We start from the raw sequence: 71,731 nt of genomic DNA, 5'->3' as shown, positions 1-71,731 counted from the left end.
GTAGAAACAGGCCTCAGCTCTCCAACAGAGTCACAACAATTTCCTGTCTCAGCCCAGCCCATTCAGTGTAGGGTGAGCACCTTCTCAAAAGCCAAAATCAGGACACAGGCAGGAGCCCTGTCCCCTACCATGGCCTTGCCCCGGACCTCTTCTTCCCCTTGAACTCCCACCTCCCCGTCCTCCTCTTTCCCCAAGCCTCACCCACTGACTAGGCTGGACATCACAGACAGGCCATGGTAAGAGGAGCCCAGGGAGCAAGTGCTGCTCTGGGGAACCCCAGACCCTCCACCTGCCCCCTAATTTGGGGCATGGCCTCATAGCGGGTGTGGGGGAGCTAAGGACCTCCTCCTCCCCCTAGCTGTGAAAAGGGTGGTGCTGCCCATGAGCCTTGGGAGGCGTGGATCAGCATGACAGGTAATTGAGGACAATTGCTGTCCTAAAGTCATTCAGCCCACAGCGGGACTTGAACTCTGTATTTTGGGACTCTCCTGCCCAACTGGGGATGGGCAGTCCATCCTAATTCACCAATCCTTTTGCCCCACCACCACAGCCAGAGCCAGAGTGCTGAGTCCCCCTCTCCCAGAGCAGCCCAGAGCTTCCACAGACCGCATGGCTGAACCAATGATCCCACCAACCCACCCCCAATGTTGGAGGAGCCCTGGGCTGGCTGCAGCACTGCCAGCCATGCCAAGCTCACTCTCTTGAGACCCAAAGCCAGCCCATGGGAAAAGCATGTCTCTTCCCAAAGAACCTGAGCTTTTCATATGCCCCCGATATTGATCTTAGTGCTATGATTGTGGTATGACTATGATCTAGTTATGTGTATCTTGTAGAAAAAAGATTCTTGGATGTTTACTATGGAAAGCTATGATTTGCAGAATATGATGATCCTATTTGTGTGCTTGTATCATTTTTGCATCTGAAATTATGAATATTGACTATGTATCTGTATTTCAAATGTAGTTCACTCCATTTTGGTACGTGTATTTTTCTGCTATATATCACGGGGAGTGACATCAACTCTTGGCCTTACTCCCCACACAAGAGAAATCCTGGAAACACCAGAGGATCAAAGTCTGAACAGGGGGAAGTGCTGATCCCAAGCTAAAAGGATTTCTAGCTTGCGTTTGAAAATTTGATGGATTGCTTGTATCATCACCCAGGGTGAGAAATTGTTCATTCGTATCCAATTTATTTAGCGTGTTACGCTTAGTTTTCATTTTTTGTTTATATGCTGGATAATGACAGGTTTCAGAGTAACAGCCGTGTTAGTCTGTATTCGTAAAAAGAAAAAAGAAAAGGAGTACTTGTGGCACCTTAGAGACTAACCAGTTTATTTGAGCATGAGCTTTCGTGAGCTACAGCTCACTTCATCGGATGCATAGCATATAGTTTCCACGATATGCTATGCATCCGATGAAGTGAGCTGTAGCTCACGAAAGCTCATGCTCAAATAAACTGGTTAGTCTCTAAGGTGCCACAAGTACTCCTTTTCTTTATGCTGGATAATGTGCTTTAATCGGGTTTCTATCCATTTAAAATCCATCTTTTTGTAGGTAATAAAACTATTTTATGCTTTATCTTTACCAGCGTGTTTTGAGTAAAATGTCTGTGGAAAATCCCAGCTCTGTGTACAAAGGCTGTTGTATATCCTTCCCACATCAAGGGGAAAACCACCTATATTAATGAGCTTGTGTTGTACTCCTATGCAGTTCAAAATGGTATAATTTGGGGTTTATACTCCAGTAAGGGAGCAAAGGCTGGGGAGTTGGGAAATTGTCTGTTGTCTCCAGCCTGTCCTTGAGTGGCTCACTAAAGCACTCAGGCCGCTCAACTGGGTGTGTGGCGCCTCCTACCTTTGTGTTGGGTGATAACAAGGCTTGAAGAGGCTGTCTTTGTCACCAACAAAGCAGTGTAAGATTGGCCAGTCATGCTGGAGGGTTAAGCGGCACAGGGGTTCCCACAGCACCGAGACTGCACCCTGGGGGTGACAACCTGTCACAGCGGTTTGTGTTTCTCAGCTTCCTGGTTTCATCAATAATCTCCATGGAGTACAGTGAGATTCCTGAAGGAGCTGAGTAGCACATATTGCCTCCTCAGCTACCCTGGAAGCTGCATGGCACATAAGAATAAAAAGTTCCCTGTGCGAACCCTGCAACTGGCAGCGAGTGTCCACAGCAGCACCAGGGAGGCTTAGCCTGTCCAGGCCTATGTCCACCACCGCTGGTTCCCAACATTCTGTTGGCTTTTTTGACTGACACTGCACACTGAGCGGATGCTCTCAGAGAACTCTCCACAATGATTCCAAGATCTCTTCCTTGAGTGGTAACAGCTAATTTGGCACCATCATTTTCTCTGTAAATTGGGATTATGCTTTATCCAATGTGTGTTACTTTGCATTTATGAACACTGGATTTCATCTGTCATTTTGTTGTCCAATCTCCAAGTTTTGTGAGATCCCTTTGTAACTCTTCACGGTCTGCTTTGGACTTAAATATATTGAATAATTTTATCTCATCTACAGATTTTGCCAGCTCACTACTTGCCCCTTTTCCCAGATCATTTACAAATATGTGGAACAGCACTGGCCCCCGTACAGATCCCCGTGGGACACCACTAGTTACCTCTTTCCATTCTGAAAACTGGCCATTTATTCCTACCCTTTGTGTCCTGTCTTTTAACTGGTTTGGTGCCACAAACTGAACTGAGCTACCTGAGTGCTTTACCTAAGCCACACAAGGTTAAATAGGAGACAACAGCCAATTTCCCAACTCCTTAGCTTTACACACTTCCTGGAGTACAAACTCAGAATTATACCATCTTGCACTGGAGCTGTACAATGCAAACTCATTAATATAGGACAGTTTCCCATTGATTGTGGAAATGATATTCAACAGCCTTTGTACACAGAGCTCAGATTTTCCCAGACACTTCCCTCAAAACACACTGGTTTGATCAAACATAATACAAGTTTATTAACTGCAGAATGATAGATTTTAAAAGGTTATATGTGTTATCAAACAGATCAAAGCAGATTACCTAGCAATTAAACAAATTTATAAATGAAGACTAAGATATTAGATAGATAGGACTTAAATTAGTAATTTTTCACACTGACTGATGATACAAGCAGTCCACCAAGTTTTCATAAACAGCCTACACACCCCTTTAGCCTAGAACTAGCACTTTCCCCCGTTCAGTATTTGTTCCTCAGGTGTTTCCAGGAGTTCCCTTGTGTAGGGAGTGAGGCCAAGAGATGGTGCTATTCCCCAGCTTAGATAGTGGAAAAATACAGCTAACCACAATGGAGTTCAGTGTCATGTGGTCTGGTCACATGCTGTCAAGGCTGGATCCCCACTCTGTCACTCCGAGTGCAGAATGTGGGGGCCCACAAGGATTCTAAAACGTAATATTGGCCACTCCAGGCTTGTAATAAACTCCGAAGGTTAAAGCTTTTCTCTGACCGTGGCTTGGTAATTGCTGCCACAATCCAAATGCCAAAAAACAAACAAACAAACAAACAAAAAAAACCTTGGACCTTGGAAGGAGCACTTGGGAATTCCTCTCTATGGGGAACCCGCAAGTCCTCCCCCCTCCGCTCCCCTGGGGAAGACCTGAAAAAGAAAATAGAGGAAATTAGCTGTTGCCACCAGCTAATCAAACAGCATGTGCACAACCCTCTTAGGACACCAAAATCCAGTCCTCTTCTTAAAAAAGGGAAATTTTATTAAAAACAGAGAAGAAGAAAAATACATCCAGAACTTAGGCTTTTGCTAGATTTGAAAAGAACAATTCCAAAAATTAAGCACCCAAAATAGCTTTCTTGGGGGTTCAGCTTAGAGGTTACAAGCAAACAAAATCATCTGGGGTTAGCACAGATGAGCCCAAAAAGCCAAAACAAAGAAATAAACCTATTTCATGTCCTGTCCCATGATTTCTTCTAGGTATAGAAGATAAAATTTTATACCTGGTTCAAGCCTTACACAGCATTGCTGCTTATAGCATTGCTGGTCCCTGTCTCCTTCTCCAGAGAATAACAGACAAAGGGAAAGTTTCTTTCCCAATTTGAAAAGTTCTAGCCTTCCCTTTGGCTCTTTTGGTTAGGTGCCCACTCCTTTTGTTTTACCTGTGGGCTTGTTCACCCTTTACAGGTAAAGGAAACAGAGAACAGACACCAAGAGGGATTTTACAGCTAACTGCCTGTCTGGGTGTTCATAAAAGGGAGTTACCCCCCCCACACACACACCTTCATTTATCACATGCCCCCAAATCACAGACAGTGCTGGCCAGCCTGGTTCAGGTCAGGTCCACACCGGCTGGGATTTCTTCCTGGAGGTTTAGGAAAGAGAGTTAAAAAGTTACATGCACCGCTAATTTTACTAATAATCACATGAAGAACTAAACAGTAGTTTTTCCATTTTAAGGACTACAATGACTTAGAATGCAGGGACATTTTTACCTGGCTGATTCTGGGAAACCTTCCTGGGAGAGTGCATCAGCCACTTTGTTAGCGGCTCCTGAAATGTGTTGTATCTCAACATCAAAGTGTTGAATAGCTAAACTGCACCGAAGATGATTTTTGTTCATCTCTCTGACTGTGAAGCCACTTCAGCGCAGCATGGTCAGTCTGCAGTTGGAAGCGCAGTCCCCAAAGGTATGGGCGTAGCTTCTCCAGAGCATACACAATGGCGTAATCTTCTTTTTCGAAGAGTGACCAGTGGCTTTGCCTCTCAGAAAGTTATTTTGCTGAAAAACACGACAGGATGGAATTGTTGATGTGGATCCTTATTGCATTTAAACTCCTCCTACACCCATGCTCGGAGGCATCTGTGGTTGCCCATGAATCTGAGAATATAGCCACATCGTCAAGGTAGGTGACTGCAAATTCCCCAAATCCAGCCAGAAGGTTATATACCAATTTCTGGAAGGTGGAGGGTGCATTTCACAGTGCGAAAGGGAGCTACCCCCCACACAGAAACTTTATTTATCTCACATGCCTTGCATGCCCGACTGAGTCATAGGAACCATTACCAATAGGCTGTCTGGGACATTCTCAGGAAGGCTCACCTGGTGAGGGATAAACTTCTCTTAAGGCCTATTGTTTCCCCTAATGGCCCACTACCCTGAACCGGCCCTTCACAATTAGCCGTCTTCAATGGAAACGTTCTACCTGGTGGTTGTCAAGCCAGTGTAACCACATTTGGAACATAGATACATAGTCTATATTCATAAGTTCAGATATAAAAATGATACATGCACACAAATAGGATCATCATATTCTGGAAACCATAAATTTTTCATAGACACCTCACAGGCTATATTTTGTAGAAGATATGTTAGAACTATGTCATAAACATATCGCAAGGATACTACTGTGATGAATATGCGGGCAGTGTCACAACCATCTCCTCGGCTGCCCTGGAACCTGCAAGGTGAAAATAACAAGCTTAGGACTTTTGGGACAAGACAAGCTTTTTGCCAGGTTGGCTTCAGGTCTCAAGAGAGGTGGAGTGGCACGGCTGGGGCGGGTGGGGGGGCGGCTCCATCCCCGTGGGCTGTGGAGGCTCTGGGCATCTCCAGGATGGGGGGGCTTGGCATTCCGGGTGCAGGGTAGGGTGTGCCTTGTGCAGAAGGAGTGGGGCTGGCGGGCTCACCTCCCCGAAGAGTGACAGAAATATACGAATCTCTAAATCTGTGGTATGCCCACACCTTGAATACTTTGTGTAGTTCTGGTCGCCCCATCTCAGAAAAAATATATTAGACTTGGAAAATGTACAGACAAAGGTGACAAAAATCTTTAGGGGCAGGGAACAGCTTCCATATGAGGAGAGGAAAAGCCTGGGAATTTTCAGCTTGGAAAAGAGACGACTCAGAGGGCATATGAGAGAGGTCTGTAAAGTCATGACTGATGTGGAGGAAGTGATTGAGGAAGAGCTATTTGACCCTTCACAGGGGTCCCCCGTGAAGTTAATGAGCATCAGGTTTAAAAGAAACAAAAGGAAGTATTTCTTCACACAAGGCACAGTCATCCTGTGGAACTCATTGCTAGGTGACATTGTGAAGGCGAAATGCGTAACTGGGTCCAGGTAAGATCAAGGGAGAGAGGTTCATCAGTGGCTATTAGCGAGGATAGTGAGGGACGAAACCCCATGCTCTGGGTGTCTGTAAACCACTGCCTGTCAGAGGATGGGAGCAGACGACGGAGGATGAAACACTTAATAATTCCGCTGTTCTGTTAATTGCCTCTGAAGCATCTTCACTGGCCATTGTCAGAAGACAGGACACTGGGCTAGATGGACCATTGGTCTGAATCCATATGGTAATTCTTATGTTCTGAATCTGTTCCTCTGATGGATGGTTTCATTCAGACAAGCCTTTTCCAGGAGCTCTCTCCATTATAGAGCTTGTGTAGCCACCATCCATGGTAGGGTGACAATACATATAGTTTCAGTACGTATCTTTTTTGGCTAGGACAGTCCCTTTTTTAAGTCCTGTGTCAGACTTTTTTTTTTTCAAAGGGGGCATTTGTCCTGTTTCCTCTTTCTGACTTGATCAGCTGGGAAAAGCAAAGAGGACATATGCCCACTTCTGTCAAAAAAGTGGGGAAGTGGAGAGTGGAGGAATGTTTGGGGGAAGTGAGTGGAGATGCCAGCCACCCGCAAGGGATGAAGCAGAGCTGTGGGGGAGGAAACAGCCTCCTGAAACCCTGAAGGAGCCCCTACAGAGTTACAGCAACAGCATCTCATGGGGTTGGGAGCCTTAATGCGATCATCTGGGCATCTCCTGTTTTCTCTTTGGGAAATATAGTCACCGTAAGAGGCTGTCAGTGTGGCAGGCTGATGGAGGGCTACTGCCAGCTAGTGGCGTGGGCCTGTAGCACAAGTGACAGAGGCTGATGGTTTTAGCTGGAGCTGTGCTGGAAAACACAACATTTTGACCCAAACTAAAATGTTTCCTTTGCATCCTTTTTTGGGGTGTGTCATAAAGATAAAGGAAAAGGTAACCACCTTTCTGTATGGAGTGCTATAAAATCCCTCCTGGCCAGAAGCAACATCCTCTTATCTGTAAAGGGTTGAGAAGCTCAGCTAACCTGGCTAGCACCTACCCAAAGGAACAATAAGGAGACATGATACTTTCAAATCTTGGGGTGGGGGAAGGGTTTTGTTTGTGCTCCTTCTTTACGTGATTGTCCTCTCTTGGGACTGAGAGAGGTAAGACAGAAATCCATCTTCTCCTGCCTATCCTAATCCAAGTCTCCAATATTGCAACCAGTGTAGGTAAGCCAGGCAAGAAGGATGAGTTTGTCTTTTGTTTTATGTGAATTTTCCCTGTCTTAAGAGGTACGTTTATTCCTGTTTGTTTTTTTTTTAACTTTACGGTTTTGCCCAGAGGGGGATCCCCCCTGTTTTGTATCTGAATACCCTGTAAAGTATTTTCCATCCTGAGTTTACAGAGATGATTTTTACCGTTCTTTTTTTAATAAAACCCTTCTTTTCAGAATCTGACTGATTTTTCCACTCTTCCAAGATCCAGGGGTTTGGGTCTTTGATGGTTTTGTAACCAATTGGTTAGGATATTATTCTTAAGCCTCCCCAGGAAAGGGGGCGTAGGGCTTAGGTGGATATTTTGGGGGAAGACGTCTCCAAGTGGTCTCTTCCCCTGTTTTTTGTTTAAAATGATTGGTGATGGTAGCATAGGGTTCAAGGAAAAGGCAAAGTTTGTACCTTGAGGAAGGTTTTAACCTAAGCTGGTAAGAATAAGCTTAGGGAGTCTTTCATGTGGGTCCCCACATCTGTACCCTAGAGTTCAGAGTGGGGAAGAAACCCTGACAGGGTGACTTTTCATAGAAAATGGAACATTGTTCTCTGAAAGCTCAGCTGCCATGATGCTGCCCAGCTGCAGCTGCCTGGATCCCCAAGAGAAATGGGAGGCTTTTCATCTGCCTCGTCCTCAGAACATAAATGATGGTTGAACTGTTGAGGACCCCAGGCCATGGCCACTAGTTAAGTCGAGGGGATGGAAGGCCATAAGGGTTGAGGAAGTCTCCCTGCTCTAGGCCTAAGGGCTTCTTGTCAACCCCCCTTAATGGAACTCAGGCCTGGCTGGTTTGAGTAAGCTCGTTTGCTCTTAAAACAATGTTGCTGCTGCAGATAATGCCTTATAGTGTAAGGTTTGCTGATGCCGAGTTAAAGATTACAGGAGGAGACTGTTACAAGGCCAGACAGGATGTGCTGGTTGTTTAAGTTGCTAGGAATGCTTGTTAGAGGTTGCAGGAAATAAACATTGTTGTAACCCATATAAGGAAGGCAGAGTATTTGTGCAAAGCTTTGATTGGCTGATGTGTAGTGCAGTAGCATTAAGGAACATAAAAGTGTGTGTAATGACCTGCTCTGGTGTGCAGGATTTGAGATTTCTCTCCCTGTACCTTTCTTTGGAATTCCAAATAAACTTTTCTACTTCTCCACCCCGTTGTGATTATTGAGTGACTCATACCGGGCAATGAACCCCTGCTGTTGCTTGCCTCAGGCACGCTGTGCCGGCAACAACTTTTGGCATCCCTGGGTGAGCTGCGCGGCTGCAATTTAGCCTTGCCCGGATCCCTTCCGGCGGTCGAGGATTGCAGCAACAACCGACGCCCAGTGCGCACCGGTGAGTTCATCGGGGGCCTCGGAGGAGACGCAGTTTGATCGACCCCGGAGGGCATGACAGTGCAATGCACTCACATAGTGGAGAAGTACCGAGGGTGATGGTGGGAGGAACCGGTCCTTCGGATAAGGTAGGAACTTTGTGAAATCCGGATTGTGCTCTCTGTTTGAACTTTGGGAAGCCCAGAGTTACCCTGTAGGTATGGGACAGGGACAGAGCACGGGAGGTAGGGCACAGTGCAAGCCCCTAGAGTGTATTTTAGTAAATTGGAAGGTATTTGGATCAGATCCAATGACTAAGGGTAAATTGAAGCGATTTTGTACGGTTGACTGGCCTCAGTACCAATTAGAGGACCAGGAACAGTGGCCCCCCAGAGGATCACTTAATCATAATACAATCCTCCAGTTACTCCTGTTCTGGGAGCGAACGGGGAAGTGGAATGAGCTTTTTTATGCTTTCTTGTTTATGACCTTGTGATCTCATATTGATATTTTACAACACTGTAATTTAACCCCAATTGGCCCAGTAGCAATTAATGTCAGTCCCCGGACCCCCGCCCCCACCCCAATGGTAATGGCAGATCTGGTGTCTCCTTCAGCTCCTACACCCACACGGAGTAAGGCCCCTCTGGCCTCTATACCCACACAGAGTGAGGCTTCTTCGGCCCCTTCGGAGTGTTAAAACTCCAGTGCCCTGTGTCAGGATTTCTCAAGGGCTCTCATTTCGAGAGGTGCTGTGTGCTCTGGGCCCGATCCTATGAGGAGATGAGTGAGAAGAGACCCCCCCCCGGAATATCAGTGACTAGTTCCCAAATCACCTCCTGTTTATTTCCTCTGGGAAATTTAATCAGCAAATGCATTTTCAAAGCTTTCATTCTCTGGCTCGATTGTTAAGGCAGAAATTCAGTTATGTTGCTCTGTGGTAACAGGTCTGATAGGGCATATTTTTGTTTCCTGACTGGCTGAGGGCTCCAGCACTTCTAGCCTATAGATACCCCTCAGAGTTATGGGGCTCCTGGTATCTCTACCCCCGTTCTGGTCTCTGAGTGCCAGATGTCAGACCTCATACCCTGCCCTCTCCTAGGGGTGGAATCCCGCGATCCTCCCACCCTCAGACTAGGCCCTGGGCTACAGCACACTGTGGGTGGACTGTGCTTGCTGAGTGGGTTCAGCACCTGTGGTTCTTCCCTTTGGGAGTCTGTGAGTAGTGGTGACACAAGTGACCAGCCAGCCTTCTAGAGCCAAAACACTGTTTAGTCTGAACACAAGGAATAAAGTGTAACATGGGAGAATTAAAGGGTTTTCAAACAACAGTCTGTCCTTGTCTCTTACCCCAAGCCCTCCCATTCTGACGGCGGACACAGGCAGACTTCCCTACTGCTGTTGGTCCCTGTCAGTCTGAAGAGCTTCTCAGGATAATACAAGCTGTGTAATGTGGCTGGAGCCCCAAAATAGGCTATTCCCAGCTCGTAGCTCTGGTGTTGTCTCTCAACTGCCTTGTTTCTGAACGATGGCTTTTCTGGATCTGTTGCTTCCCTTCCTGCTTGTTTTCTAACAGCCTGCTATTAAACTAAGAGAAGCTGAACTGGTTTAACGTAATATAGCCATAAGATAAACATCCCAAAAATTAACCCACCATAGCTCTACAGGAAACATCCCAAGAATTGGGTTTAACTCACTGTCATAAATATAAAGGTAAGAGTAAACCCCTTTAAAATCCCTCCTGGCCAGAGGAAAAATCCTCTCACCTGTAAAGGGTTAAGAAGTTAAAGGTAACCTCACTGGCACCAGACCAAAATGACCAATGAGGAGACAAGATACTTTCAAAAGCTGGGAGGAGGGAGAAAAACAAAGGGTCTGTGTCTGTCTGGTGATGCTTTTGCCCGAGACAGAACAGGAATGGAGTCTTCGAACTTAGTAAGTAATCTAGCTAGGTATGTGTTAGATTATGATTTCTTGAAATGGCTGAGAAAATAGCTGTGCTGAATAGAATGAATATTCCCGTCTGTGTGTCTTTTTTGTAACTTAAGGTTTTGCCTAGAGGGATTCTCTATGTTTTGAATCTAATTACCCTGTAAGGTATTCACCATCCTGATTTTACAGAGGTGATTCTTTTCTTTTTACTTCTATTAAAAGTCTTCTTGTAAGGAAACTGAATGCTTTTTCATTGTTCTAAGATCCAAGGGTTTGGGTCTGTGGTCACCTATGCAAATTGGTGAGGATTTTTACCACACCTTCCCCAGGAAGTGGGATGCAAGTGTTGGGAGGATTTTGGGGGGAAAGACGTGTCCAAACTCCGTTTTTTCAGGAACCCAGATAAAGTTTGGTGGTGGCAGTGGAAATCCAAGGGCAAAGGGTAAAATAATTTGTACCTTGGGGAAGTTTTAACCTAGGCTGGTAAAAGTAAGCTTAGGAGGTTTTCATGCAGGTCCCCACATCTGTACCCTAGAGTTCAGGGTGGGGAAGGAACCTTGAAACTCACACATTCATTTTGTCAGCTCAGCTCTGTCTGTCACAATACCAGAACCTGAGGAGAACCAGTCAGCTATTACCCCAGGGAGAGAGGATACTAGACTTTTGTTTGCTGACAAGTGATTGAATGAAGGCTGAAACACTGTGATCTTTTCAGGTTCTGAAGAAATCCAGATGACAGATGCTACAGTTTAAGTCCAGCTCTAAAATGAGAAATTATCTCTGAAAGTAGATGAGAGGGGAAAGAATGGGTTGACATGTGTGTACTAAAGTGCAAATGTGTAAAGGTTAGGCCAACATGTTTCATTGTAACCCAAACATTAGAAACCAAACTTTGATGACATGGCACGTATATTGAAAGCCAGCAGCAGAGTTGTTGGAATCTCTGTACAGGAAGGAACAGTGGTAACTTTACTACTTAATCATAGAATGATAGAAACGTAGAACTGGAAGTCACCTCGAGAGGCCATCAAGTCCAGTCCCCTGCACTCATGGCAGGGCCAAGGACCATCTAGACCATCCCTGACAGGTGTTTGTCTAACCTGCTCTTAAAAATCTCCAATGATGGAGATTCTACAACATCTCTAGGCAATTTATTCCAGTGCTTAACCACGCTGACAGTTAGGAATTTTCTTCTAATGTCCAAACTAAACCTCCCTTGCTTCAATTTAAGCCCATTGCTTCTTCTCCTATCCTCAGAGATTAGGGAGAATATTTTTTCTCTCCCCTCCTTGTAACAACTTTTATGTACTTGAAAACTGTTATCGTGTCCCCTCTCAGTCTTCTCTTTTCCAGACTAAAACCCATTTCTTTCAATCTTCCCTCATGGGTCATGTTTGCTAGACCTTTAATCATTTTTGTTGCTCTTCTTTGGACTTTCTCCAGTTTGTCCACATCTTTTCTGAAATGTAGCGGCCAGAACTGGGCACAATATTCCAGTTGCGACTGAATCAGAGTAGAGTAGAGCGGAAGAATTACTTCTTGTGTCTTGCTTTCAACACTCCTGCTAATGAATCTGAGAATGATTTTTGCTGTTTTTGCAACAGCTTTACACTGTTGACTCATATTTAGCATGTGGCCCACTATGACACTTAGATCCCTTTCCGCAGTACTCCGTCCTAGGAAGTCATTTCCCATTTTGTATGTGTGCAACTGATTGTTGCTTCCTAAATGGAGTACTTTGTATTTGTCTTTAATGAATTTCATCTATTTACTTAAAATCATTTCTCCAGTTTGTCCAGATCATTTTGAATTATAATCCTATCCTCCAAAGCACTTGCAACCCTTCCCAGGTTTGTATCATCTGCAAACTTTATAAGTTTACTCTGTATGCCATTATCTAAATCATTGGTGAAGATATTAAACAGAACTGGACCCGGAAATGATCCCTGTGGAATGGCTTTTGTGTAAATGTTATGCCAAAACTTTTCATTGTTATATAAATATTAGAAACCAAACTTTCATGACAGGATGTATATTGAAAGCCAATGGTAGAGTTATTGGAATCTCTACAGGAAGGAGCAGTGGTAACTTTACTGCTTAATTGGTATTGTTCTAGAAAGCATTTTAGAATGCTTTAGTACTCCACATACTTTTTGGAACGGATTTGTGCTGTTAACTCTTTGTTCAGTGAACAGTTGTATGATACTGTCTCCTGGTAACTGATCAGAAGTTCTTTCTAACACTTACATTCAGGGACATGAACAAAATCCCTGTGCAATACCTGTGTGAGACTTTCCAAAAAGTCATGAGAGATCAGAACTGCTGGTCTGTGTTTCAGCAAAGAGTCGAGCTGAGATCCAGGAAAGGGGAATGCAATAGTGGTTGTATGTAATTTTCGCCCATCACCTGTTACACGCACATGGCTGAAGTAACTTGCACACTCAAATGGATACTAGTGAAAACCTAGTGTTTGCAGTATTCACCCATGTGGAAGGCCAACCCTGCCCCTGCACAGCTGAAGTAACTGTCTGTGTTAGCTTGTAACTTTGCAGATATCTACAGAACCTCGGATGGGGAGAGGATGCAAGTCCTGTGACAATGAAGAGAAACTCGTTGGGTGATTGAACTCTGTGAATTCAGTCAACATTTGCCAGGCAAAGCACTTCAGGTTCTCTTGTAGGGACTCTTGGGGTCAGAGCGTATCACTGGGAGCATTTTTAAGGGAAAGTTAATATAGCCCAGTTCTGATTGAATTTACACATTTAAATCTGGAGTGACACAGTTGAAGTCAATGTTATTGAATCCAGAACATACGCCTAAGAATTTATCCCATGTAGTGCAAAAAGGCACTGGCATAACTGGGACTCTCAGAAGTGGAGAACAGTTTTAAAAAATACATATAATGAGGCAATGAAACACATTTGTAAATATCTTCAAAGCAGGACATATACATACAAGGACCTTTCATAACCATGCAATTGCCATGCGTTTATACACGTCGTGATAAAATGGGCCACATTCCAAAGTGAAGGGCCAGAAAAGGATGTCTTTGGGAAGGTCAGAACTCTAAAATCACACAATGCACATTAGGCTGTGGAACTCCCAGGCACAAGATATCAATGGGGCCAAAACTTAGCAAGATTCAAAGAGGGACGGGATTTTTATATGGTTAACCAGAAAATCCAATTACAATAATGAGGATTTTAAAAAGAGTTTTGTAAGGGTTCTAAGCTTTCCTCATTTATACCACAAAATATGTCTAACTACTGGGTGTCAGGGGGAAACATTCCCTGGGAGCAGGTTATCTCATAGCTGCCTATTTCAGGGCTTCTTGAACCTTCCTCTGCAGCATCTGGAACTGGCCACTGGGCTAAATGGACGGCAGGTCTGATCCAGTCTGGCAGTGCCTATCTTCCTATTGCTGTAAATCCATTACTATGTTTTTGCTGATCTACCTTGAACTCCTGAGAGTCTCTAGACTTCAACTCCGAGCAGAATGATGTCTAGTTAAATATCATCTAGTCTCCTGTTCTTTTTCCTTTTAGGAAAGAAAGTTCAACACTTCTCAGACCTGCCCAGTACATTATGTCAGCTCTCAATGACACCAACTTCAACTCTGCAGTGTTCCTTCTCACCGGTATACCTGGGCAGGAAGACGTCTATCTGTGGATCTCTGTCCCCTTCTGCTTAATGTACGTTATTTCAATAGTAGGAAATTCAGTCATTCTGTTCATTATAAAAACAGATTCAAGCCTCCATGAGCCCATGTACATTTTCCTTTCCATGTTGGCCGTCACAGACCTTGGCTTATTGATAGCCACCATACCGACGATATTGGGCACATTCTTGTTCAACTCAATGGAGATCAGCCTCCATGCCTGTTTTGCTCAGTTGTTCTTCATCCACTTGCTTCAATGCATTGAATACTCCATGCTCTTGTTGATGGCCTTTGACCGCTTTGTTGCAATCTGTAACCCACTGAGATATGCCTCCATCTTAACCCTGCCGAGAATAGCCAAGATGGGGTTGGTGTTTGTGCTAAGAGGAGTAGCCATAGTAGTCCCACTCCCCCTTCTCCTGAAATGGTACCAATACTGTCGAGTCAATGTCCTCTCCCATTCCTACTGCCTGCACCAGGAGGTCATGAAGCTGGCTTGTTCAGACATCACAGTCAACAGCATCTGTGGCTTGTCTGGTTCACTCTTAACGATGGGGTTGGATTTGCTGCTCATCTTCTTCTCTTATGTGATGATCTTCAAAACAGTGTTGAGCATTGCATCGAAGGTGGAGTGTCTCAGAGCCCTGAAAACCTGTGTTTCCCACCTCTGTGTTGTCTTGCTCTTCTATATACCAGAGATAAGTTTTTCTGCACATAAGAGTGAGCTGTAGCTCACGAAAGCTTATGCTCAAATAAACTGGTTAGTCTCTAAGGTGCCACAAGTACTCCTTTTCTTTTTACAGATTAGGGAATAGTTCTTCTGACTTGCTTCAGATTGTCCTGTCTGTACTTCAGATATGTCTACCTGCTGGTCCCACCCCTGATGAACCCAATCGTGTACAGCATGAAAAGCAAACATCTTCGTGGGAGGATAATCAGGTTGTTCATCAAGTGAAGGGTCAGTTCATCACCTGGCTCCAGCACCTGTGACATGGGAGATTAAAAAATGCTCCACCTATTACATTATGGACCCTTACATCCAGGACCAATGAGCTATTCATCTCCATTCAATAGAGAAAGCTTCTGATGGGATCTAAGGCTTGGAGCAATGGAATAGGGGCTGTCCTCACCAGCTGGGGAGTGAGGACAGGGCACTTGGAGAAGGAGACAATGGCAGGCAGCAGCATTCACCTAGTGACTGTGTTCATGGAAATCCAGGGCCCTGGTAGGTTCTTGGCCCATAAATAGCCGTATCAGTAGCTGCTTTGACCTCAGAATATCTGTCAATACAGTCAATAAAGAGAAGGGACGTTACACCTGACCTGTCCCTGTCCCGTCTCTGGTTAAACATCCAGGGGCCATGAAAAAAGCTGCAGAGCTGTTCTTCTGTCACAGTGCTGACCCTTCCTGAGCGCTCTGGGTGCTGCGTGATCCATGGGGCTGCACCAGCTGTGGACAGGGGCTATTCAAGGGGCATGGACACCCCCCCCTTCCCCCACGCCCTCAGCCAGGAAATTTTGACTGTGTCCTGTCAGAAACATAATTAACACAGGAGTTCAGGAGAAGCCATTCAAGCAGCTGCCCTCACCCCCACTGATGGCTCTGCGCACAGCACACCTACTGAGCAGGGCAGAGCTGTGTGTGAGAGTGAGGGTCTGACACACAGGAGTCCTGGAAAGAGACTCAGGCCCAGACTCCATCCCTGTCTGCTCCATTTCTGCTTCCCCAGCAGTGCAAAGTGGTGAAAACTGGCCTCAGCTCCCCCACAGTCACCACCATCTCCTGTCCTAGGTCAGCTCATTCAGTGTGGGGTGACTACCTTTTAAAAAGGCAAAAGCAGAACATATGCAGGAGCCACATCCCCCCAATGACCCAGTCCCTGCTCCTCTTCTTCCCTCTCTGCCCCATTCCTTCCTGCAAGCCTCACCGCTGCTCCTCCTCTTTACCTGAGGCTCCACCCCCTCTCCAGGCCCAACACCAGAGACCGGATGTTGTAAGAGCTGCCCAGGGAGCCAGAGCCATCGTATGGAGCCCCAGACCCTCATCCTGCCCTGGGCAAGTGGCTGTGGGCCCCAAGAGCAGCCCTAAGCTTGTGTCCCATCACCCCTGGACACCCCAGGACATACCCCCAGGGAAGTTGGAGAGTCTGGGACTCCCCACAGTGACCTGGGCTCCCGGGGTAGCTCTTACCACAGCCCAGTTTCAGCTTGGCCAGGGATGGAGCCTCAGGGGAAGTGGAGGACCGGGGGAAGGGCCTAGTGGGAAGAGATGGGGCGGGATGTGTGACAAGCCTGAACCAATGCTCACTGCAGCAAGCAGGGTGTGTGTGGGGTCTCCTGAGTAAAGGAGGAGGATGGGCCTGGAGGGTTGGAGAGCCTGTGTTTTGGAGACGACTGGATTAATGCAACCTCTTTATGTACCCCAAGCTGAGAGTAAGTCATTGCAAGGGCTTTACAAGGGAAAGACAGAGCACTTGCAGGGCTACCTCAGGCCACAAGGCGGCTCTCTGGGGTGGCCTCCAGCCACAGGGACTTGATCAGAATGGGCTGTGCTCTTGGAAGCCGCCATGCTGTATTGTGTTAGGCTAAACTAACCAAACTCTTTTATTCTCCTCGCAGTACAGGTCCTCCATTGCCCTGACCGTCCTAGGAGTAAGTGGCTCTTGCTGTTTCTGCTCTCTGCAGTGTATGAGAGATTCCAGCTGGATCTGTCAACATTCAGAGGGCTGGAAGTCTGGCCCTGTGGTTTGTCACGGCTCTGTGACTCAACAGAGTTTGGTTTGATTCCCGTGCCATGTGCGACCATCGGCAAGCTATGGGATGTCTCTGAGCCTCTGAACAGGTGGATAATAGCCCTGCCCTGGCTCACAGAGGTGGCAGGAAGATAAAGACATTCCAGGTGCTCAGATACTCTTAGACTCTAAGTTTGGGGCGGTGTCAGGGTTCCACAGGGCAACACCTCTGACCTTTGCCTATAAAAGGCTTCTTTACCACAGCCTCCTGTGACAGCTGGCCTCTGGGAAGCCCCATGAGTCCAGCCCCTTGGTGTCTGTGGCTAATGTGGGGGTGGTGTTCAGGGTGATAGTGAGGGGTAGGTAGTGGATTTATGAGGGGAGCATTGAAGCATCACGGGAACGCCCGAAGTTTCAGGCAGTCACCGGACTGGTGTTTGCCACCCGTTGAGGCTGAATGGATCTAATTGCCAAACAATGGAGTGACAGCCACAGGGAATCATCTTAGATGGTCTGGCTGGGAGAAAGCAATCTGAGTTCAAAGGTCAGATTCACACATTAGTCCTGTAACACTGACACGGCTGAGCCCTATGGTGATTGGGCCCAGGCTCACAGAGCTTAGCAAAGGCTGTTTCCACCAGAAAGGGGCAACCAGAGGGGAAGATGCTCTCAGAGGCACAGTGAAACTAGGCTGGGTCCCAAGAGCTCCATGTTGTCCCAAAAAAATGTAAGTTGGGCCAGTTCTGTTTCTCTGTCTCCAGAGCAAAGCCTGTCTAACTTAGCTTGTAGTGATATGTGAGATGGATGAGTGTATATGTGTGACAGCTTCCTGGTACTTTAAAACCATTTTCGCTAATGCTTTGTGCTTTTTTCCAATAAACCTACTAGTGTTTAAGGAGGCTGGGGGAGATTGTGTCACTCTGGTCACAAGATTCAGGTGTCCCATCAGACCTGCTTCATGATAAGTTTTTATCATGGATGGGGTGTTATTCCCAGCTCAGAGAATGAGATAATTGTTAGATTTGCCCCAAGACAGGAAAGGAGCTGGTTTAGAGGGTAAGGAGACCATATATCCCAGTTTTACTGTGACAATCCTGATTCTTCTTGTCCAGAAGCTATCCTTGTTGAGTGCCTATCAACTTGTTGAAGTTGCATCCAGATAATGATCCACTCAAGATAATGATTCATAGAGTTATAGAGATTTCTGTTACGCTTGCACCACATTATACAAAGTCAATGCCAGTTGTAGGTGGATCTGTTTGGTATGGTGCGGTGTGCACATTTCATTGTAAGCAGGGACCACAATCACAGTTTTGCTTTTGCTCTTATTCCAATTGATCTTTGGCTCATACCCAGTTATAAACTCTGGACAAACATAAAAAAAATAAAAAAAGAAGCAAACATATAACGTAAAAACACTACATCTCCAATTTGTTGCTCCTGCCATTCAGAAGAAGTGTGCCATCACAGAAAAAACTGTAATTGGAATTGAAACAATAAAGCAACTAAGAATAATTATACCTTTCTCAAATAGGTGTATCAAAGAAGTCATTATTTTAAAAGAGGAAAAGGACAGTGTTAATCTAATCCCCATTGGGTTTGCTATTAAAACTGTAAAAGCAATAAAACCAAAAAAGCCACCTCCCATGACAGAAGGCTGGAAAACCTGGTGACTGAAAAATAAAATGCATGGGCTACAAATCATCTAAGTACAGGAAAGGTACAAATTTTGATTACTCTAGAAGGAGACATGACTCCGTACATTAAATAATATTGAATACCCCAACCTCCCCAAAAAATTCATTAAAACAAGTCATAGAAGAAATGGAAAAATGGAAATGAATCCAGAGGAGTTTAGGGATATGGAACAGCTTCCATATGAAGAAAGAGTAAAAAGACGGGGGACTGTTCAACTTGGAAAAGAGACGAGTAAGGGGGGATATAATAGAGGTCTATAGAATCATGAATGATCTGGAGAAAGTGAAGAGGGAAGTGTTATTTACCCCTTCCCATAAGACAAGAACCAAGGGTCACCCAATGAAATCAGTAGACAGCAGCTTTAAAACAAACAACAGGAAGTATTTCTTCACACAACACAGTCAGCCTGTGGAACTCATAGCCAAGGGATATCGCGAAGACCAAAAGAATAACTGGTCCAAAAAGAATTAGATACATTCATGGAGGATAGGTCCATCAGTAGCTATTAGCCAGGATGGTCAGGGACACAGCCCCATGCTCTGGGTGCCTCTAAATCTCTGATTACCTGAAGATGAGAGCAGACAATGGTCGATGGCTCACTCAATAATTACCCTGCTTCGTTCATTCCCTCTGAAGCATCTGCACTGGCTACTGTCACAAGACAGGACACTGGGCTAGATGGACCATTGGTCAGACCCAATATCGCCATTCTTATGTTCTTAAATTGTTTCTATAGAGCTGGTGTAGCCACCCTACTAGACCCTACCAGACTGGTGTAGCGGAGCAGCTAACGGGAGTTTTGCGAGTGACTTCTCCAGGTGAAGGAGGAGTGATTACATGACACTTGGGGTAAGTTTGTTGGATGTGTGTTTGTGTTTGTTGTGGTGTGTTTGCTGCTGGACTCAAATCCATCATGTGGTTTGTTTGTTTGGGGAATCATGTGCTGATGGTGTGGATGCTGAGCCTAGGGGCCTGCTAGACAAGATTGAGATCTGAGAGATTCTTAATGAGGCTGTGATCCCTAATCCCTTTAGCACCCATCAAGCCTTAACTAGGAGGTGGGGCTACTCAGGAAGACCAGGGCCTTAAAAAGCCCACTCCTAAACGAGCAGAGGAGCTACTGAACAGGAGCAGCTAACGGGAGTTTTGCAACTGATTTTATAGGTGCAACAGGACTCCTTGTTCTTTTAATATTCCTTAAACTTCTTTAAACTGAAGTTAAAAATCACCCCTTCATAAAAACAAAACAACAACAAAGGAACCAGCTGAAGGAGTAGAAAGAGAATGCAGGCCGAAGTCCAGGAACAGAGTGGAGGCTATCCAGTTTATTGCACCCAATGCAGCATGTATTATATTACCTGCCTAAGGGTGAGGTGCATATGTGTGCATTTGGTGCAAGGGGATCCTGGCCCTCAGCGAGCGTGTACAGGCTTTGGAGACCAGGGTGGCTGAGCTGGAAGAGCTAAAGGAAACAGAGAGGTACATAGATGAGACTTTCTAGAACACAGTAAAATGTTCTGAGAGCCTCTGTGCTGTTGAGAAGGATAAAAGCCAAAGGGAAGGAGAGCATCCAACTGGAGCAGAGGGAAATAATCCCATAGTTGGGACCCTCCTTCCAGATGAAGCTGTGGAATCCTCTCACATTGAGGATACCTCTCCAGGGAAGGGAACTCCGGTTATTAGGAAGAGACAGGTAATAGTTAGGGGAAATTTGATCATTAGAAACATAGATAACTGGGTTTGCAATGACTGGGAGAACCGCGTGGTGACTTGCCTACCTGGTGCACACGTTGCAGATCTCTCGAGACATCTAGATAGGCTTATGTGTAGTGTAGTGCTGGGATTCATGTAGGTACCAATGACATAGGGAAGGATAGGAGAGACATCCTGGAGGCCAAATTCAGGCTGCTAGGCAAAAGATTGAAGTCCAGGACCCCTATGGTATTGTTCTCTGAAACATTTCCAGATCCATGTGCAGGCAGAACTGCAGGGTCTCAAAGCATGGATGAGATGATGGTGTAGGGAGGAGGGTTTAGATTTATTAGGGACTGGGGAAGCTTTTGGGAGAGGGGGAGCCTTTACAGGAAGGCTGGGCTCCACCTAAACCAAAATGGAACCAGATTGCTGGTGCTTAACATTAAAAAGGTTGTAGAGCACTTTTTAAACTAAGGGCTGGGGGAAAGCCGGCAGGTGCAGAGGAGTGCATGGTTCAGACAGAGACATCCCTCAGGGGAGGATCTATTAATGGAGATTCTCTATGTCCTAATAAGGAGGAGAGGATGGAAGATGATAAAATTCAGGTAGGATCTGTTGAGAAACAGTCAAATGTAAAAAGTCCCATTCAATTACATCATATCATGGCAGACAGCTAAAGAGTGACAAGTTTTTAAAGTGCTTATATACCAATGCTAGGAGTCTAAATAAGAAGATGAGCGAACTAGAGTGCCTCATATTAAATGAGGATATTAATATAACAGGCATCACAGAAACTTGGTGGAAAGAGGATAATCAATGGGACACAATAGATTCATAGATTCATAGATATTTAGGTCAGAAGGGACCATTATGATCATCTAGTCTGACCTCCTGTACAACACAGGCCACAGAATTTCACCCACCACTCCTGCGAAAAACCTCTCACCAATAGCTCAGACACAGAAGTCCTCAAATCGTGGTTTAAAGACTTCAAGGAGCAGAGAATCCTCCAGCAAGTGGCCTGTGCCCCATGCTACAGATGAAGGCGAAAAACCTCCAGATCCTCTTCCAATCTGCCCTGGAGGAAAATTCCTTCCCGACCCCAAACATGGCGATCAGCGAAACCCTGAGCATATGGGCAAGATTCACCAGCCAGGTACTACAGAAAATTCTTTCCTGGGTAACTCAGATCCCACCCCATCTAATATCCCATCACAGGCCATTGGGCCTATTTACCATGAATATTTAATTACCAAAACCATGTAATACCAGGGTACAAAATATATCAGAAGGACAGAACAGGTTGTGCTGGTCGGTGAGTGGCATTATATGTGAAAGAAAGGGTAGAATCAAATGAAATAGAAATCTTAAATGAACCAAACTGAACGATCGAGATGCTAAAGGAGCACTCAAGGATGATAAGGATATTGTGGAGAAACTAAATGAATTCTTTGCATCGGTCTTCATGCCTGAGAATGTGAGGGACCTTCCAAAACCTGAGTCATTCTTTTTAGGTGACAAATCTGAGGAATTGTCCCAGATTGAGGTGTCATTAGAGGAGGTCTTGGAACAAATTTATAAACTAAACAGTAATAAATTTGTTAGTCTCTAAGGTGCCACAAGTACTTCTGTTCTTTTTGCAGGACCAGAGGGTATTCACCTCATTGATTTTCTCATTGATATTAAGGTCAGAAGGGACCATTATGATAATCCTAAGTGACCTGAAGGAACTCAAATGTGAAATTGTGGCACTACTAACTGTAGCTGTAACCTATCATTTAAATCAGCTTCTGCACCAGATGACTGGAGGATCGCTAACATAATGCCAATTTTTAAAAAGGGCTCCAGAGATGATCCTGGCAATTACAGGCTGGTAAACCTGAATTCAGTACCAGGCAAACTTGTTGAAAATATAGTAAAGAACAAAATTGTCAGACAAAGAGATGAACATAATTTGTAGGGAAAGAGTCAACATGGTTTTTGTAAAAGGAAATCATTCCTCACCTATCTACTAGAATTCTTTGAGGGGGGTCAACAAGTATGTGGACAACGGAGATCCAGTGGATATAGGATATTTACATTTTCGGAAAGTCTTTGACAAGGTCTCTCACCAAAGCTCTTACGCAAAGTAAGCAGTCATGGGATAAGAGGGAAGGTTCTCTCATGGATTGGTAACTGGTTGAAAGATAGGAAACAAAGAGTAGGAATATATGATCAGTTTTCAGAATGCAGAAAGATAAATAGTGGTGTTGCCCAGGAGTCTGTACTGGGCCCAGTCCTATTTAACATATTCATAAATGATCTGTAAAAAGGGGTAAACAGTGAGGTGGAAAAATTTGCAGATGATACAAAACTATTCAAGGTAGGTAAGTCCCAGGCAGACTGTGAGGCGATGCAAAAGGATCTCTCAAAACTGGGTGACTGGGCAGCAAAATGGTTGATGAAATTCAATTCTGATAAATGCAAAGTAATGCACATTGGAAAACACAATCTCAACTATACATATCAAATGATGGGGTCTAAATTAGCTTTTACCACTCAAGAAAGAGATCTTGGAGTCATTGCGGATAGTTCTCTGAAAACATCCACTCAATATGCAGTGGCAGTCAGAAAAGTGAACAAAATATTTCGAATAATTAATTAAGGGATGGATAATAAGACCGAAAATATCATATTGCCTCTAAATAAATCCATGGTATGCCCACATCTTGAGTACTGCATGCAGATGTGGTCACTCCATCTCAAAGAAGATATACTGGGATTGGAAAAGGTTCAGAAAAGGGTAACAACAAGGATTAGGGGTATGGAACAGCTTCCATATGAGGAGAGATTAATAAGACTGGGACTTTTCAGCCTGAAAAAGAGATGACTAAGGAGGGATATGATACAAGTCAATACAATCATGACTGGTATGGAGAAAGTAAATAAGGAAGTGTTATTTACTCCTTCTCACAACACGAGAACTAGGGGTCACCAAATGAAATTAATAGGCAACAGGTTTAATACAAATAAAAGGAAGTATTTCTTCACACAGTGCCCAGTCAACCTGTGAAACTCCTTGCCAGAGGATGTTGTGAAGGCCAAGACTATAAGAGGGTTAAAAAAAGAACTAGATAAATTCATGGAGTTTAGGTCCATCAGTGTCTATTACCCAGGATTGGCAGGGATGGTGTCCCTAGCCTCTGTTTGATGGAAGCTGAGAATGGATGATGGGATGGATGACTTGATGATTGCCTGTCTGTTTATTGTCTCTGGGGCATGTGTCATTTGCCACTGTTGGAAGACAGCATACTGGGTTGAATGGATCTTTGGTCTGACCCAGTATGACCATTCTTATGTTCTTATGTTTTTCTATGGTAGTGTCACCATACCTCCCATTTTGGCTGGAACGGTCCCTTTTTTAAGCCTGTCCCAGCCAACTCAACTTTTTTATTTCAAAAGGAGGCATTTGTCCCTTTCAGTCTTGCTGACCTGATCAGTTGGCAAGAGCAAACGGGACAAATGTCCACCTCTGTCATAAAACTTGGGAAATTGGGATCAGAGGAATGTTCGGGGGAGGTGAGTGCAGATGCCAGCCCCCCGTAGGGGGTGAAGCAGAGCTGGGGGTGGTGTGGCAGCAATCCACCTTTCCCCCACCAGATGGTGCTGTGGCACTAGAATAGCACAGCAGCTCCAGGCAGAAAATAACTTCAGCAGTTCCGCCTTTCGCCTGCCATAGGGCACTCTAGCAATAGAATAGAGCAGCAGCTCCCAGCAATATAGAAAAGAGAAAGAGCCTGCCTTCTTCACAGTGCCTGTTGTTCCAGGTCAGGAGGCAGGGACTATGGGGAGACAGACAGCATGTTTAGCTGGGGGGGGGCAGATAGGGGCTCATAAGGGCTAGTGGGGGAGGAATAGTTTGGGATAGGGGCTGAATTGGAGTGGTGGCACAGGGCAACAGGTGGGAGGGAAGTGCAGGACCACATGGGAGAATGGAGATGGCTGAGTGGGGGCACAGAGACACACAAGGAAGGCGGGGTGCACGGCCACCTGGGGATAGGGGGAGTGAGTGTCTGAGTGGGGTGGAGGGAAACATGTGTACAGGGGCAGATATTACTGACTGAATGAGCAAGGGTAGGGCTGAGCCAGGGTCTGCCTCCCTAACAGTCCTTTGCCCAAGAAAACCTCTTCCATATTTTTCCAAACCATAACCAACAACCCTCCAGGTTCACACCCAGGCACCTTCTCAGCAATTTCTTCCCTCTCCCTCAGTTCCTCTGTTACCCAGGACTCCCCCAAGCATTTGCACTACTTCTGAGGGGCGCTGGAAAATACGGTTCTGTATTATAGTTTCAATGAATTATTATTCAGAGTTGTGTATTAATATGCCTAGTAAGGAAACTATTTGTCAAAAAATAAATCTTTTTTGTTGTCTGTATTATTACAGACATATTTGCTGACAGGTATTTTGAAATAAATGACCAAAAATAATTGAAACTGGACTGATTATATATTGTTATTTAACAAATAAAATATGCATAATTTTACACAATTTGAAAATATAGTGTTCAGATTTTGAATTTTTAATAGTTTTGGCACATAATTCCCCCAGGAGTAAATTTGAAATCTAGAGTTTAGCGGGGGGAAAAAAATTTCCCCCAAGAAAAATTTGGACATTTAGTAAAATGTTTCCTTTGTATCCATTTTTTGGGGTGAGTTTTCATAGAAAACAGATAATTTATCTATGAGAGCTCAGCTGCCATGATACTGCCCAGCTGCATCTGCCTGGATCCCCAGGAGAAATTGAGGCTTTTCATCTGCCTCTCCCTCATAACATAAACAAAGGTTGCACTGACGGAGTCTGTGGATGAACTCTGGGTATGGAAAGGTTGAAACATCCCACCCAGTCTAGGGCTGGGGTATTGTGCCCATCAGCTACTCTACCCAGCCTTCCCATCTCTGTGCAGCCCCCTCCACCCTGTACAACACCTCTTCAGCAGGTCCTGTGGGCAGAGGCTACTGTGACAGGCCCTGGTACCACATCTCTGATGAACCTGTGGTAGCAGGCAGCTGGAGAGTGTCCTAGAGCAGTTGTGGAGGCCCAGAGATTGTGGGTGGGGGGCCTAGCTACCAGTGGATCACTGAGATCTGTGCATAACTTTGGGGATCCCTGGATCCCGGGTCCCCCTGTTCATTCCTCAAGAAGAAAGGAAGGGACCCCCTTCCTGGAACAATCCAAGGGAAATTTCCATATAGAGAGCCTTGTGGAATCTCCCTTCCCTGGCCTGCACCCCGGGTTTGTAATTCAGGAAAGGGGCCGCCAAGGATTAATCTGGTCCCATATTATATTATTATTATTATTACCATTTATTATTATTATTTCAGCAAGATCACAGCTGTAACAGCATCATCGTTACTACTTGGTCTCCCTTGAGGAAGCCATGTGGCTAATCATCACCATACGAACAGTGATGACAAGCCCAGATTCCAGGAATACAGCCTGCAGCAGGGCTGGCACGGCAGTCCAGTTGGCTAGCATTACCTCTCATCCCCTGTGATTTTGCCTCCAGCAGTTTGCCATTGGCTGTGACGAGGGCTAAAGTTGGTGCACTCAAAGCCAGTTAGCTCATGTTCCCTGATGGTCAAGTGGCCCCCAAGGGAATATGCAGGCTTGCTTCATAAAAACTGTTGCCTCTCTATCCCAACAGATGTTGTCTGCTGCCTGTGCAACCTCTCCGATGACTCCTTGTCCTTTTGGGTGAAGACGTCTGGTGTCAGCAGCTTCTCTTCGAGCAGGAATTGGGTAGGTTGGCACTAGGTAGCTAAGGAACCCCTCCCCTACATATGCCCATGCTCCACGGTGGGCTGGCCAAGCTACACAGAAATCTGACATTGAATGTAAGCTTGGAGTGTTAAAACCCTGATGCCCCGAATCAGGATTTCTCAATAGGTAGCATTTCTACAGGTGCCGTGTGCTCTGGGCCCGATCCTGCCAGGGGCTGAATGAGACAAGACCCCACAGATTATCAGTGACTAGTTCCCAAATCTTCTCAGGTTTATTTGCTCCTGGAAATGTATTCAGCAAATGCATTTCCCTAGGTTTTATTCTCTGGCTCGATTATGAAGGCAGAAATTCAGAATTGCGTTCCTCTATGGTAAAAGATCTGATAGGACATATTTCTGTTTCCTGACTGGCTGAGGGCTCTAGCTCCGGTACCCTATGATTTCATACTTCCCCAGTGGTTTCTGTGCCTATCAATCTAAAGAGCTTCTCAGCAACAGCTGCCCAAACTCTGGAAAGACTCCCAGCTCTGGCAAAACAAGCTGTGTAACGTGGCTGGAGCCTGGAAATAGCCTCTTCCCAGCTTGTATCTGTGGTGTGGTCCCTCACCCTCCCTGAAGTGATTACTGAGCAATGGCTTTTCTTGAGCTGTTTCTTCCCTTGCTGCTTGTTTTTCAGCAGCCTGCTATTAAACTAAGAGCCATATTGGTTTCACCCAATAGAGCCATAACATAAACATCCCAATACTTAACCCAATATAGCTCTGCAGCAAACATCCCAGGAACTGGGTTTAACCCACACATTCATTATGGCAGCTCAGCTCCACGTCTGTCACAGTGCAGTTCCCACATGCTACGGATTTTATGAATACTGTAAACAGGAAGTCCGAGAGACAGCAATAGACTACTTTCTTGTGTGAAATGAAGTTCCCTTTCCATCAATACACATCCATTAGACTTTGAAATCCACAACTTCCAAATCCTTATCATGTGCAAACCCTTATCATGCCTGAATAACAGGTGCTGGGATCACTGTGTACTAGAAAGTGACAGCTCAGGGAATGAATATTTCCTATACTGATCCCAATGCCTGTTACCACTCCGGATACAGGCTACAGACTGACAGAACAGAACCTGAGGAGAACCAGTCAGCTATTGACCCAGGGACAGGGGAGCTACTAGACTTTTGTTTGCTGACAAGTGATTGACTGAGGGCTGAGACTCTGCGATCTTTTCAGGTTCTGAAGAAATCCAGGTGACAGACACTACATTTTAAGTCCCACTCTAACCTGAGAAATCATCTCTGAAAGAAGATCAGAGGGAAAGAATGGGTTGACATGTGTGTGCTAAAGTACAGATGTGTAAATATTACAAGCCAAAACTTTTCAGGGTAATACAAATATTACAAACCAAACATTCATGACACGCCTGTATATCGAAAGCCAGCAGCAGAGTTGTTGGAATCTCTCCAGGAAGGAGCAGTGGTAACTGTACTGCTTAATGGCTTTTGTTTTTGAAAATATGTGAAAAGTACTCCACATACTGTTTGCAAAGGGTTTATGCTATGAAATCATTTTCAGTGAATAGCTGTATGATACTGTCTCTTAGTAACGGACCAGAAACTGTTCCTCACATTTACATTCAGGGTGCTGCAAGACTTTCCAAAAATTCTGGAGAGAACAGAACTGCTGGTCTGTGTTTCATGAAAGAGTAGAGCTGAGGTGCAGGAAAGGGGAGTGTAATAGTGGTTGTGTGTAACCTACCCCCATCACCTCTTACAGGAGCATTGCTCAAGTAATTTTCACACTCATCTGGATATTAGTGCAAACCTATTGTTTGTATTATTCACCCATTTGTGTTGCTGTTCCCCTCCCCTGCCCAGGTGATGTAACTGTCTGTGTTAGATTGTAACTTCCCAAATATCTGCAGACCCTGGCATGGGGAGCAGATGTGGGTACAGTGAGGATGAAGAGAAGCCTTCAGGATGATCGGACTCTCTGGATTCAGCCTATGCTAGCCAGGCAAAGCACTTCTGCTCCTCTTAGGGGTTTTCTTTGGGGTCAGAGTGTGTCACTGTCACGGAGGTACAGGTCCGATGCTCTGGAACCGCTCTGTATGGGCTGAGACACTGCATTTTTTTCAGGTTCTGAAGAAATCCAGCCTGAGAACTCATAAGAACATAAGAACGGCCCTACTGGGTCAGACTGAAGGTCCATCTAGCCCAGTGTCCTGTCTTCTGACAGTGGCCAATGCCAGGTGCCCCAGAGGGAATGACCAGAACAGGGAATCATCAAGTGATCCATCCCCTGTCGCTCATTCCCAGCTTCTGGCAAACAGAGGCTAGGGACACCATCCCTGCCCATCCTGGCTAATAGCCATTGATGGACCTAACTTCCATGAATTTATCTAGTTCTTTTTTGAAGCCTGTTATGGTCTTGGTCTTCACAACATCCTCTGGCAAGGAATTCCACAGGTTGACTGTGCGTTGTTTGAAGAAAGGAGATGAGAGGGGAAAGAATGAGCTGACTTGTGTGTACTAAAGAGCAGATGTGTGACTGTTATGCCAAACTTTTTATTGTAATATAAATATGACAAAGGTGACAATAGGCTGGTGCGCCCCGGTACACCGTACTGGTAAGAAAGTGGCTGGCTGGGGCAGGACCCTGGATGCTGGTTAACGGTTCCCCAAGTAGTGCCAGTGTTGGGGCCACGGAGCTAGAAGCTTCTTCTTCTCTAGACCAGTGACACTGGGGTGGGGGTTGGGCAACAGTGCTCCCGGGGCAGGGGCTGGGAGCCAGGTTGGCTGTGCCAGTGCTTGACTGGCCGTAGCACTGGAGTTGAAGGCACGTGCACACTCCCAGCCAGGCTCCCGCTGGCAGTGTGCGGCTCCCAGCCTGTCCTGCTGTCCCTGCACTGCTCCTGGGAGCCGTGCAGGCACGTCCGTGTGGCGTGTGGCCCCTGGGGGGAAGCGAGCTGCAGGGGGTCTTCGCGCACTGCCTGGCCTGCAGGCACCACCCCCACATCTCCCATTTGGCCAGGAACAGGAGCAGCACAGGACAGGGTCACCAACCATGATCACAGCTGCCCCCCTCTCACTCCCCCTACAACCCCCCAACCCCTTGCCCTGAGCTCCCCCACTCCGCAAACCCCTGCCCTGACTCCTGCACCCCCACATCCCACGCCCTTGCCCTGAGCCCCCCCATACCCCAACACCCTGCCCTGGACCCCCTCACACCCCTTCTACTCAGTGGAATCCTATGCCATATGTGAAATTGTGTCTTGGAAAAGGCTGACATGCAGCACATTCATCTCAAAGCCTGCCACATCAAGAACAAGGAGAGCAGCGAGACCAGCTGTACGGGCCAATGTGGGAGTTTCTGTAAGGCTACTTCAGGCTTTTATTCCAATATTCAAGTTTTATTCCAGAGTATTGGTCATAACTTTAAGTATCAAAGTCAGGCAAAGGGATCCATGAAGCAAAGTGTCTAGGAGTGGAGGTGGGAAGGGGGGTTGCGATACGACAGTACTTGTAAGAAATTTAAGTTACTTTCACCCCTGATTACAAACCAAACTTTCATGACATGCATATATATTGAAAGCCAGCAGCAAAGTTGTTGGGATCTCTACAGGAAGGAGCAGTGGTAACATTAATGCTTTTGCTTCAGAAAGTATTTCAGAAATGCTCCACATATTGTTAGCAATAAGTGTGTGCTATCACCTCTTTGTTCAGTGAACAGTTCTATGAAGCTGTTTCTACCTCTTATATTCAGACCATGCATTTACACTCATGTCATGATACAATGGGCCACACTCAGAAGTGGAGGGCCAGAAAGGTGTCTGTGGGAAGGTCACAATTGCAAAATCACAAAGTGCTCAAGTAGGCTGCGGAACTCCCAGCAACAAGATATTAATGGGGACAAGAGCTTAGCAGGATTGAATGAGGGACTGGATGTTTATATGGGTAACCAGAAAATCCAGTTACAGTAGTGAGGTTTTTTTTTTTAAAAAAAAGGCTCGGATGGGCTCTAAATTTTCCTGATTTACATCACAAAATATGTCTAACTAGTGGGTGTCGGGGAGAAATTTTCTCTGGGAGCAGGTTATGTCATAGCTGCCCATTGCAGGGATTCTTCCACCTTCCTCTGCAGCATCTGGAACTGGCCACTGGATACTGAGCTAGATGGACTGCAGGTCTGATCCAGTCTGGCAGTGCCTATCTTCCTATCGGTGTTGTAAATCCACGACTATGTTTTTGCTAAAACAACGAGGAGTCCTTGTGGCACTCTAACAAATTTATTTGGGCATAAGCTTTCATGGGCTAGAACCCACTTTATCAGATGCATGGAGTGGAAAATACAGGAGCAGGTATAAATACATGAAAAGATGGGAGCTGCCTTACAAATTGTGAGGTCAGTCTAATGAGAAAATCCAATTAACAGCAGGATATCAAGGGAGGAAAAATAACTTTTGAAATGGTAATGAGAGTGCCCCATTTCAGACAGTTGACAAGAAGGTGTGAGTAACAGTAGGGGGAAATTAGTATGGGAGAAATTAGGTTTAGATTTTGTAACGACCCAACCACTCCCAGTCTTTATTCAGGCCTAATCTGATGGTGTCCAGTTTGCAAATTAATTCCAGTTCTGCAGTTTCTCATTGAAGTCTGGTTTTGAAGTTTTTTTGTTGAAGAATGCTGACTTTTAAGTCTGTTATTGAGTGTCCAGGGAGATTGAAGTGCTCTCCTACTGATTTTTTGATGTTACAGTTCTTGATATCTGATTTGTATCCATTTATTCTTTTGTGCAGAGACTGTCCGTTTTGGCCAATGTGCATGGCAGAGGGGCATTGCTGGCACATGATGGCATATATCACATTGGTAGATATGCAGGTGAACGAGCCCCTGATGGCGTGGCTAATGTGATTAGGTCCTATGATGGTGTCACTTGAATAAATATGTGGACAGAGTTGGCATTGGGCTTTGTTGCAAGGATAGGTTCCTGGCTTAGTGTTTTTGTTGTGTGGTGTGTGGTTGCTGGTGAGTATTTGCTTTAGGTTGGGGGGCTGTCTGTAAGAGACGACTGGCCTGTCCCCCAAGGTCTGTGAGAGTGAGGGATCATCCTTCAGGATAGATTGTAGATCCTTGATGATGCACTGGAGAGGTTTAAGTTGGGGGCTGTAGGTGATGGCGAGTGGCATTCTGTTACTTTCTTTGTTGGGCCTGTCCTGTAGTAGGTGACTTCTGGGTACTCTTCTGGCTCTGTCAATCTTTTTCTTCACTTCAGCAGGTGGGTATTGTAGTTTTAAGAATGCTTGATAGAGATCCTGAAGGTGTTTGTCTCTGTCTGAGGGGTTGGAGCAAATGTGGTTGTAACTTACAGCTTGGCTGTAGACAATGGATCATGTGATATGGTCTGGATGGAAGCTGGAGGCATGTAGGTAAGTAGGTTTCTGGTATAGGGTGGTGTTTATGTGACCATCACTTATTAGCACCGTAGTGTCCAGGAAGTGGATCTCTTGTATGGACTGGTCCAGGCTGAGGTTGATGGTGGGGTGGAAATTGTTGAAATCTTGGTGGAATTCCTCAAGGGCTTCTTTTCCATGGGTCCAGAGAATGAAGATGTCATCAACATAGCACAAGTAGAGTAGGGGCATTAGGGGACGAGAGCTGAGGAAGCGTTGTTCTAAGTCAGCCATAAAAAAGTTGGCATACTTTGGGGCCATGCAGGTACCCATAGTAGCCCTGCTGACTTGAAGGTATAAATTGTCTCCAGATCTGAAATAGTTGTGGGTGAGGACAAAGCCACAAAGTTCAGCCATCAGTTTTGGCATGATTGTATAGGCTATGCTATTCCTGATGGCTTGTAGTCCATCTTTGTGTGGAATGTTGGTGTAGAGGGCTTCTGCATCCATAGTGGCCAGGACGGTGTTTTCTGGAAGATCATCAAAGGATTGTGGTTTCCTCAGGAAGTCAGTGGTGTCTCAAAGATAGCTGGGAGTGCTGGTAGAGTAGGGCCCGAGGAGAGAGTCTACATAGCCAGATAATCGTGCTGTCACGGTGCCAATGCCTGAGATGATGGAGCATCCAGGATTCCCAGGTTTATGGATTTGGGGTAGCAGATAGAATACCCCTGGTCGGGGCTCTAGGGGTGTGTCAGTGTAGATTTGTTCCTGTGCTTCTTTGGGGAGTTTCTTGAGCAGATGGTGTGGAGGAAAAATTTAGTGGACCCAAGTAGGCCTAAACTTCCCAAGTAGGCCTAAAACTTTGATCAAGCTAACTGTGTATATGAAGCATAAGAAGAGAGTGAGGAAAATTCCATTGAAAATTGCAAACAGCACAGCTTAAAAAATGTAACCATAACCCCTAGAAGTTCGAAAAAAACATTAACTGCAAAGAAAACACCTGTCAATAACAGGAAAAGCTTGTTTTTGCTAAACTCCAAGTAAGGCAAAGCTACTGTTAAAGCTTGCACTGTATGCCAAATAAGAAAAATGCTGTTGAAGGCAGTGGGTTTGACAAATTGTGGTTTTCAGCAATATAAGCGCCTGTATTTTCTGTTTATGCCAGAGCAGCTCCAGCTGACTCTCCCTGTATGCGCATGCTTGAATACAGGAACCTCAGATTTGTTCTGATCCAAACACAACTCGTGGTTAATTTTCCACGACCGTGTAGTTTCTTTTGGTAATCCTCAGTGGGGTCAGAGGGTAATGGCCTGTAGAATGTGGTGTCTAACAGCCTCTTCTTCATATTCCAACCTATTCATAATGACTACAGCACCTCTTTTTGCTGATCTTCATTGAGCTCCTGGGAGTCTCTAGACTTCCACTGAGAGCAGAAAGATGTCTCGTTAAATATAATCTAGTCTCCTGTTCTTTTTCCTTTCAGGAAGGAAAGTTCAAAACTCTTCGGACCTGCCCAGTACATTATGTCAGCTGACAATTACACCAAATTCAAATCTGCAGTGTTCCTTCTCACTGGGATACCTGGGCAGGAAGATGTCTATCCCTGGATCTCTGTCCCCTTCTGCTTAATGTACGTTATTTCAATAGTAGGAAATTCAGTCATTCTGTTCATTATAAAAACAGATCCAAGCCTCCATGAACCCATGTACATTTTCCTTTCCATGTTGGCCATCACAGACCTTGGTTTATCGGTATCAACTATACCGACGACACTGGGAATATTCTTATTTAACTCTAGGGAGATCAGCCTCGATGCCTGCTTTGCCCAGCTATTCTTCATCCACTCATTTTCATACATTGAATCTTCTGTGCTTTTGTTGATGGCCTTTGATCGCTTCATTGCAATCTGTAACCCACTGAGATATGCTTCCATCTTAACCCCACTTAGAATATACAGGATGGGACTTTTGTTTGTGCTAAGATCGGTGGCCCTAATATCTCCACTCCCCTTTCTCTTGAAACGGTTCCGATACTGTCAAGCCAATGTCCTCTCCCATTCTTACTGCCTGCACCAGGAGGTCATGAAGATGGCTTGTTCAGACGTCACAGTCAACAGCATCTATGGTTTCACTATTAAACTCTTATCGGTGGGGTTGGACTCATTGTTCATCTTTTTCTCCTATGTGATGATCCTCAAAACTGTGCTGAGTGTAACGTCCCCCAAAGAGTGCATCAGGGCCCTGAACACCTGCGTCTCCCACCTCTGGGCTGTCCTGCTCTTCTACATACCAGCTATTGGCTTGTCTGTGATACACAGATTTGGGAACAGCTCTTCTCACTTGCTTCAGATTATCCTGGGCTATATCTACTTGCTGGTCCCACCCCTGATGAACCCAGTCGTGTACAGTGTGAAAAGCAAACACCTTCGTGCAAGGATAATTAGGGTCTTCTTCAAGTGAAGGGTGAGTTCATCACTTGGCTCCAGAACTGGTGACATGACCCATGAAAAACATGGGCCTATTCCATCCCAGGCCCTTACATCCAAGATTAAATGAACTACTGATCTCCACTCTGTAGAGAGAGGTTCTGAAGGGGTCTAAGGCCTGGAGTAGTGGGATAGGGTCTGTCGCCACCCACTGGTGAGTGAGGACAGTGTAGTGGGGGAAGGACACCAAGGCAAGCAGCAGCATTTAAAAATTGAATATGTTTGTGGAGAGCCAGGGCACCAATAGGAGTCTGGCCTATAAAGAGCCATATCAGTGGCTGCTCCAACCTCAGAATTCCTCTCGATACAGACAATAAAGAGAAGGGATGTGGATGTTGTTTCCCATTACACCTGGCCTGTCCCTGTCCCGTCTCTGGTTAAACATTGAGGGGCCATGAAAAAAGCTGCAGGGCTGTTCTGCAGTCGCAATCCTGGCCCTTCCTGAGCGCTCTGGGAGCTGCGTGATTCATGGGGGCTGCACCAGCTGTGGACAGGGGCTATTCAAGGGGCACAGACACCCACCCTTCCCCCATGCCCTCAGCCAGGTGCTTGTGACTGAGTCATGTCAGAGACATGATTAACACCAGAGCCCCAGAAGAAGCCATGGTGGCAGAGCTGTTGATGGCTCTGCATACAGCACACATGCTGAGCCCCCTCCCCACCAAGGCAGAGCAGAGCTGCATTGTGAGTGAGTGTCTGACACACAGGAGTCCTGGCAAGAGACTCAATCCCAGATTCCCTCCTACTCCTCCCCTCTGTTTCCCCTGCTGCAGGGGTGGAAATGGTTCTCAGCTCCCCCACAGAGGCACAGCTAGTTCCTATCCCAGCCCAGCCCATTCAGTGTAGGGTGGCCACCTATTCAAAAGACAAAAGCGAGACATATATAGAAGCCCTGTCCCCTCTGTGACCCCGCCCCTGCCTCTCTTCTGCCCCATCATTTTCCCCAAGACCCCATCCTTGCTTCTCCCAAATATACGATGCTCCACCCCATCTCCAGGACAGAAGCCAGTGTCAGGCCATGATAAAAGTGGCCCAGTGAGCTAGAGCAACCGTGAAGAGCTCCAGACTCTCTGCCTACCCTGGACAAGGAGCTGGGGGCCCAAGAGAAGCCCCCAGCCTGTGTTCCCGCCTCCCATGATGTTCAATCCAGGGATGGTGGAGAGTCTGAGGCTCCTCACAGCAGCCTGGGCTTCTGAGACAGTTCTTAGCATGGGCTGGTTCTGAACTGGCCAGGGTGCAAAGCCTCAGGGGAAGTGGAGGAGAAGGGGATAGGGCCTAGTGGGAAGAGATGGGGCAGGGTCTGGGGCCCCAGGAGAAATGGAGATGCATGGGGCTCAGCAAGCCTGAACCAAAGCTGACCCCCATCAAGCAGTATGGGGAGAGTATGAGTAAAAGAAAAGGATGAGGCTGTGTCAGGGTTCCACAGAGGAACACCTCTGGCATTGGTCTATAAAAGGCTGCCTACTGTAGCCTCCTGTGACAGCTGGCTTCTGGGAAGCCCCGTGATTCCTGCACCTTTGGCCAGTTCTGGTTCTCTAACTCAAGAGCAAAGCCTGTCTAACTTAGGTTGCAGCGATCAGTGTAGATGTGTGACAGCTGCCTGTTATTTTAAAACCGTTTTCTCTAATGCTTTGTGCTGTTTGCTAATAAACCTCTTTGCTTTAAGGAGGCTGGGGGTGACTGTATAGTTCTGGTCACAAGCTCCCGAAGGGAAGAAACTGAAGTGTCCTGTCGGACCTGCTTGGTAGTAAGCGTTTAGCATACATGCGGTGTTGTAGCCAGCTCGAAGAGTGAGAGAATTCTGAGATTCCCTGCAAGAGTGGAAAGAATCTGGTTTACAGGGGAAAGAGACCATATATCCTGGTTTTACTGTGACAATCCAAATTCCTCTTAGCCAGCATCTATCCTTGTTGAGTGCTAATCAGCATTCAGAGGAGCAACTTGTTCAAGTTGCATCCAATATAACGATCCACTCAAAACAAAAGTAATGGATGTTAGAACGATCTAATGTCATTATATGTATGCATATGTCACCACATATAAACATACCAGCCTATGGAGTAAGTGCACCCTAGCATTTTTGAGCATGGGGAGAATAAATTTGGATCTAGAAAGAGGACCCGAGCACCCATGCTCTATAAGAAAGGGTGACCCAACTTGCCAAGAGAACTTGTTTTTCTGCACTTCTGAGCTTCTGAGTTCCAGAGCTTATTTACTAAGTTTTCTAAGCTCCATGCTTCTTCGTTCTTCATTTATGAGTTTATTAGTCTGTTCATTTTAATTTTTAAGCTTTAAATCAGTTAGTTATGTGAAAATCTAAGTTAGCTTCAATAGCTCTTAGCTTTACCTTCTCCTAAGCTCTGTATCTTCCACTCAAGAATTGAGGCACCTGAACCTTTGTCTCGTACCACCAATTTATCAAGGAAGGGTGTGAATATATATTAAACAAAAGCTTTATAGTGTATAATATATCTTTAGAATAATAGTGCTTCCTTTGTAACTCTGATTATTTTACCATTTAGTTACTATTTGAGTACTATTCCATTTTTCTCAATAAAAGTTTTTAAGATGATATTTGCCTCAGTGTGAGTGTCCTGTCATACCCCCAAGGGTCCTTTGCAAACTCTGTGTAGCCTGATTCTGGGATAAGAACCTTATTATCTTCTGATGAGATTAACTGGTGAACCTATAACCCATACTATCAAAATTAATAATATTAACCTCCTAAAATCAGGCAACACCCAGGATGACTGTGAGCCACCAATGTGTTGTGGCTGTGAACTAGGCAGATGAGATCCTAGAATGTGTCAGTTGAGATAGGGACATATTAATATCCTTGTACAAGGCACCAATGAGACCCCATCTGGCAAACTGTGTAAAATTCTGGTCACTCCTATTCCAGAAAGATTAATTTAAACTGGAGGAGGTGCAGAGAAGAGCTCCTAGAATGGTCAGGGCAATGGAGGACCTGTATTATGAGGAGAATAAAAGAGCTTGGTTGGTTTAGCCTAACAGAATACAGGCTGAGGAGGGATTTGAGTGCTCTATAAGTATATTGGGGAGTGGTGTGTGTTAAACACCAGAGAGGCAGATGAGCTTTTGAAGCTAAAGGACAGTGTTGGCAAAAGAACAAATGGGGAGAAACTGGCCAGGAGTAAACTGAGGCTGGAAAGGAGAAGAAGGTTTCTGACCATCCAAGCAGGGGGGTTATGGAACAGCCGCCCAACAGGAGCAGTGTGGGGAAAACAAGCCAGCTGGTTTAGGATGGAGCTTGACAGGTTTATGCACCGGATGATATGCTGGGGGTCACCTGCCATAGCAGGGAAATGGGCTCATTGACCCAGGAGGTTCTTTCCAGGCCTATGTCCCTATGGGTCACATTAGCCCATTTTATGTCACAAAGGGAGCTCATGTGGAGTTGCTTGTCCACTATGACTCTGCTCTGTGCCCTGGCCAATGGATTTTTCCCTCAATAGGTTCAGGGGAAAGCATGACTTTGTGTCATCATCTGGAAAAGGAATTGCTCTTGGGTTCCTGTTTAGTGATATCACAGGAGTTTAATTCCCTGAGTTTCTGGTAATCTCAGCATGCTGAGCTGCCAGCCGCTCCATCCCCAGCCACTAGCCCCAGAGAGGAAGGATGGTTCAGTGGTTAAAGTGCTAGCCTGGGACTCAGAGGAACTAGCTTCCTTGTTGGAGTATGTGTATATATATCTATATCTATATAGATCTATATATAACCTAAACATCCATGTAATATGTTACAGGTCATGGTGCCTAGTGTGGCTGGAGTGTGTCTGGAACATGAGTGCATGACCTGCGTTGACCTGCATTTTGGAAACCAAAGTGAGAACTTAAAGGTCAAGTGGTCAGAACTCTCTTTGTATTAAACATTTTTGTTGTGTGTCCTTGGAAAAAGTGGAGAGTCCGCAGATAAAGAAACAACACCAGATGGACTGCTATGGATAAGAACTGGAGGAAATGGTATTCCTTAGATAATGGTGGCCTGCCCAGGATTGTCTCTTTGGAATTGCATGGGTAAAAGGCAGAGTAAACGAAGGCAAAGGACTGATGACACAATGGAATGGACTATACATGATTGCCTATCCAGGAGGTACAACCATGGGAATCTGGAGTAGGAGCAGAGAGGTTATTTAACTCCTGTATTTGGCACTGTTGTGAGCACTTCTGGAATAGAATAGTGTTTCCTTTTCTGGTGTCTACAGTTCAAGAAGGGTGTTGATAAATTGGAGATGGGTCAGAGAAGAGCCACGAGAATTATTAAGGGATTATAAAACCTGCCTTAGAGTGATAGACTCCAGGAGTTCAGTCTATTTAGCTTAACGAAGAGAAGGTTAAGGGGTGACTTGATCACAGTCTGTAAATAACTACATGAGGAACCAATTTTTAACAATGGGCTCTTCAATTTAGCAGAGAAAGTTATAGCACAATCCAATGGGTAAAAGCTGAAGTTAAACAAATTCAGACTGGAACTAAGGCCTGGTCTACACTGACAAGTTTTTTTTTTTTGCCAAATGCCAGCTTTTGTGGCTGAAACAGCAGACATGTAAACACTGAAAAACCATTTTTTGTGCGGAAACTCCTCAATTGTATCTCTGTAATAAAACCCACCCAGAGGAGAGTCATAAGGCATTTTGCTCTGAGGCTGTAGCACCATATTGCCAGTGTAAACACTGTGTTTGATATTAGCTTTGTTATTGGTCTCTGGAAGGTGTACCACAATGCCCATCCTGACCACTCCAGTCAGCAGTTTCAACTCTGCTGCCCTGCCCCCAGGTGAGCAACTATATGCCCCTCCCCTATAAAGAATTTTGAAATCCCACTTCCTGTTTGCTCAGTGTGGAGAGCTCATATTTTATCTGTCCAGCTGACCATGGCAACTCCACTCAGCAAACAATCTCCTGCTTGGACCACTCCTGAGCTACTGGATCTGTTCAGTGTTTGGGGAAAGGAGGGTGTCCAGTCCCAGCTGCACCCCAGCCGTAGGGTTTTTGATACTTTGAGCAAGACTGCACACAACTTGTGCGAAAAGGGATATGACAGTGATATGATATGCAGTGCAGGGCAAAGGATCCAAGGCACGCCTTCTGTGTGGCGAGGGAGGCAAAACCTTGCTCCGGTGCTAAGCCTGCCATTTTTATAGGGAGTTGGGTGCTATCATAGGTGGCAACTCCACCTCCAACTCCAAGAGCCCATTGATGCTTTGGTGGTTCTGGACCCAGTGGAAAGTGGACCTAGCCAAGAGGAGGAAGTCATAGATGAAGAGGTGGAAGCTGAGGAAGATGTGGAGCTGTTCTCCACTCTGGAAGTGTCTAGCCAGTCTCTGCAGTCACTCTCTGGTGAATCAGAAGAAGGAGAGGAGACCCGTGGTAAGTGGTTTTGCTTTGTGAAGTTCTGAAGCAGGTCGAAGGCAGAGAAATGTACACGGCTGGCTTGTTTCTGTGTGCTGGGCATTTCCCCACACAGCTAAGCAGTACCGTGGAACAGGGAGTTGATACACTCTGAGATTTCATGGGAATCCTCCACAGAGATCTCTAGGAAACTTTCCTGGGGGTACTCGTCAATCCTCTGCCGCAGGTCCCTGGGCAGAGTTGCTTTATTCATTGCACCACTGAGAGACAATTTCCCGTACCATTCCGCAATTATTTGGGCAGGGACCAAAACTGCACACAGGAAAGCAGCATAGGTCGGAAGCCACAAGCGTGTAGCAGATGCACCCTTGCTTCCCTGCTTACCCTCTGGAGTGAGATATCTTCCATGGTGACCGCCACTTGTCGGCAAGTTGAGAGTGTTATCCCCCATAAGTTCCATGTGACCATTTCACATTGCTTTTGTGCAATAAACCCCTGCCCCTAGGTTCACTCATAATTCCTGGGATCTTCTGGCTCATGTGTGCTTGCCTGGTCACCGAGAAAGAGATAGGTATGTTACCAGTGATGTATTTTAATGCAGTGTATCAATGCTCTGTGTGTAGCTAACAAAAGTGCTTCTGTTAATTGTTGCTTGTAGCTCCACAGAAAGCCATCCTCCCACAGCAGCCGAGCAACTCCACCAGATAAGAAAATGCATGAGATTCAGGAAGGAAGACATGTTCCATGAGGTGCTCCTGTACTCAGAGACAGAAAAGGGAAAGCAAGAAGTGCGACAGAAAAGACAATTATGGGTTCCATAGGGACACCACGGAGAGGCTGATAAACCTTTGGAGCACCAAACTGACATGCTGCAGTTCCTCCTTATGCTCCAGACTGAGCAGATGCATGCCTGCCCTCCTCTTCAGCAGATGAATTCTTTTCTGCACACTCCTGAAGCTTCCCCTGTGCATCCTATCCACTTTCTGGCACTTTGCACTTTCCTCCACACTACATCTTGGCCGACTGCTTTTAAAATGAAACTGGACTTACACTCACCTGTGATAATAAGCCCCCCAGTACCTTCTCTCCCCCACCTCAAATTAGAGTGTGTATGTGTGTGCGTGTGGTGTTGTGATTTATTTGGAAATAAAAGCAATTTTTTTTCAATTGTAAATTTCTTTATTTGTTTCCACACAAGCTATGATACCTCATGGCATCTGCAATTCAACAGACACTTTTAATAATTCCTTAAATTGAATCCTAGGTCTTAACATTCACAACTGCTTCTTAGCATACCAAATGCAATTAAGCATTGCAGTCTCAAGCATAGCAACAAACATTACTTGTTTTCACCTTCGAAGTGTTGCCTCAAGGCATCCCTGATTCTTATTTCCCCATGTTCGACCCCTCTAATAGCCCTGGTATCTGGCTGCTCAAAATCAGCAACCAGGAATCCAGCCTCAGCAGTCCACCCCTGAGTAAACCTGCCTCCCTTCCCTTCACAAATATTATGCAGTGTGCAACACACAGCTATAACTGTGGGAATATTTTCCTCATTCAGGTGTAGCCTTCCATAAAGGCATCACCAGTGTACCTTTAATCAGCCAAATGCATATTCAACAGTCATCTGCATCTACTCAGCTTGCTGTTGAATTGCTCCTTCCTGCTATGCAAGTTTCCCATGTATGGCTTCATAAGCAATGGCATTACAGGGTATGCCAGGTCTTCCAGGATCATTACCAGCATTTCAACTTTCCCTATGGTGATCTTCTGATCTGGAAAGAAAGTCCTTGCTTGCAGCTTTCTGTACAGGCCAGTGTTCCTAAAGATATGTGCATCATGGATCTTTCCGGACCAGTGTGCATTAATGTCCGTGAAACACCCACAGTGATCCAAAAGCACCTGCAAAACCATGGAAAAGTACCATTTCTGACTGATGTGCTTGATTGCAAGGTAGTCCGGTGCCAGAATTGGAATATGCATGCCATCTATCACCCTCTGCTGTTGGGGAAACTGATTTCCACAAAGCCATCCACAATGTCATGCTTGTTTCCAAGAGTCATGTCTTTCACAGTAGGATGCAATTAATGGCCTGGCACACTTGCATTAACACAGCCCCAGTGGTCAATTTCTCCAATCCAAACTGGTTGGCAACCAACTGGTAGCAGTCTGGAGTCGCCAGCTTCCATACTGCAATTGCCACACACTTCTCCACTGAGAGGACAGCTCTCACTCTGGTGTCCTTTCACTGCAGGGCTATGGCGAGCTCAGCACACAGTTCCAGGAAGGTGGGTTTCCACATCCAGAAATTCTGCAGCCACTGCGCGTCATCCCAGACTGCATAACAATGTGATTCCACCACTCAGTGCTAGTTTCCTGAGCCCAAAAGTGACATTCCACTATGTTCAGCACCTCCATGAATACCAAAAGCAATCTAGTGTTGCTGCTTTCCATGTCGGACACCATGTCAGGCAACCATGACTGCTGTTGTCTTTGTAATTTCAGGAATAACTCCACTGCCACTCATGAAGTGTTAGTGAGAGCGAGCAGAACAGTGGAGAGCAGTGTGGGATCCACACTTGCAGATAAATGTGGCAGGGAAAGCAGAAAACAAAGGACATTGAAAAATGCCCTGAACGAAGATGGAAGCACATGGCATGCTGGGACAGAAAGCTATGCATTTTGGGGCATTGAGCCTGCACCCATGATGCGCCACAATTCCCTCTGCTCTCCTGCAAGATGTAGCAGCAGAAGGGGGAGAGCCGCACTATGGGATAGCTACCCACAGAGCACTCCTTTCATTGGAAATGCAAGTTTGAACGTGCTATGCCACCAGTGGAAGACAGTGTGAACACACAACAGTGTGTTCTTTCTTATCATAGAATATCAGGGTTGGAAGGGACCTCAGGAGATCATCTAGTCCAACCCCCTGCTCAAAGCAGGACCAATCCCCAATTTTTGTCCCAGATCCCTAAATGGCCCCCTCAAGGATTGAACTCACAACCCTGGGTTTAGCAGGCCAATGCTCAAACCAATGAGCTACCCCTCCCCCGAGCAATGAAACACTCAGCGGAAACACTCTGCCAGCGTAGACATACCCTAAGGTGTATTTTTTTTAACAGTGAGGGTAGTTAACCTTTGGAACAATTTACGAAAGGCCGTGGTAGATTCTCCATCACCAAGAATTGTTAAATCAAGACAGGATGTTGTTCTAACAGCTCTGCTCTAGGAGTTATTTTGGGGGCAAGTCTCTGGCCTGTGCTATGCAGGGGGTCAGAATAGAGGATCACAGTGGTACCTTCTATCCTTGAGATCTGATCAGTGGTGTTAGTAGCATGGCTCTACTGCACGGCGTGTTGTACTGATAAATATGTTACAGATCGCGAGGCACTTGGATGTTACAATAATTGGGGCCACAGCTAAGTGCCTTAGAGAGATTTCAGCTCTGTGAGCCCCATAAGGACCATTTGGTGCATTGGGTGGAGAACGTGAACTCTTTCCAATACCCCTTGGAGATGAAGCTTGTCATTAGCACAGCACCCTTTTGAAGAGGGAGTTCTTGGCCCCTTCTGCAGCTCGGCAGTAAGAGGGGGAATCAGGACATGCTTTCAGAGAGTGAAGGATCTGGAGAGTGTTGCCTGGCTGAACAGAGCCCTGATGGGCTGTCCCTTGGTCTGATCCTGACACCCATACCCACTCCATGAGCAGTGAGAGCCGCTGTAGAACTGGAGATCGACCTCACTCCCTGCACCCAAATTTCCAAGATCAACAAGTTTGGGGGTCACTGGATCTGGGGAGGGGGTTGTTTGTGTCCAATGTGGAGCTAGCAGCAGGCATCTGGAGCTGGGCTGGAGTCATGCCATTTTCTATTTAAAATGTTCATGGCCTTGCTTAGCCAGTGTGTGCATGTCTCATGCTTGAGAAAGAGGAGGAAATCCTCTGAGCTGTGCCTCCAATACCCAGGGACTTTGCTAGCCCATCCATGTTATGTCCGGTTGTCTGTGGTGTAACCTTCATCCTTACAAATGGGAACTCTGTAGCCCAATGCAGAGGAGCACAGCATCTCTGCCACTGATGGACTGTGTGACCAGAAATGTCCACTAACTAACCCTCAGTGCTTTCATTTGTGGATGCTCCGCTTGAGATATGGCCAGCAGCACCAACTCCTGAGATTTTATAGGAAGTATTGCACTGTTTCCTGTCTTTCTGAAAGCCCCAACGTCTGGGGTCAAGAGAACACACAGGAATCTCAGATTTCAGTTTTCTTAGAAGAGTTTATTTTAAAAAGTGTGTTGCAGAAAAGCTAGAAACCCTGAATCAGGTGACCCCAAAGGCTCAGAAACCAAATGAAAATGAAAATGAACCCCACATTAGCATATTTTAAAAACTTATTATTTTAATCCAGTGTTTTGGGGTGTGACTCATACTTGTTGAACTGGGCTGGGTGATAATGTGCACAAAGTTCAAGAGATCTGAAGGGCAAAAGTAAAAAAAATTAACAGTAAATATTTTTCAAAGTACATCAGAAGCAGTAAGCCTGCCAAACAATCAGTGGGATTACTAATTGATCAAGGTGCAAAAGAAGCACAGAAGGGAGGTAAGGCTGTTGCAGAGAGGCTAAATGAATTCTTTGCACCTCTCTTCACTGCAGAAGAAGTGAGGGAGATTCTCAGTCCTGAGCTATTCTTTTTCAGTGACAAATCTGAGGAACTCTCCCAGGTGTCAGTAAAGGAGGTTTTAGAACAAACTGATCAATTAAACAGTAAAAAGTCACCAGGACCATATGGTATCACCCATGAGTTCTGAAAAAAAATCTCAAATGTGAAATTGCAGAAATACTAATTGTGGTATATAGCCCATCACTTAAAACAGGCTCTGTACAAGATGACTGGCACATAGCTAATGTGATGCTGATATTTTTAAAAGGCTTTAGAGGTGATCCTGACAATATAGGCTAGTAAGCCAAACTTCTGTACCAGGCAAATTGGTTGAAACTATAGTAAAGAACAGAATTTCTTTTCAAGGGTCAATAAGCCTCTGGACAAGGGTGATTCAGAAATATAGTGTGTTTGAACTTACAGAACGCTTTTGGCAAGGTCCCTAAAGGCTCTTAAGAGTCTTAATAAGCAGTCATGGGATAAGAAGGAAGGCTCTCTCATGGATCAGTAACTGGTTAAAAGATTGGAAACATAAGGTAGGAATAAATTATCAGTTTTTAGAAGAGAAAGAGTTAAATAGTGTCTCACAGAGATGTGCACTGGGCCCAGTGCTGTTCAACATATTTATAAATAATCTGGAAAAAGGGGTAAACAGTGAGGTGGCAAAATTTGCAGATACAAAACTACTCAGTATACTTAAGTCAAAGGAGATTACAAAGTGTTACAAAGGGATCTTACAAAACTGGGTGACTGGGAAACAAAACGGTGGATGAAATTCAATGTGGATAAATACACAAAGTAATGCACTTTGGAAAACATAATCCCAACTATACATAGAAAATGATGGGATCTAAAGTAGCTGTTACCACTCAAGAAAAAGATCTTGGAGTCTTTGTGGACAGTTCTCTGAAAACATCCACTCCATGTGCAGCGGCAGTCAAAAAAGCAAACAGAATGTTGGGAATGATTAAGAAAGGGATAGATAGTAAGACAGAAAATATCATATTGCCTCTATATAACTCCAAGGTATGTCCATATCTAGAATAATGTGTTCTGATGTGGTCCCCCCATCTAAAAAAAAAGGAATTGGAAAAGGTTCAGAAAAGGGGAACAAAAATTATTAGGGATATGGAACGGCTGCCATATGAGGAGAGATTAATCAAACTGAGACATTTCAGCTTGGAAAAAAATGAATAAGGGGAGATATGATAGAGGTCTATAAAATTATGAGTGGTGTGGAGAAAGTGAATAAGAAAGTGTTATTTACCCCTTCATAAAAACCAGGAGTCACCCAATGAAGTTAATAGGTAGAAGGTTTAAAATGAATGTATTTTTGCACACAACACACAGGCAGCCTCTGGAACTCATTGCCAGGGGACGTTGTGAAGGCCAAAAGCATAATTGGTCCCCAAAAAATGAGATAAATTGATGGAGGAGAGGTCCAACAATAGCTAGTAGCCAAGATGGTTCGAACTCAGCCCCATTCTCTGGGTGTCTCTAAATGTCTGATTGCCAGAAGCAGGGAGCAGACAACAGGGGATGGATCACTTGATATTTGTCCTGTTTTGTTCACTCCACTGAAGTGTCTGCACTGGCCACTGTCAGAAGACAGGAAACTGGGCTAGATGGATCATTGGTCTGACCCAATATGGCTGTTCATATGTTCCTCACTTGTTCAACTGATGGATGGGCTGCTGCAGAAAATGGATAGCTGCCATGATGCTGCCCAACTGCAGCTACCTGGACCCCCAAGAATAATTGGAGGCTTTTCATCTGCCTCTTCCTTGTAACATAAATGAAGGTTGCATTGATGGAGTCTCTGGCTGCACTTTGGGTATGGAAAGGTTGAAACTTCCTGACTCATCTAGGGCTGGGTTATTGTGCCCATCAGCTACTCTAACCAGCCCTCCCATCAGTGTGCAACCCCATTTCCCTGTACAACCCCATTTCAGTAGATCCTGTGGGCAGTGGCTACTCTGACAGGCCCTGGTAGCACATCTCTGGTAAGCCTGTGCTAGCCGGGAGTTGGAGAAGGTCCTAGAGAAGATGTAGAGGCAGAGAAATTGTGGGTGGGTGGGCCTTGTTCAGAATAAATCACTCAGATCTGTGCATAACTTTGGGGATCCCTGAATTCTGGGTCCCTCTTTTCATTCCTCAGGGAGAAGGGAAGGGACCCTGCTCCTGGAATGATCCGAGGGAAATTTCCATGTAGGGAGTCCCTGGCCTGCACCCTGGGTTTATAATGCAGGAAAGGGGGGTGCCAGGGAGTAATCAGGCCCCGTATTATTATTATATTTTATTTTATTTCAGCAAGATCACAGCTGTGACAGCATCATCATTACCTCTAGGCTGCCCCTGAGGTAGCCATGTGACTAATCGGAACCGTACGAACAGTGATGACAAGCCCGGATTCCAGGAATAGAGCCTGCAGCTGGGCTGGTGCTGCACTCCAGTTGGGTAGCATCATTGCGCATCCCCTGTGATTTGGCCTCCTGCAATTTGCCATTGGCCATGATGGGGGTTACAGCTGGTGCACACTAAGTCAAGCAGCTGAGGTTCCCTGATGGCCAAGTAGGCCCCAAGGGAATGTGCAAACATGCTTCATAAAGGCAGTTCCCTCCCTATCTGAACAGATACTGCCTGCTGCCCATGCAACCTCTCTGATGACTCCTTGTCGTTTAGGGTTAAGACCTATGGTCTCAGCGGCTCCCCTTCTAGCAGGAATTGGGTATGTTGGCAGGTTTCACTATCTTTAAAATGCAAAGTGAAGGGAAAAGGCTGCACGCTGTTTCCATTTGCAGATGTTCTGTGCAGTGTCAGAGGACTCAGCTGGGTGATTGGGATGACTCAGTGATGGAGCTGGAGGCCAGGGAACACTAGGCAGCTTGGGAACCCCTCCCCTGTATCTGCCCATGCTCCACAGCGGGTTATTCAGGCTACCCAGAAATCTGAGATTTGAAGAGAACTCAGAGTGTTAAAACCCCAGTGCCTCAAGTCAGGATTTCTCAAGAGGTCCCTTTTCTATCAGTGCCATGGGCTCTGGGCCTGATCCTGCCAGGGGCTGAGAGAGAGGAGACCCCATGGAATATCAGTGACTAGTTCCCAAATCACCTCAAGTTTATTTGCTCCTGGAAATTTTATCAGCAAATGCATTTTCAATTATTTTATTCTCTGACTTTATTGTGAAGGCAGGAATTCAGAGCTGCATTGTTCTGTGGTAACAGATTCAACAGGGCATATTTCTGTTTTCTGATTGGCTGCGGTCTCTAGAATCTCTGCCCTGTAGAGTTACAGGGCTACCGGCATCTCTGCCCCCTCTCTGGTCTCCAAGTGCCAGATGTCAGGCCTCATAACCTGCCTTTTTTTGGGGTGGAATCCTGCAATGCACCCACCCTCAGACTGGGCCCTGGACTACAGCACACTGCGGGTTGACTGTGCTTGCGTAGCAGGTCCGAGTGGGCTATGCACCTGTGCTTTTTCCCTCTGGGAGGCTGTGACTAGTGGTGAGACAAGTGACCAGCCAGCCTTCCCGAACCAAAATACTGTTCAATTTGAACAGTAGGAAGAAAGCGTAACATGGGAGAATAAGATGATTTTCAAAGAACTGTCTGTACACTGTCTGGACCCCAAGCCCTGAAACTCTAATGGGGATCCAGGCAGGCCGAGGGCCTTCAGACTTCTCCAGCAGTCTCTGTGAGAATCAGTCTGAAGAGCTTCTCAGCAACAGCTGCCCCACTTCTGGACAGACTGTGAGATGGCTTTTCTTGTGCTGTTACTTTCCTTCCTCCTTTTTTTCCAGCAGCCTCTTATTAAACTAAGAGCAGACATGTCAGATTAACCTAATATAGCCATGACATAAACATTCCAATAGTTAACCCAATATAGCAGTACAGCAAACATCCCCAGAACTGTGTTTAACGTACACATTCATTATGGCAGCTCAGCTTCTTGTCTGTCCCGATACCGTTCCCTGGTGGTATGTATTTTATGAATACAGGACAGAGACAGTCAGAGTGAGAAAGTCCAGAAGACTACTTTCATGTGTGAAACGAAGTTCCATTTCAATCAATTCTCATGCAATTGACTCTGAAATCTATTTCTTGTTAACCATGCTGGGGTTACTCTGTACTAGAGAGTGAGAGCTCAGGGGATGAATATTTTTCATACTGATCCCAAGGCCTGTTACCACTCCAGAGACAGGCTACAGACTGACAGAACAGAACCTGAGGAGAACCCGTCAGTTATTAACCCAGGGACAGAGGAGCTACTAGACTTCTGTTTGCTGACAAGTGACTGAATGAGGGCTGAAATGTGCAATCTGTTCAGGTTCTGAAGAAATCCAGATGAGAGATGCTACATTTTAAGTCCCACTCCAACCTGAGAAATCACCTCTGAAAGAAGATCAGAGGGAAAGAATGGGTTGTCATGTGTGCGCTAAAGTACAGCTGTATAAATATTATGCCAAAACTTTTCATTGTAAGACAAATTTTATCAATCAAACTGTCATGACATGCGTGTATATTGAAAGCCAGCGGCAGAGTTGTTGGAATCTCTACAGGAAGGAGCAATGGAAACTTTACAGCTTAATGTCTTTTGCTTCAGAACATATTTCAGAAGTGCTCCACATACGTTTGCAATGGGTTTGTGTTATTAACTCTTTTTGTTCAGTGAACAGTTGCATGATACTGTCTCCTGGTAACTGACCAGAAGCTGTTTCTAACACTTACATTCAAGGTCATGAACACAATGCCTCTGCAATACCTGTGGAATACCTTCCAAAAAGTCCTGTGAGAACAGAACTGCTGGTCTGTGTTTCAGCAAAGAGTCGAGCTGAGATCCAGGAAAGGGGAATGCAATAGTGGTTGTATGTAATTTTTGCCCATCGCCTATTACAAGAGCATGGCTGAAGTAACTTCCGCACTCAACGAGATATTAATGAAAACCTAGTGTTTGCACTATTCAGCCATGTGTGAAGCTAACCCCGCCCCCCCCCCGAAGCTAAAGTAACTGTCTGTGTTTGCCAGGTATATATAGACCCTTGCATGGGGAGAGGATGCAGGTCCTGTGAGGAGGTAGAGAAGCCTGCAGGATGATCAAACTTTCTAGATTTTGTCAATGCTGACTTCAGCTTCTCTTGAAGGTATCCTTGGGGAGTCAGACTGTATCACCGGGAGCAGTTGGTAAGGGAAAGTTAATACAGCTCTGTTCTGATTGAATTTACACATGTAAATATCGAGTGACGCCACTGACATCAATGGTGCTGAATTCAGAACCTGGACCTGAGAATTTATCCAATATCCTGAAAAGAGGCAGTGACATAATTTGGACTCTCAGGAGTGGATGCAATAAAAAATGTATATAATGAGGCAATGAAACATGTTTCTAAATAGCTTCTATGCAGGACAGACAAATACAATGACCGTTTTCACCATGCACTTGCCATGTGTTTACATACGTCATGATACAATGGGGCACACTCAGACATGGAGGGCAAAAAACTGTATGTGTGGTAAAGTCATAATTGTAAAATCACACAGTGCTCAAGTAGGCTGTGGAACTCCCAGCCACAAGATATCAATGGGGCCAAGAACTCAGAGAGATTCAAAGAGGGATGGGATGTTCATATGGCTAAGCAGAAAATTCAATTACAGTAATGAGAGTTTTTAAAAGGGTCTTGTAAGGGCTTTAAACCTTCCTGATTTATACCACAAAATATGTCTCTAATTAGTGGGTGTCAGGGGAAAACATTCCCTGGGAGCAAGTTATGTCATAGCTGACTATTGCAGAGCTTCTTGGATCTTCCTCTGAAGCATCTGGAACTGGCCCCTGGATACTCAGCTATATTGACTACAGGTCTGATACCATCTGGCAATGCCTATCTTCTTCTTGGTGGTTAAAATCCAAGAAAATATTTTTGCTGATCTTCTTCAGCTCCTGGGAGTCTCTAGTCTTCCATTGAGATCAGAAAGATGTCTCATTAAATATTATCTAGTCTCCTGTTCTTTTTCTTTTTAGGAAGGAAAGCTCAAAACTCCTCAGACCAGCCTGGTATATTATGTCATCTGTCAATGACACTAAATTCAACTTTGCAGTGTTCCTTCTCACAGGGATACCTGGGCAGGAAGATGTCTATCTCTGGATCTCTATCTCCTTCTGCTTCATGTATGTTATTTCAATAGTAGGAAATTCAGTCATTCTGTTCATTATAAAAACTGATCCAAGCCTCCATGAACCCATGTACATTTTCCTTTCCATGTTGGCCATCACAGACCTTGGTTTATCGCTATCCACCATGCCAACGATACTGGGCATATACTTGTTTAACTCTAGGGAGATCAGCCTGGATGCCTGTTTTGCCCAGGTCTTCTTCATCCACTCACTTTCATTAACTGAATCCTCCATGCTGTTGCTGATGGCCTTTGACCGTTTTGTTGCGATCTGTAACCCACTGAGATATGCTTCCATCTTAACTCCACTGAGAATAGCCAAAATGGGACTGGTGTTTGTGCTAAGATGGATGGCCCTAATATTCCCACTCCCCTTTCTCCTGAAACAGTTCCGATACTGTCGAGACAATGTCCTCTCCCATTCCTACTGCCTGCACCAGGAGGTCATGAAGATGTCTTGTTCGGACATCACAGTCAACAGCATCTATGGCTTGTCTGTTAAACTCTTAACCATTGGGTTGGATTTGTTGCTTATCTTTCTCTCTTATGTGATGATCATTAAAACAGTGCTGAGCGTCGCATCCCCCATGGAGTGCCTTAGGACCCTGAACACCTGTGTCTCCCACCTCTGTGCTGTCCTGCTGTTCTTCACACCAGAAATTGGCTTGTCTGTGATACACAGATTCGGCTATAGCTCTTCTCACTTGCTTCAGATTCTCCTGGGCTATGTCTACCTGCTGGTCCCACCTCTGGTGAACCCAATCGTGTACAGTGTGAAAAGCAAACACCTTCGTGCGAGAATAATCAGGGTGTTCATGAAATAAAGGGTCAGTTTATCACCTGGATCCAGAACTGCTGACATTGGACATGAAAAACATGGGCCACCTATTCCATCCTGGACACTTACATCTGAGAAGACATGAGCTACTGATCTCCACTGTGTAGAGGGTGGTTCACGTGGCGTCTAAGACCTGGAGCAATGGGTGCTGGGCTGTCCCCAAACACTGTTGAGGGAGGGCAATGCACTGGTGGAAGCAAACCAAGGCAGGCAGCAGCATTTAAAAATTGAATGTGTTCATGGAGAGCCAGGGGACAGGTGAGATGTTGGCTAATAAAAAGCCATATCGGTGGCTGCTCCAATCTCACTATTCTTGTTGATGCAGTCAATAAAGAGAAGGAACGTGGAGGTTGTTTCCTATTACACCCGGTCTGTAGCTGTTCCGTCTCTAGTTAAAAAACAAGGGGCCCATGCAAAAAGCTGCAAGGCTGTTCTGCAGTCGCAGTCCTGGCCCTTCCCGAGAGCTCAGGGTGCTGCAATATCAATGAGGGCTGCACCAGCGATGGACGGGGCTATTCAAGGGGCACGGACACCCACCCTTCCTCCATGCCCTCAGCCAGGTGCTTGTGACTGAGTCATGTCAGAGACATGATTAATGTCAGAGTCCCAGGAGAAGCCATTCACACAGCGCCCCCAGCTCACCCATTGATGGCTCTGCACACCACACACCTGCTGAGCCCACTCCCCACTGAGGCAGGGCAGAGCTGCATGTGCGAGTGAGGGTCTGACACACAGGAGACCTAGCAAGAGACTCAGGCCAGATTCCCTCCTCCTCCCTTCAGTTTGTGCTGCCCCAGTAATGCAAAGGGGTGGAAACGGGCCTCAACTCCCCAACAAAGACGCAGCTAGCTCCTATCCCAGTCCAGCACATTCATTGTAGGTTGACCACCATTCAAAAGGCAAAAGCGGGACACATGGAAGAGCCCCGTCACCACTGTGACCTAGCCCCTGCCTCTTGTCATCCCCCCTGAGATCCCATTCCCTGCTCCTCCTCATTACCGAAGGCTCCATCCTCTGTCCAGGCCAGAAACCAGAGACAGGCCATGATAAAAACTGCCCAAGAGAAGCCCCCACCCCGCAGGATGTTCAAACAAGGGAAGCTGGTGAGTCTGGAGCTCTCCACAGTGGCTCCCTGGGCAGCTCTTACCAAAATCAAGCTCAGGTCTGATCAAGGGGGTGGATCGTCAGGGGAAGAGGAAGAGCAGGGGGTGGGGCCTCAGGGAAAAGGAGGAGCAGGAAATGCATCAAGCCTAAAGCAATGCAGACCCCAGCAAGGAGGTCGCTGGGGGCGGGGGCTCATGAGTAAAGGAGGAAGATGGGGCTGGAAGGTAGGAGAGTCTGTTCTTTACAGAAGACTGAATAAATGTAACTCCAAAGGGGGCTCTTGTTTTAAGTATTCCAGGCTGAGAGTAAGTCATTGCAAGGATCTTAGAAGGAAAGGCAGGGTGCCTGACTGTCTAGCTCAGGCCACCAGGGGGCACTTGATCATTACCTGTTAGGTTCACTCCCTCTTGGGCACCTGGCATTGGCCACTGTCGGTAGATAGGATACTGGGCTGGATGGACCTTTGGTCTGACCCAGTATGGCCATTCTTATGTTCTTATGTTCACTGTAGGATGGCACCCATCTGCAGGGACTTGGGCAGAGTGTGCTGTGCTCTTCTAAGTCATTACCAATGGGCGAAGGTCAGCCCAGCCCCCAGGCTACTCTAAACTCTGTTGAGGCAGGGGAAGAAACAAATCAGACTAGGGAATCAAACCTCTGTAACTGTCTCCTTGTCATCCCTGCTCTCTGCAGCTCATTGGAGAGCTCTGCTGGTGCAACAGACAATCCAGCTGGGCCTGTCACCGCTCAGATAACTGGAAGGCTGGTCCTGTGGTCTGGGGTGCCAGCAGAGATGTCCCTGGGGCGGTGGGTGACTTCTCCTCCATATTCGAGGAGATCAAGGCCCTGGGTCTGACCCCGGTCACCCAGGGGGAGGGCAACCCTCTGCCAGCAGGCCTTGGTCCAGGCAACTTTACACTGCTCCCCCTTCCCACAACCACTGCTCCCACTCTCACTTTCGGGGAGCCCCTGGACACTTCCACCTGCCCAGCCACAGATAACAGAGAGGAGTGGTAGATATGTTGGAAGGTAAGGATAGGATACAGAGGGCCCTAGACAAATTAGAAATCTAATGAGGTTCAACAAGGACAAGTGCAGAGTCCTGCACTTAGGATGGAAGAATCCCATGCACTGCTACAGACTAGGGACTGAATGGCTAGGCAGCAGTTCGGCAGAAAAGGACCTAGGGGTTACAGTGGATGAGAAGCTGGATATGAGTCAACAGTGTGCCCTTGTTGCCAAGAAGGCTAATGGCATTTTGGGATGTATAAGTAGGGGCATTTCCAGCAGATGGAGGGATGTGATCATTCCCCTCTATTTGACATTGGTGAGGCCTCAACTGGAGTACTGTGTCCAGTTATGTGTCCCACACTACAAGAAGGATGTGGAAAAATTGGAAAGAGTCCAGCGGAGGGCAACAAAAATGATTAGGGGACTGGAACACATGACTTATGAGGAGAGGATGAGGGAACTGGGATTGTTTAGTCTGCAGAAGAGAAGAATGAGGGGGGATTTGATAGCTGCTTTCAACTACCTTAAAGGGGGTTCCAAGGAGGATGGATCTAGACTGTTCTCAGTGGTAGCTGATGACAGAACAAGGAATAATGGTCTCAAGTTGCAGTGGGGGAGGTTTAGGTTGGATATTAGGAAAAAACTTTTCCACTAGGAGGGTGGTGAAGCACTGGAATGGGTTACCTAGGGAGGTGGTGGAATCTCCTTCCTTAGAAGATTTTAAGGTCAGGCTTGACAAAGCCCTGGCTGGGATGTTTTAGTTAGGGATTGGTCCTGCTTTGAGCAGGGGGCTGGACTAGATGACCTCCAGAGGTCTCTTCCAACCCTGATATTCTGTGATTCTGTGGCACCTCTCTAACAGTCACCGAGCCCACTGAGGTGACGGTCAGTGCCACACGGCCGGGCGCTGAGTCACCAGGGTACCCCTCACTGATGCAGGGCCGCCGACCTCCTTCCCAGGTAGGGGCCCTGCTGCTGATTCTCCATCCATCAATGCCGTGGCTGCAACACCCGCTATGGAGCAAGAGCCTGGCATCACCGAGGGCTTCCTTCCCATTCCCCTGACAGCTGAGCCCGACCGAGAGGTGCCACCCCCCTGGTAGCTCAGCTGCTGGGGCCCACGATCCTGATTCCACCCCTCTCCCTGATTCAGCTCCTGATCCCTGCCCCACCCTCACCCCTGCTAATCCCATCTCCCTCCCCTCCACCTCCCTTGGTGCTGCCGCCCCTGGGGTTGTCTCATTCCCCTTGCCAGTGGATGACCCCCGGGGAGGGGCCTTCATGTTCCTCTGTCCCAACCCCATAGGGGATGCTATTTTCCCTCCACTGCCCCCTACTGAGCCGGGGTCTGAGGCGGGCTGCGTGGTGCCAGCACATTGGGCGCCATGCTGGGGGTCCGCCCCCTTCCTGACCATCTCGGTTGGCCATGGAGCTATGACAGGGGCCACGCCAGAGGATGGCCAGAGGCCCGTGACCCCGCCCCCGATAGGCTGTGAAAGGACCTGCAAGAGTTTCTCTAGGATGCCCGTGGGTCCCCGAATAACGTGCAGCTCACTCTCCAACTCTGGGGGGACTTTTATCAAATCCTCCGGGCTGTGAGGGCCATTTTGGGGGAGGGTAAAGGGATCTAGAGTCTGGCTGTTTCGGCCTATCCATGGCTTCCGTGACCCCCTGCTTGCTTACAGGGTCAGCCATGGATTATTGCATGGCCCAACTGCATCCCTGCCAGTGAGGATCTTCCCCCAGCCCTCCCTATGGCACCCATCACCTTCGCTACACTAAATACCCGGGGCTGTAGGATGGGTCTCCGCAGGTGCCAGGTGCTCTCCTTCCTGTGGGAGGGGGGGCTCTCTGTGGTCTTCCTGCAGGAGACCCACATGGATCCTTCCTGCAGGAAACCCACATGGAGTGGGGGGACAGGGTCTATTTTAGCCAAGTCACAGCTTGTACAGCTGAAGTGGATACCCTGCTCTCCCTGGACCTATGGCCTAAGGTGCTGGGGGTTGCTGAGGCTGTGCCGAGCTGCCTGATGCACCTCCGGATCCGCATGGAAGATGTGGTGGTCAATCTCATCAATGTCTATGCCCCAAAATTGGTCCCTGTGCAGCTGAGCTTTTTTCAACAGGCGTTCTCGTTCCTTGGCTCCTTAGATCCTTGTGAGTGCCTGGTCCTGGGCGGGGACTTTACCACCACCCTCAGTAAGCAGGACTGCTCAGGGACCGAGCAGTGCCCAGCCTCCGTGGACATGCTCTGGGAGATTGTTGACTCTCACTCCCTGGTGGACGTCTGGTGCGACTACCACCCGGACGATGCGTTGAAGTTCACCTTTGTCCGGATGGAGGCCCATCGGTTGCACCACTCCTGGTTTTACCACATTTGCTTATCATGCTGTCACCTTTCACTGGCCCACTCCTCCAGCATCCAGCCGGCCCCATTCTCAGATCACCATCTGGCAACCTGACAGACTCTCTCAGTGCAGAGAGGTAGGGGCTGGCCTATTGGCATTTTAATAACAGCTTGCTGGAGGATGTGGGATCCTACCCCTGTTGTGCAAGTAAGCCGTGCTCACCTTGCTTCCAAAGAAGGGGGATCCCTGCGACCTTCAGAATTGGCATCCCATCTCACTCCTCTTGCTGGGGTCCATGCTGGCCAACATGATCCACTCCAACCAGACCTACACTGTCCCAGGCAGTACCATCTTTGATAATCTGTATTTGGTCCGAGATCTCTTGGAGCTTGGGTGTAGGGATGCTCTGTCTTTTGCCCTTCTGTCCCTGGATCAAGAGAAGGCATTCAACAAGGTGGACCACGGGTATCTCCTGGGCACTTTTTGGGCGTTTGGCTTCGGACCCCAGTTTGTGGGCTTTCTCCAGGTGCTGCATGCCTCTGCAGTGTGTCTGGTCAGGCTCAACTGGACCCTGACTGAACCAGTCAGCTTTGGGCGAGCGGTGCATCAGGGGTGTCCACTATCAGGCCAGCTGTACGCTCTGGCAATCAAGCCCTTCCTCTGTCTCCTCTGCAGGAGGTTGATGGGGTTGGCGCTCCAGGAGCCGGAGCTGTGACTGGTCCTGTTGGAGCATGCCGATGACAGGCTCCTCGTGGTCCAGGACCCGGGCGACCAGTGTGGGTGGAGGCCTGCCAGGCCATCTACTCAGCGGCCTCCTCCGCCTGGGTCAACTGGGTCAAGAGCTCTGGCCTGGTGGTCAGGGACAGGTGGCAGGCGAGTTCCCTCCCACGCATGCTTCAAACCATCCGGTGGAGCTCGGGTCCACTGTTCTATCTTGTCATTTATCTTTCTGCCATGCATCCATCTCTGCCAGAAAACTGGCTGGGGTTGGAGGGCAGGGTGCCTGAGTGGCTGCAGAGGTGGACGGGACTACTCCGGTGCCTCTCCCTGCGAGGGAGAGCACTGGTGCTCAACCAGCTAGTCCTGTCCATGCTCTGACACTGGCTCAACACCCTGGTCCTAGCCCCGGGTTTCCTGGATGGTCTCCAGAGGCTGGTTCTGGAGTTCTTTTGTTGAGGACTGCACAGGGTCTATGCAGGGGTCCTCCACCTACCCCTAGAGGAGGGAGGACAGGGCCTGAAGAGCCTGTGCATTCAGGTCCACATCTTCTGCCTCCTGGCCCTGCCGAGGCTCCTTTTTGGTGCAGGTAGTCTGGCATGGAGAGCACCCTGTGCCTCCTCTGAGGGATTTGAAACAACCGGCATCTCCTTTACATCCATCTGAGAGGTCCTCTGTGAGACCTCTCTGGGCTGCTGGTCTTCTACCAGGACCTTCTCCAGATCTGGAAACTGGTCTCAGAGACCAGGGCTGTGGCAGCCACCGAGGGTGCAGATCTCCTTGCAGAGCCCCTGCTACACAACCCCCAGCTCCATGTGCATGTGGTGGAATCTCCCTCGGTGCAACAGAAGCTTGTCCCGGCAGAAGTCATTAGACTTGGAGACCTCCTGGACTATGACCAGGGAGACTGTCTGAATCCCCTGATGCTTGATCAGTGCATGGGGCTCTCCAGACCTTGTACTCCCCGGCACATACTTCAGGAGGTGAGGCCCACTTTACCCCCCACTGCTCGGGCCTACCTCAACCGGGTCCTGAGGGAGGGTGCCCCCCACCCAGCCTACACCCCAGACCCTCCGGACCTTCTTATCAGGCTCCTGCCCCATGGCCCCACCCGGCCATCCCACCCCTTCACCGTGGGCCAGCTGCAACCCGGACTGCACTGAGGAAACATCTGTACATGCTTGTGCTCCACATCCTTCATGTTGTCACTCTCGTGTCCTATCCTGGCATGAAGTGGGGGGAACCTCTTTCCACCTCTGGAGGGTGAGGAACGCTGGTGGGCCAGCCTGTACTCCACCCTGGTCCTGAGGCCCACCGGAGAGGTAAGTTGGTGGCTCCTTCTCGGAGCTGTGATCACGGGAGTTTTCTTGGCATGGTTCACCCCTGTCCCAGACACCTGCCCCCTTCTGAGTGCACCAGGTTGCATCCCCTATTCCAGCTCCTCTTAGACATCCTTTGACGTTTTTGGCTGCAATTTTCCCCTCACCTCCTTATATACATACTCCTCATCCGTGGCCCCACAAAGTTGGGGGACCTCCTTGTCAGCCTCCTCCTAGCACTGGCCAAAATGGCCATCTAAAAGACCAGAGAGAGGAGGTTGGCTGATGGGGTTTCCTGAGACTGCAAGGCCTATTTCTGATCTTCAGTCCACTCACGCATCTGGGCAGAGTTCCTCTGGGTGGCATCCGCTAGCTCCCTTTGCTAGACACCTTCGAGGAGCAGTGTGTGCTGTCCAGGATTCTCTGCTCAGTGTCCCCGTCATGTTCCCTTCGCTTAGCCCTGTGACCTCACTCCTGTCCCTGTTTTATCTTTAGTTGTTCCTCGTAATTATTTGGAAAACTGAACCTGTGGATCCTCCCCTTAGGCTGGGGGAGGTCCTTTAGCAATGAGCGGGCTTCCACTCGCCCACTTCCAGGATCTCAATAGGACCACTTTTCTGTAGCCATCTGTCCTGACCCTGTCACATGTTCTATACCAATGGTCCAGTCATGGGTATTATCTCACCAGGTTTCTGTAATGCCAGCTATGTTATAGATGTTTTTATTTACTAAGACTATGAGTTCTTCCTGCTTATTTCCCATACTTCTCGCATTAGTATATAGGCATCTAAGATACTGATTTGATTCCCCCCCCCATGTTCTGTCTTGTCTCTCTTTTATCCCTGCTATTACAGCCCATGCTCCCCCCAAATTCTGTCCCTTCTCCTAGGTCTCCGTGTTTTTGACTTACCTGTGGGCTTTGGTCACCTGAACCTAGTTTAAAGCCCCTCTCATTAGGTTATCCAGTCCGTATCCAAATGTGCTCTTCCCCTGCCTCAATAAGTGGACCCCATCTCTGCTCAGGAATCTTTCTTCCTGGAACAGCATCCCAAGGTCAAGGAAGTATAGTGTCATGTGATCTGGTAACATGCCTTTGCATGCCCTGCTGAGTCATAGCAGCCATTATCCATAGGCTGTCCAGAGCATTCTCAGGAAGGCTCACCAGGTGGGGGATAAGCTTCTCCTAAGGTCTATTGTTTCCATTAATGGCCCATTACCCTGAAAAGGCCCTTCACAACCAGCTGTCTAGACTGGAAGCATTTTGCCTAGTGTTGCCTGAACTTTAAATTGTGTATTAATTATATAGATTACTTAAGAATCCCCAGTTATCACTTTGAGGGTTGACAGGTTCTAGTCCCAAAATCAGGCACAGTATTATTTAAATTATTCTGTATTTGGGAACCCCGATGTGCACAGTTAGGACACTCACATTATAGGAACTCTTTAATATTGACAAATATAGATTATTAATACATTTAGCACAGTCACAAATATCCCAACTTAATAAAATAGATAGATACTACAGAATGTACATCTGCACTTTCATATACTCCCACCATCCCATTTAAAACAACCTGAAGTGTTAGCCATTATCTTCCTCATCATCATCACCTTCCCCATCATCACCAGTGGCCATCATTCTGGCATCTCCCACGGACTACATCTCCTTCTCCCACTGCCCCTAGGATGGGATGCCACTTTTATAATATGTTACGCTGAGGCCATTATGTTTGATGCATCTTCAATAGGGGATTTTCCCCCTTTTCCTTATTTGTATTTCTTTATCTTACTACTGTTGGAGTGTCTTTTTCCTGTAGGTTACTATACTAATGATCTCAATTTATTATCATATATGTCAATTCATTACCATGGCCCTTTTTTGGTTAGGTATCTGTCATAAATATAAAGGGAAGGGTAACCACCTTTCTGTATACAGTGGATAACATCCCTCCTGGCCAGAGGCAAAATCCTTTCATCTGTAAAGGGCTAAGAAGCTAAGGTAACCTTGCTGGTACCTGACCCAAAATGACCAATGAGGGGACAAGATACTTTCAGATCTGGATGGGGGGAAAAAGGCTTTTGTCTGTCTGTGTGTATACCTTTGCCAGGAACAGATCAAGGATGCAATCCCTCCCACTCCTGTAAAGTTAGTAAGTAATCTAACTAGAAAATGCATTAGGTTTTCTTTGTTTTGGCTTGTAAATTCGCTGTGCTGGAGGGAATGTGTATTCCTGTTTTTGTGTCTTTTTGTAATTTAAGGTTTTGCCTAGAGTGGTTCTCTATGTTTTGAATCTGACTGCCTGTGAGATTATCTTCCATTCTAATTTTACAGAGTGTTTCTTTTATCTTTGTTTTGTTCTTCTAACAAATTTCTGTTTTTTAAGAATCTGATTGGGTTTTTAGGGTCCTAAGAAACCCAAGCTGGTCTGTGCTCAACTTGTTTATTCTCAAGCCTCCCCAGGAAGCGGGGCATAAGGGTTTGGGAGGATTGCAGCATACCCTAGTCCAAGGGCTAAGATTTTGTGCCTTGGGGAAGTTTTTAACCTAAGCTGGTAGAAATAAGCTTAGGGGGTCTTTCATGCGAGTCCCCACATCTGTACCCCAGAGTTCAGAGTGGGGAAGGAACCCTGACAGTGTCACATTTGTTATTTCTGTCCTAACCGGTTATTTCATGTTTTTCCAAGTTGTGGTGTACCTGTTAAGTTTAAAATGGTATGGACTTGGGAAAGCCCCTAGGCCAACCTGCTTTAATACATCATTTCTGGACTTCATGCTTTAGCTCATCACCATCTGTTAGGATATAGATATTCAGGCCTGTCTGTAAAGGCCTGTACTCTAAGAATTTAGGTGTATTCTTATCACTTGGCTAGTTCTAGAAGTATAAAAGAAAGAATCAAAATCACTGTCTGCTGGTGTAAGGGCCTTCTCTTACTGTGACAGTCTGAGGCCCTGTGCTTAGGCTAAGGCCTTTGGCTAAGCAGCAGAGGCAGCCATAAGCTAGGAAGCGACAGGTCACATCCTCACATTCCAAACTAGTCACATTGAAAGAAGGTGCTATTGGGCTGTTAGGAATACAATCCTGTCCTGATAATGCCTATCACCTCCAGAGAAAGGGAAGTGCCTAGAAAATGTAAAAGGAAACAGCATCCTGTCTGGCAAGAACTCACTTATCAATACTGGGATGTGAAATCCTCACTTCTGTATTGTTTTGTCATTATAGTTCCCACTTTGCTATTGTTTGTCTGTATAATCTCTGTCTGGTTCTGTGATTGTTCCTGTCTGCTGTATGATTAATTTTGCTGGGTGTAAACTAATTAAGGTGGTGGGATATAATTGGTTACATAATCATGTTACAATATGTTAGGATTGGTTAGTTAAATTTCAGGAAAATGATTGGTTAAGGTATAGCTAAGCAGAACTCAAGTTTTACTATATAATCTGTAGTCAATGAGGAAGTGAGTGGGCGTGGGTGGGTGTTTGTGGGGGAGATGGGAACAGGGAATGGAGGTAAGGAAATTGGAACCATGTTTTGCTAAAGGGGGAAATGGGAACAGGGAATGGGAGTAAGGAAATTGGAATAATGTTTGGCTAAGGGCAGGAATGGGAACAGGGACACAGGTGTAAGGCTCTGTGGTGTCAGAGCTGGGAAGGAGGATACTAAGGAAGGAAACTGGAATCATGCTTGCTGGAAGTTCACCCCAATAAACATCGAATTGTTTGCACCTTTGGACTTCGGGTATTGTTGCTCTCTGTTCATGCGAGAAGGACCAGGGAAGTGAGTGGGTGAAGGAATAAGCCCCCTAACATCTCCCTAACACCATCTATCTAGGTGAAAGGTCCCAAACATATGTGAGCCACCTTCGCTATCTGGGTGAAAGGTCCCAGACGTATGTATGCTAACTTTGCCTTAGCTCAACATACAGGATGTGGCCTATAAGTCCCTTGTGTTACAGCCAAATTACTTTAATATAAACCTATTATAACCTATTGTAATAAAACAAATAATTAAAATCATAAGGCAAAAAGAAATCCATAAGAAAAGATATATAGGCAAGCAAGCAGGTTAGCCCTATAGGCCACACTAGTGGGTGTCACCCAGACATTACTACATTTGAATACAGCTACATAGTCAATATTCTTGACTTCTGATACAAAAATGATACATGCACAAAAATAGGATTATCATATTCTGCAAATCATAACATTTTTATAGACACCTCACAAGACACATTTTATACAAGATGCATTATAACTATATGATAATCATATAATGATACAATTATCATGAATATTGGGGGCAGACTTAGAACTGCCTCCTCACCTGTCCTGGAATCTGGATGGCACATATAAAATTATCAGGTTCTTCGGAAAGAGACTTGCTTTTCCCATGGTGTGGATTGGGGTCTCAGGCGAGGAGGTGTGGCATGGCTGGGGAGGCTCCGGCTACCCCAAGGGCTTCTCCAACCAGAGGGTGTATAGGGAAACTCAGGGCTCCAGCCGTAGATGATGAAGAGGCTCTGGGTTCTCCAGGATGTGGGAGCTCGGTGCTCCAGCCATGGGCCATGTTGGGAAACATTAGGAAAGGGATAGATAAGACAGAAAATATCACATTGACTCTATATAAATCCATGGTATGTCCACATCTTGAATACTGTATGCAGATGTGGTTGCCCCCTCTAAAAAAGATCTATTGGAATAGGAAAAGGTCAGCACAAATCATGGAATACTAAGTTTGGAAGGGACCTCAGGAGGTCATCTACTCCAACCCCCTGCTCAAAGCAGGACCAATCCCCAATTTTTGCCCCAGATACCAAATGACCCCCTCAAGGATTGAACTCACAACCCTGGGTTTAGCAGGCCAATGCTCAAACCTCTGAGCTATTCCCCCCCCCCCCATGATTAGGGGTATGCAACAGCTCCCACATGAGAAAGATTGGGACTTCACTTTTTAGGGGTGAGTTTTCATAGCAAACAGATAATTTTTCTCTGAAAGGTCAGGTGCCATGATGCTGCCCAGCTGCAGCTGCCTGGATCTCCAAGAGAAAATGGAGGCTTTTCATCTGCCTCTGCCTCGTAACATAAATGAAGGTTGCACTGACAGAGTCTATGGCTGCATTCTAGGTATGCAAAGGTCAAAATCTCCTGACCAGTCTATGGCTGGGGTATATTGCCCATCAGCTCTCTGTGCACCCCCTAAATCCTGTGCAATGACCCTTAAGGAGATCCAGTGAGTGGTGGCTATTGTGACAGACCCTGGTAGCTCATCTCTGATGAACCTATGTTACGAGGGAGCTGGGGAGCTTCCAGGAGCATTTGAGGAGGCACAGAGATTGTGGGTGTGTAGGTCTTGCTCACAGTGGATCACTGAGATCTGTGTATAACTTCAGGGACCCCTGGATCCTGGGGCCCTGTGTTATGCCTCAGGGAGAAGGGAAGGGACGACCCCTCCTGGAATGATCTGAGGGAAATTTCCATGTAGGGAGCATGGTAGAATCTCCCTAGCCTGGCCTGCACCCTATGTTTGTAATGCAGGAAAGGGGGCTGCTGGGGAGAAATCTGGTCCTATATTAATTATTATTATTATTATTATTATTATTATTATTATTATTATTATTATTACAGTGAGATCACATTTGTGACAGCATCATCGTTACCACTCGGCTGCACCCCAGGTAGCCATGTGACTAATCAGGATGAAACGAACAGTGATGACAAGCCCAGATTCCAGGAATAGAGCCTGCAGCAGGGCTTGTGCTACAGTCCACTTGGGCAGCATCACTGAGCATCCCCGGTGATTTGGCCTCATGCAGTTTGCCATCAGTTTGTGTGAGAGGTTAAAGCTGGAGCACACGAGGCCAAGCAGCTGAGGTTCTCTGATGGCCAAGTGGCCCCCAAGGGGCTGTGTGAACATGCTTCATAAAGACAGTTGCCTTCTTATCAGAACAGATACTGCCTGCTGCCTGTGCTACCTCTCCGATGACGCCTTGTCCTTTTGGGTGAAGACCTCTGGTGTCAGCAGCTCCACGCCGAGCAGGAATTGGGTATGTTGGCAGGTTTCACAATCTTTACAATGCGAAGTGAAGGGGAAAGGCTGAAAGCTGTTTAAATTTAAAGATGTTCTGTGCCATCGCAGCGAACTCAGCTGGGCTGTCAGAGTGATTCAGTAATGGGGCTGGAGGGCAGGCAGCGCTAGATAGCTTGGGAAACCCCCCATCCCCTGCATGTGCCCAAGGTGCTCAGTGCGTTATTCAAGCTACACAGAAACCTGAGCTTGGGGTGTTAAAACCCTGATGCCTTGAGTCAGGATTTCTGAAGGGGTTCCAGTTACAGAGGTGTCGTGTCAAGGTTCTTTCCCCACTCTGAAGTCTAGGGTAGAGATGTGGGGACCTGCATGAAAGACCCCCTACACTTATTCTTACCAGCTTAGGTTAAAAACTTCCCAAGGTACAAACTTTGCCTTGTCTTTGAACCCTATGCTGCCACCACCAAGCGGTTTAAACAAAGAACAGGGAAAGAGCCCACTTGGAGACATCTTCCCCCAAAATATCCCCCCAAGCCCAACAGCCCCTTTCCTGGGGAAGGCTTGATAAGAATCCTCACCAATTGGTACAGGTGAACACAGATCCAAACCCTTGGGTCTTAAGAACAATGAAAAATCAATCAGGTTCTTAACAGAAGAATTTTAATTAAAGAAAAGTTAAAAGAATCACCTCTGTAAAATCAGGATGGTAAATACCTTACAGGGTAATTAGATTCAAAACATAGAGAATCCCTCTAGGCAAAACCTTAAGTTACAAAAAGACACAAAAACAGGAATATCCATTCCATCCAGCACAGCTTATTTTACCAGCCATTAAACAAAAGGAAATCTAACGCATTTCTAGCTCGATTGCTTACTAACTTAACAGGAGTTGGAAGGCTGCATTCCTGATCTGTTCCTGGCAAAAGCATCACACAGACAGACAAACGAAAGCCTTTTTCCCCATCCAGATTTGAAAGTATCTTGTCCCCTCATTGGTCATTTTGGGTCAGGTGCCAGTGAGGTTACCTTAGCTTCTTAACCCTTTACAGGTGAAAGGATTTTGCCTCTGGCCAGGAGGGATTTTATAGCATTGTATGCAGAAAGGGGGTTACCCTTCCCTTTATTTTTATGACATGCCATGTGCTCTGGGCCCGATTCTGCCAGAGGCTGTGTGAGAGGAGACTCCGCGGAATAACAATAACTAGTTCCCAAATCATCTCAGTTTTATTTCATCCTGGAAATTTAATCAGCAAATGCATTTTCAGAGGTCTTATTCTCTGGCTCGATTGTGTAAGCAGGAATTCAGAACTGCATTGCTCTGTGTTAACAGGTCCCATAGGCCATATTTCTGTTTCCTGACTGGCTAGGGCTCCAGCCTTTCTACCCTGTAGAGGCCCCTTAGTTCTACAGGGCTACCGGCATCTCAGCCCCGTCTCTGCTCTCCAAGTGCCAGATGTCAGGTCTTGTAGCCTGCCCTCTCATGGGGTGGAATCCTGCGATCCTCCCACCCTCAGACTTGGCCCTGGGCTACAACACACTGCAGGCTGACTGTGCTTGCCAAGCAGGTCCGAGTGGGTTTGGCACCTGTGGCTCTTCCCTCTGGAAGGCTGTGAGTAGTGGTGAGATGAGTGACCAGCCAGACTTTTTGAACCAAAATACTGTTTAATCTGAACATTAGGAATAAAGTGTAACTTGGGAGAATGATAGTTTTCAAACAACAGTCTTACCCCAAGCCCTCCCACAGTGATGGGATCCCAGGCAGGCTGAGTCTGATAGGCTCTTCCCACATTGTAGCTCTGGTGTGATCCCTCAACCTCTCTGAATTGCTGACTGAGAGATGGCTTTTCTTGAGCTGCTGTTTCCCGTCCTGCTTGTTTTCCTGCCGCCTGCCATTAAACTAAGATGAGCCATATTGGTTTCATCAATATAGCCATCATATAAACATCCTAATAGCTAACCCAATATAGATATACAGCAAACATCCCCAGAACTGGGTTTTACATACACATTCATTATGGCAGCTCAGCTCCATGTCTGTCACAATGCCGGTCATGGGTGCTACATATTTTATGAATACAGGACATAGACAGTCAAAGAGTGAGTGAGAGAGAACAACGGACTACTTCCATGTGGGAAATGAAGTTCCATTTCCATGTATACTCATGCATTTGACTTTCAAATTCACTTCCTGCAAACCCTCATCATGCCTGAATAACAGCTGCTGGGGTTACTATGTACTAGAAAGTGAGCGCTCAGGGAATGTATATTTTACATACTGATCCCAATGCCTGTTACTACCCCGGATAGAGGCTACAGACTGACAGAACATCACCTGTGGAGAACCAGTCAGCTATTAATCCAGGAACAGAGGAGCTACTAGACTTCTGTTTGCTGACAAGCGACTGATTGAGGGCTGAGACACTGATCTTTACAGGTTCTGAAGAAATCCAGATGACAGACGCTACATTTTAAATCACACTCTAACCTGAAAAATCACCTCTGAAAAAAGATCAGAGGGAAAGAATGGGTTGACATGTGTATGCTAAAGTAAATATTATGCCAAATCTTTTCATTGTAAGACAAATATTACAAACCAAACTTTCAGGACATGCATGTATATCGAAAGCCAGCAGCAGAGTTGTTGGACTCTCTACAGGAAGAAACAGCGGTAACTTTATTTCTTAACGGGTTTTTCTTTAGAAAGTATTTCAGAAATACTCCAAATACTGCTTACAACGGGTTTGTGCTATTAACTCTTTGTTCAGTGAACAGTTCCATGAATCCATCTTCTGGTCATTGCCAAGAAGCTGTTTCTAACGCTTATACTCAGGGTCATGAATGCAATCCCCCTGCAACTCTCTGGAGTGGAGAAAATAAAAAAGATATCTAATGAGACAATGAAATGCATTTATAAATAGCTTCAATGCAGGGGGGATAAATATAATGACCGTTTTCACCATGCACAGCCCATGTGTTAGAACACGTCAGGATACAATGGACCACACTCAGAAGTGGAGGGCCAGAAAAGGTCTCTCTGGGAAGGTCACAACTGTAAAATTACACAGTGTTCAAGTAGCCTATGGATTTACCAGCCCCGACGTATCAATGGTGCCAAGACCTTAGCAAGATTCAAAGGGGGACTGGAAATTTATATGGCTAACCATAAAATCCAATTACAGTTGGGAGGATTTTTTTAAAAATAGTCTTGGCGGGGCTCTAAACCTTCCTGATTTACACCATAAAATATGGCCAATGAGTGGCTGTCATGGGGGCATTTTCCCTGGGAGCAGGTTATCTCATAGGTGCGTATTGGAGGACTTCTTCCACCTTCCTCTGATGAATCTGGAACTGGCCACTGGATACTGTGCTAGACGGACTGCAGGTCTGATCCAGTCTGGCAGTACCTATCTTTCTTTCAGTGGTGTAAATCCAAGACAATGTTTTTCCTCATCTTCATTGAGCTCCTGGGAGTCTCTAGACCTCCATTGAGAACAGAAAGATGTCTCATTAAATATCATTAAATATCATCCTGTTCTTTTTCCTTTCAGGAAGGAAAGTTCAAAACTCCTCTGACCTGCCCAGTCCATTATGTCAGCTGTCAATGACACCAAATCAAATTCTGCAGTGTTCCTTCTCACCGGAATACCTGGGCAGGAAGACGTCCATCCTTGGATCTCTATCCCCTTTTGCTTAATGTATGCCATTTCGATAGTAGGAAATTCAGTCATTCTGTTCATTATAAAAACAGATCCAAAGCTCCATGAACCCATGTACATTTTCCTTTCCATGTTGGCAATCACAGACCTTGGCTTATTGATAGCCACCATACCGACGATACTGGGCATATTCTTGTTTAACTCTAGGGACATCAGCCTTGATGCATGTTTTGCCCAGCTCTTCTTCATCCACTCCCTTCAGTGCATGGAATCCTCTGTGCTTTTGTTGATGTCATTTGACCGCTTCATTGCAATCTGTAACCCACTGAGATATACTTCCATCTTAACTCTGCAGAGAGTAGCGAAGATGGGACTGGTGTTTGTGCTAAGATCAGTGGCCGTAATATTCCCACTCCCCTTTCTCCTTAAACGGTACCAATACTGTGGAGCCAATGTCCTCTCCCATTCCTATTGTCTGCACCAGGACGTCATGAAAATGGCTTGTTCGGATATCACAGTGAACAACATCTATGGCTTGTCTGTTGCAATCTCAACGATGGGTTTGGACTCGCTGCTCATCTTCCTCTCTTATGTGATGATCATCAAAACAGTGCTGAGCGTCGCATCCCCCATGGAGTGCCTTACGGCCCTGAACACCTGTGTCTCCCACCTCTGTGCCGTCCTGCTCTTCTATATACCAGAGATCGGTCTGGCTCTGATACACAGATTCGGGAATAGCTCTTCTCACTTGCTTCAGATTCTCCTGGGCTATGTCTACCGGCTGGTTCCTCCCCTGATTCATCCAATCGTGTACAGTGTGAAAAGTAAACATCTTTGTGCGAGAATAATCAGAGTGTTCATCAAGTGAAGGGTCAGTTAACCACCTGGCTCCCTCACTGGTGACACGGGAGATGAAAAACATGGGCCACAGCCACCTATTCCATCCTGAATTCTCTTCCCCCAAGGCCCCTCCCTCTGTCCTATCTCTTCCCCCAAGTTCCCACCCCCTGCTTCTGCTTTTTATCTGAGCCGCTGTCCCCACTCCAGGCTGGAAGCCAGAGCCAGGCCTTGGTAAGAGCTTTCCAAGCAACCAGTGCCACTGTGAGGAGTCCCAGACCCTCCATCTGCCCTGGACAGGTAACTTGAAGGCCCAAGAGAAACCACCAGCCTGTGTTCCTGCCCCCAGGATATATAATCCAGGTAAGGTGGAGAGTCTGGGGCTCGCCAAAGAGGCCTGGGTTCCCTGGGTAGCTCTTACCACAGCCCAGCTCTGGCCTGGCCTGGGGACAGAGTTTGGGGAAGTGGAGGAGCACGGAGTAGGGCTTAGTGGGAAATGATGGGTCAAGGGGGGCTTCCCAAAAGAATGTAAGTTGAGGCAGTTCTCTCTATATATATCAAGACCAAAGCATGTCTAATTTAGCTTGTTGTGAAATGTGAGATAGATGAGTGTAGACGTGTGACATCTGCCTTTTATTTTAAAACCATTTTCTCATGGATCCGTTGTCTCTGGCATGTTGTGCACATTTCATTGTAAGCAGCTACCACAGTCACAGTTTTGCTTTTGCTATTATTCCAATGGATTATAGGCTCATTCATGAACCAAAAAACCCCTCAAATGAAAAACAAAGAAACTGAAACTGATTCAATTGAAGCCTCGCCCCTGCATATATCAGTATATATATTTATGTGGTGGGGGGAGCATGAACTTTGACAGACACAAAGAAGGGGGTATGTTCAAATAAATTAGATAACAACTGATCCAATCTGACATCCTGTATAGCACAAGCTGCAGAATTTAACCCAGTTGCCCCCGTATTGAGCTCAGTGACTTGTGCTTGACTATCGCATAACTTGTGCTCATCTAAAGTGTATCTTCCAGGAAGGCATCCAGTCTTGGTCTGGAGGTATCAGGAGAATCCACCACTTCCCTTGGCTCTTTTTTACACTGGTTAAGTACCCTCGCTGTTAAAAATGTTTTCCTCATTTCCAAATTTAATTTGTCTGGCTTCAGTTTTCACCCATTGATTCTTGTTATACCTTTCTCTGCTAGATTAAAGAGCCCATTTGTGGCTGATATTTTATCCCTGTGAAAGTGCTTGTATACTGTCTTCAAGTCAGGTCCCAGTCTTCCCTACTTCTACTCTCTATGCCCCTGTTTATACAGCCAAAGGTAAATTGGAAATGACAGAGGAGAAAGACATCCTGGGAGCTCATGTGGAATTGTTTGTCTGCTATGACCCTCTTATGGGCCCTGGCCAATGGATTTTTCCTCAGTAGATTCAGGAGAAAGCATAACTCAGTATAATCATCTGGAAAAGGAAATGATCTTGGGTTCCTGTTTAATGATGTCATCGGAGGTTAATTCTCTGAGTTTCTGGTCATCTCAGTATGCTTAACCGGCAGCTTCACCCTGCTCAGCCATTAATCCCAGAGAGAAAGGATGGATCAGGGGTTAAAGTGTTATCCTGGGTCTCAGAAGAACTGGCTTCAGTTCCAGGCTCTTCCATAGATTCCTTCTGTGACCTTGGGCAATACAATTAGTCCCTCTATGCCTTAGGAATGTGTGTTTTAATAGAGCTCTGTGTAAAGGTATACATCTTGGAAGAAGGGATGCTGGCCATCCTTACCTGATGAGGGACCCAATGCTGGGAAACAGTGACACTGAAAAAGACTTGAGGGTCATAGTGGATAATGAGTGGAACATGACCTCCGAGTGCAACCCGATGGCTGAAAAAGCTCGTGCAATCTGGTATGTACAACCAGGGGACTGTCAAGTAGAAGTAAAGAGGTTATTTTACCTCTGTATTTGGCACTGGTGCCACCCCTGTTCATAGAATCATAGAATATCAGGGTTGGAAGGACCTCAGGAGGTCATCTAGTCCGACCCCCTGCTCAAAACAGGACCAATCCCCAACTAAATCATCCGAGCCAGGGCTTTGTCAAGTCTGATCTTAAAAACCTCAAAGGAAAGAGATTCCACCACCTCCCTAGGTAACCCATTCCAGTGCTTCACCACCCTCCTAGTGAAAAAGATTTTCCTAATATCCAACCTAAACCTCCCCCACTGCAACTTGAGACCATTACTCCTTGTTCTGTCATCTGCTACCACTGAGAACAGTCTAGATCCCTCCTCTTTGGAACCCCCTTTCAGGTAGTTGAAAGCAGCTATCAAATCCCCCCTCATTCTTCTCTTCCACAGATTAAACAATCCCAGTTCCCCCATCCTCTCCTCATAAGTCATGTGTTCCAGTCCCCTAATCATTTTTGTTGCCCTCCACTGGACACTTTCCAATTTTTTCATATCCTTCTTGTAGTGTGGGACCCAAAACTGGATACAGTACTCCAGATGAAGCCTCATCAATGTTGAATAGAGGGGAATGATCAGGTCCCTCGATCTGCTGGCAATGCCCCTACTTATACATCCCAAAATGCCATTGGCCTTCTTGGCAACAAGGGCACACTGTTGACTCATATCCAGCTTCTCATCCACTGTAACCCCTAGATCCGTTTCTGCAGAACTGCTGCCGAGCCAGTCAGTCCCTAGTCTGTAGTGGTGCATGGGATTCTTCCGTCCTAAGTGCAGGACTCTGCACTTGTTCTTGTTGAACCTCATCAGATTTCTTTTGGCCCAAACCTCCAATTTGTCTAGGGCCCTCTGTATCCTATCCCTACCCTCAAGTGTATCTGCCACTCCTCCCAGTTTAGTGTCATCTGCAAACTTGCGAGGGTGCAATCCATGCCATCTTCCAGATCATTAATGAAGATATTGAACAAAACCGGACCCAGGACAACCTTTAGGGCACTCCGCGTGATACCAGCTGCCAACTAAATATGGAGCCATTGATCACTACCCGTTGAGCCCGACAATCTAGCCAGCTTTCTATCCACCTTATAGTCCATTCATTCAACCCATACTTCTTTAACTTGCTGGCAAGAATACTGTGGGAGACCGTGTCAAAAGCTTTGCTAACGTCAAGGAACAACATGTCCACTGCTTTCCCCTCATCCACAGAGCCAGTTATCTCATTATAGAAGACAATTAGATTAGTCAGGCATGACTTGCCCTTGGTGAATCTATGCTGACTGTTCCTGATCACTTTCCTCTCCTCTAAGTGCTTCAGAATTGATTTCTTGAGGATGTGCGCCATGATTTTTCCAGGGACTGAGGTGAGGCTGACTGGCCTGTAGTTCCCAGGATCCTCCTTCTTCCCTTTTTTAAAGATGGGCACTACAATAGCCTTTTTCCAGCTGGAATATTGTTTCCAGTTCTGGTGTCTACAGTTCAGGAAGGAAGTTGATTCTTTGGAAAGGGGTCAGAGAAGAGACACAAGAATTATTAAAGTATTAGAAAACTTGCCTTATAGTGATAAACTCAATGAGCGCAATATATTTAGCTTAATGAAGAGAAGGTTAAAGGTGAGTTGATCACAGCCTGTAAGTACCTGCCTGGGGAACAAATATCTAACAATTGTCTCTTCAATCTATCAGAGAATGTTATAACAGGATCCAATGTCTGAAAGCTGAAGCTAGACACATTA

The 71,731-nt window shown here is 46.3% G+C and overlaps 3 protein-coding genes and 1 pseudogene across 3 annotated transcripts; all 4 read left to right on the top strand.

The window, feature by feature from the left end:
- The first annotated feature begins 14,144 nt into the window (after nucleotides 1-14,144).
- Nucleotides 14,145-15,172, top strand: LOC141980737 (olfactory receptor 51G2-like; annotated as a pseudogene).
- Nucleotides 15,173-33,021: 17,849 nt separating this feature from the next.
- Nucleotides 33,022-33,957, top strand: LOC141980735 (olfactory receptor 51G2-like). Its single transcript, XM_074942280.1, has one exon. The coding sequence runs from the start codon at nucleotides 33,022-33,024 to the stop codon at nucleotides 33,955-33,957; it is 936 nt and encodes a 311-aa protein (XP_074798381.1).
- A 16,110-nt stretch (nucleotides 33,958-50,067) lies between these two features.
- On the top strand, nucleotides 50,068-51,003 carry LOC141980731 (olfactory receptor 51G2-like). The gene has a single exon (XM_074942264.1). The coding sequence runs from the start codon at nucleotides 50,068-50,070 to the stop codon at nucleotides 51,001-51,003; it is 936 nt and encodes a 311-aa protein (XP_074798365.1).
- A 16,122-nt stretch (nucleotides 51,004-67,125) lies between these two features.
- On the top strand, nucleotides 67,126-68,061 carry LOC141980725 (olfactory receptor 51G2-like). Its single transcript, XM_074942252.1, has one exon. The coding sequence runs from the start codon at nucleotides 67,126-67,128 to the stop codon at nucleotides 68,059-68,061; it is 936 nt and encodes a 311-aa protein (XP_074798353.1).
- Nucleotides 68,062-71,731: the final 3,670 nt, after the last annotated feature.

The sequence above is a fragment of the Natator depressus genome, chromosome 1, assembly GCF_965152275.1.
Source record: "Natator depressus isolate rNatDep1 chromosome 1, rNatDep2.hap1, whole genome shotgun sequence".
NCBI classification, from domain to species: Eukaryota; Metazoa; Chordata; order Testudines; family Cheloniidae; genus Natator; species Natator depressus.
Note: the sequence above shows the minus strand (reverse complement) of the source record. Positions and strands in the feature narration are given on the sequence as shown.

Bases quoted from the DNA above. Each gene is read 5' to 3' on its own strand.
- LOC141980735 (XM_074942280.1), top strand. From the start codon at position 33,022: ATGTCAGCTGACAATTACACCAAATTCAAATCTGCAGTGTTCCTTCTC.
- LOC141980731 (XM_074942264.1), top strand. From the start codon at position 50,068: ATGTCATCTGTCAATGACACTAAATTCAACTTTGCAGTGTTCCTTCTC.
- LOC141980725 (XM_074942252.1), top strand. From the start codon at position 67,126: ATGTCAGCTGTCAATGACACCAAATCAAATTCTGCAGTGTTCCTTCTC.